The sequence below is a fragment of the Helianthus annuus genome, chromosome 12, assembly GCF_002127325.2.
Source record: "Helianthus annuus cultivar XRQ/B chromosome 12, HanXRQr2.0-SUNRISE, whole genome shotgun sequence".
Lineage (NCBI taxonomy): Eukaryota > Viridiplantae > Streptophyta > Magnoliopsida > Asterales > Asteraceae > Helianthus > Helianthus annuus.
In genome coordinates, this window is record NC_035444.2 from 59,561,833 (window position 1) to 59,633,230 (window position 71,398).

A 71,398-nucleotide genomic window follows, 5' to 3' on the forward strand; every position below is an offset into this window, starting at 1 on the left:
CCCCCTGCTCGCTCTTGTTCTCCCCGACACGGACCACCGGAGCCGCAGAGCGGCGGCAACCGGTGACAGAAGGGCGGCGGAGCCGCCGGTGAACGACGACGGTGCTCGGTGGCGGCGCTCGACATCGATTTGCGGCCAGAAGCAGCGGCGACGGCGAAGTGGGTTCAGCTCTGTTTCGTTTCAGGTCAGTCGGTTCAATTCCAGCTCTGGTTCCGATCGCTTTGATTCGGGATTCGATACGGTTTCGGACAACCCAGTTAAGCTTGGTATAAATCACTCGAGTTTCAGTCGACACCGGGGTAACATGGTCGTTTCGATTCCGGTTCAGATTTCAGTTCAGCCGTGACTCGGGTTTCGGGTCAGTGGATTCGAACTTTGGTTCAACTATGGTTCGGGATTGTTGTAGTTCGGGTCACGTCTCTCCGTCGTGGACATCAGTTTGGTTCGGTTACGTTTCATCTCAGACTCAGTCCGGTTCAGTCGACTTTCGTTTCAAATTCGGTTCGGGCCTCGGTTCAGGTTAGAATCTGATTCAAATTGCATTTTGTTTAAATTCCGATTCGTCGCCGGTTGTTTTTATTATTTCAGTTGGTTCGTGCTCACGACACGTGTTGGCAGTTCAGTTGCAGTTCGACGTTCGGGTCAAAACTGGTCAAAGCTGGTCAACTGTCAATCCTAGACTTGGTATAATTTTAACGACGCAAAATTTTTTTATTATTATTGTTTATGTGTTTAGTACTTGAAACTTGTATAAATTTGTATAAAACTCGTATATATTTTCGTTATAAAACTTGTATAAGTATATAATGCTTCGTTGATTGTTGAAATTTGACAAACATATCGACAACTTATGTTGTTGGGATCGTCCAAAAACAGAGGAAACTCTGCCCGTTTTTCGTAAAATACCGTAAAACAAAACGTGAAAATTTTATAAAAGGAAACCTGTCAACCTCGACTAATTTTTATAAAATAGATATAACTGTATAATTATTTTTATTTTTTTGGACGACATCACAACGACACTTTTGAAAGAATTAATTTAGAATCATTACTCAAACCATATAAAATACCTATGTATATAAAAATATCTTATACCTTTCGCCAAAATATAATTACATATGTACCAAATATGCTTTTCGTCAAAATGTATATATTCATTATTTTGACACGCGCCTACAACCTTTTTATGAAATAAATTTGGGGTTTTCTTTCGCAAGCGGTGTTAGTTATATACGTTACATTCTAAATTCCAATTCATATCCTTCGTCGTATTTCCGTTTATTCATGCACCCTCGCTTGCCTATATAGGGCGACATTGGTGTTCCATCCTTCTAATCTCACGCTCGTCAATACTTGGATAATCGGAAGACTTAGCAATTATGTGAGTATACTCGTATTTCCCCCTTTTTACTTTTACCACTTTTGGGGTGTAACATGTTTACCTATTAACTTACACATGAACACTTTATTAAACACATGAACGTTCCTATAACATGCTTGTATACGTGATGACTTGATACTTTAAACTTGGGTTATTCTTATGTGTTGAACTTATCATTAACTTCGTACGAGCCAAACCTTGACATATGTAGCGCTATAGGATTAACGACCCGCCCGTAAACTTGAGGTTATGTCTTGAGCATATTGCGTTTTCTTGGTTTGATATGTTGGACACATGCCATGTTTAATTGTTATCTTGAATCACATGCTTGTAATGAGGAATTGTTCAAAACTTATCATTTGCTATGTACGTATCAAACTTGTATACTCGCCTTTGCTTTTGCATTGAATTGTATTTTTAAACATGTTACAGGTTGATGATGATGATGCTATAAAAGAAGTAGCGTTGATGCCTAAATACACATATAGACGTTAGGGTCGAATATGTTGTATCAAATTTTGTTATGTTATCATGTTGTATTGGTTAAACTTGTTGTATTTGGAATTTCTTGTAATGTTGACTAGTTGAAGTTATGAAATGAAATTTGGATTATTAAATTATCGTCACAAATAGTGTTATGATGTCTCGAGCAATCTTCACACTTCGTCTCATCTCGATGTTTCCGCCATTGGTTGGGGTGTGACAGATTGGTATCAGAGCCATAACTATAGGGAATTAGGAAAAGTAGGAATGCTTTAACCTAGTCTATAGTTCTAGAGCTTTATTCGTATGTTTTACTTGAAATTACTGGCATGCTATCTTATTTGCTTTTATTTATTCTCTTTTGATCTTGTAAGCATATGTGTCACTTATGTGTTAACACTTAACATGCTTTACTTGTTTTTATTATGTGTTAATACTTGTTTCATCATTTTATCCTTTATGCGTGTTCTTAACATACTTTTTATGCGTTAATATTCGTTTCATCATTTCACTTTTATCATGATATTATTGACATGTTATACTTGTTTGTTTAATCTTTAATATACACTTTTCCTCGCACGTTTTACTCGATTATTCTAAATCCGACAACACTCATATTACACAAACGAGACGAGTTCACCAAAATAGGCGTGAAACCCATAATTTGGTGAACAACTCTCAATCCATCCACTTTCCTTTTCTTTTTACACGAAATTCACCATCAAGTTAGGAGTGAAATCCTCACTTTGATGGAGAAGTTCAAATTTCAAATTCTAGTGGACCCTCGTCAAAGTGTTGAAATTGAATTTTGACCCGACGAGTACCAACCACACTTAGGATACGAAATCGTCAAGTTAGGGGTGAAACCCGCACCTTGTCGACTAGTTCCACTCCTTGATTTTTTTTTAATCCCACCAAATCTCGAAATTTCGATTGATTTGGGACATGTAGTAACCGGAAGGGTAAATACCGTTAACCGACTTGTCGGGGAGAGTATTCCACCTATTAGGCCAAAGCATGCTCCTCAAATTCGAAAGACTTTTCGACCGCTTTGGTTAGTCAACGTTCCGTTTTGGAACCATCCCAACTTTGATCAAACATATGTTATATTATTTATTTATACGATGCAACCTTTCAAATACGAATTTACTCTCGGTATTTTCTCCACACACATACAACCTATTTAATCCTTTTCACACATTTACACATATGCATAATTTCCTATAATTTAAATTTGCGTTCCTTGTAACAACGAGTGGGTACATATCATCGAGATAGGAGTGATTTCCTTACCTCGACGATTAACTCCACTCCTCTTTTTCTTAAAAACGACCTCACCAACGAGTTAGGGGTGGTTTCCCTTGCCTAGGTGATCGTTACCAAAACGTCTCTTCAAGATATCTTATTATGCAAACTCGATCATATTTTATAACTAGATCATTTATCATTTATCAACATACCTACTTATATAATTTCAAAATACATTGTTTTATCAAGTGTACTCCTTATCCTACAACCTATTTTCACTTAACTCATATGCACGAGACTCTTAATCATGTCTTAAACGTTTTACTACACGAATTTACAAAGCTTACGAAATGCTACCTATCAATTTAACCGGTCCAATGAATCTCTTGCCCATGAACTTCATATTCGACTTAATCACTAAAACGCACTCATGTTATATCATCATACTAGAGACTTCCATTCTTAATCGAAATCGAACCAACCTTTCTCAATCACTTATAAGATCTTTTAGATGTTATATGATCGTTTTACCAAATACTCTTTTCAAACATCGACACATCATTTGTTAGAACTATTAACAATCACTAAGTTCTCTGCTAAAAATTCTTTTCGAAGGATCCTCGTTTTCACAAGAACCTCTTAAATTCATAATTTCTTGTTTGATGAAATGAACTTACTTTTGATTGAAAACCTTTTTCCTACACCAATTTACAAAACTCGTGGGCAAGAAGACTTCTTGGAGACCGACCATCCTTGGATTACGTAAACTCTTTTAAAACAAAAGTAGCATTTCAATCATTACAAAAATACATTATGCTTAACCAATGAGTACTTTATATCCTCTTACACATGCAAACTATATTCTACCCTTCAAACCAAACTCAATCTAATTTTGATTCGCGAAACTCAACATTTCGTTTAAACAACTATACACGCATACAATCACACATGTTTTAGCCGTTTCATCGCGACAATTTCATTTATATCATTCGTATTCACGTACTCAGCCATTTTGAGCACCTTTACATGCTTAAATTTGTTATGATTCCGACTAAAACTATATACGCAATATTTATTTTTATATACCTACACCTATGTTCATACGTCTTATGCTTGTACTCATACGCATACTACTCATACGTTTTACATTTCTACACGTACTACTTACACGTTTTGTATCTTTGCTCATACATACATACGTATTCATACTTGAACTTATGCTTATCTTGTCATCCTTACTCATGATTCATACATTCGTACCTATACGCGAGCGTAACCCGAGGGATTCGCTTGCATGGGTCCCACACATACTTAAACATGGACTTGCTTACATACCACATTCTTACACGAATACATTCTAAATTTTTAAATTATGTATACCCTGATTCATACACAACTAGTACAAACTATGCGGATCATGCGATGATCAATATAATCGCGGGTGCACACGGGATTATAGAGATAGGCGTATGAGAACCATAGAGTGTACTACTGTGTATGGCGAAACTCGGAACGTAACATGACACCAAATACGAAACGGACGTAACATGGTCAAAACATGGTGGATACGCCGCTGGTACTTCCTATATATAAGTGTTTTCACCACGTACCAAAATTTCGTAAAACGTGCCATGAGAAATTTCGTGTTTTGCGGACCTTTGGACCTAATACAAACTATAAACAACTCACAAACGCATTCTATCTGCTTATCCACGACGAGACTTCAATCTTCACACTTCATTCTTCGCACACTACATTTGTCTATCCGATATTTACGCCACTCTCATAATCGCATTCGTTTATTAAATCAATCATTTACTATTATACCCCCATTATTCTCCGTTGTCTCAAACTCCAAGACCTCAATTTTAAACAATCCTCTTCAGTTGCCAAACACCCTTTGAGTCTTCCTCTTGAATAAATTTCGGGACGAAATTTCCTAAAGGAGGGGAGACTGTAACGCTCCGCGTTTCCATAACCTTCCTAATTTAGAAATCGAGACTTAAGAATCTATTTTTAGAAGCTTACCCCTTCCAAAAAAATTCTAATCTGTTGTAACGTCGAAGAATCTTTAATCCTTATTTTAATTTGTTATAACTATGGTTATCTATTCCTTATTTTAATTAATTAAATTAATTAATTTTACTATTTAAAAGTTATTTTGATAATAAACTAAGTTAGTCTCGTTAAATCCTAAAGTTAGTAAACTAACTTAGTGTGTTTTATAAAATCTGCTCCCTCGTTTAAACTATGTAACTTGATTAATTAAAGTTCAGGGGTAAATTATGTAATAAATGAAAATATAAGGGTTTTAAGTCTGAAAAATAAATAATTAAAAAGAATGCTGACCGCAGGGATCGAACCCGGGTCAACTCCTCCACAAGCACACGTACAAACCAGCTGGGCTGGCCTTCACATCTGTCATAAGCCGAATCATTATTTATTTAGACCCTAGTTCAAGTCAAGTTTAAACCCTACTAATTAAACTATAAAAAATACCAATAAAACCCTAAATCCTATTATTTTCTTTTCAGCCGACACTCGTTCCCCTCTTCTTTTCTTCGCGAATTCCGGTCACCGGAATGGATATCCGGCCGACCCTCCTCGTCGGTTACTCAACCCAGCCACACCCTCACGTTCTCACTACAAATCCGACTCAACACCCACCTAAACCCCCCATCATCCTCGACCCCCTGCTCGCTCTTGTTCTCCCCGACACGGACCACCGGAGCCGCAGAGCGGCGGCAACCGGTGACAGAAGGGCGGCGGAGCCGCCGGTGAACGACGACGGTGCTCGGTGGCGGCGCTCGACATAGATTTGCGGCCAGAAGCAGCGGCGACGGCGAAGTGGGTTCAGCTCTGTTTCGTTTCAGGTCAGTCGGTTCAATTCCAGCTCTGGTTCCGATCGCTTTGATTCGGGATTCGATACGGTTTCGGACAACCCAGTTAAGCTTGGTATAAATCACTCGAGTTTCAGTCGACACCGGGGTAACATGGTCGTTTCGATTCCGGTTCAGATTTCAGTTCAGCCGTGACTCGGGTTTCGGGTCAGTGGATTCGAACTTTGGTTCAACTATGGTTCGGGATTGTTGTAGTTCGGGTCACGTCTCTCCGTCGTGGACATCAGTTTGGTTCGGTTACGTTTCATCTCAGACTCAGTCCGGTTCAGTCGACTTTCGTTTCAAATTCGGTTCGGGCCTCGGTTCAGGTTAGAATCTGATTCAAATTGCATTTTGTTTAAATTCCGATTCGTCGCCGGTTGTTTTTATTATTTCAGTTGGTTCGTGCTCACGACACGTGTTGGCAGTTCAGTTTCAGTTCGACGTTCGGGTCAAAACTGGTCAAACTTGGTCAAAGCTGGTCAACTGTCAATCCTAGACTTGGTATAATTTTAACGACGCAAAATTTTTTTATTATTATTGTTTATGTGTTTAGTACTTGAAACTTGTATAAATTTGTATAAAACTCGTATATATTTTCGTTATAAAACTTGTATAAGTATATAATGCTTCGTTGATTGTTGAAATTTGACAAACATATCGACAACTTATGTTGTTGGGATCGTCCAAAAACAGAGGAAACTCTGCCCGTTTTTCGTAAAATACCGTAAAACAAAACGTGAAAATTTTATAAAAGGAAACCTATCAACCTCGACTAATTTTTATAAAATAGATATAACTGTATAATTATTTTTATTTTTTTGGACGACATCACAACGACACTTTTGAAAGAATTAATTTAGAATCATTACTCAAACCATATAAAATACCTATGTATATAAAAATATCTTATACCTTTCGCCAAAATATAATTACATATGTACCAAATATGCTTTTCGTCAAAATGTATATATTCATTATTTTGACACGCGCCTACAACCTTTTTATGAAATAAATTTGGGGTTTTCTTTCGCAAGCGGTGTTAGTTATATACGTTACATTCTAAATTCCAATTCATATCCTTCGTCGTATTTCCGTTTATTCATGCACCCTCGCTTGCCTATATAGGGCGACATTGGTGTTCCATCCTTCTAATCTCACGCTCGTCAATACTTGGATAATCGGAAGACTTAGCAATTATGTGAGTATACTCGTATTTCCCCCTTTTTACTTTTACCACTTTTGGGGTGTAACATGTTTACCTATTAACTTACACATGAACACTTTATTAAACACATGAACGTTCCTATAACATGCTTGTATACGTGATGACTTGATACTTTAAACTTGGGTTATTCTTATGTGTTGAACTTATCATTAACTTCGTACGAGCCAAACCTTGACATATGTAGCGCTATAGGATTAACGACCCGCCCGTAAACTTGAGGTTATGTCTTGAGCATATTGCGTTTTCTTGGTTTGATATGTTGGACACATGCCATGTTTAATTGTTATCTTGAATCACATGCTTGTAATGAGGAATTGTTCAAAACTTATCATTTGCTATGTACGTATCAAACTTGTATACTCGCCTTTGCTTTTGCATTGAATTGTATTTTTAAACATGTTACAGGTTGATGATGATGATGCTATAAAAGAAGTAGCGTTGATGCCTAAATACACATATAGATGTTAGGGTCGAATATGTTGTATCAAATTTTGTTATGTTATCATGTTGTATTGGTTAAACTTGTTGTATTTGGAATTTCTTGTAATGTTGACTAGTTGAAGTTATGAAATGAAATTTGGATTATTAAATTATCGTCACAAATAGTGTTATGATGTCTCGAGCAATCTTCACACTTCGTCTCATCTCGATGTTTCCGCCATTGGTTGGGGTGTGACACCTACGGCACTTGGCTGTAGGTTACGGCCCCAACCTTTGCATCAAAAGTTCCACCGTAAAACAGGAGAGATGTGCCGTAAGAAACCATTCAGAGCCGTAACCTATGGCTGAGGGCCGTAGGTTACGGCACCGATTTATCCCAAATTGTAACTTACTCAATTAATGGCCATTTCATGAAGATTTATGGGGATTTATGATTGTGGATCGGTTACACAACAGTTAGAACGAGTTGGGGAGTATATTTTTAGGCACTTGGGAGTGAAGAACATTATCTTTTCATCTAGTTTTTGTTGCTTTTGATCTTGATGAACATTGAAACTCTTGTGATCATGTTTGTTCAAGCCATGAGTGGCTAAACATTTTGTGACTATCTTTGGTTGAAGGTTTGCAAGACATTTATGTTTATTTCCGTATTTCTAGAATAACAATCTTCTCTTTATTGAATTGCTTGTTATGGTGTGTGATTACTTGTTAGTAAATTATTAATCCTTGTGCTCAATCAATTAGAAACCATACGTTCTTGGTGCCGTTGGCAATCGAGATATCATGGGTATAGTTAGGCTTGGGTAAGGGTTGATTGATCATCGGGTAACAACCTCACGTTCTAGGAATCTGAGTACTTAGTTCCCTTTTATCACTGCAACTAATCACACATGAACTATGTCTATGTAGTTCTTTCTAGGGGAATGTAAGTATAAGTGTCAAAGCAAACCAGAAACCAAAGGTGGTCATTATTCTCCAATTTGTTTACAACCAAACTTTTCTCTTGCAATTTATTTAGTTAAAGTTAGTCCTAAAACCATTTCACTCAAATCAATTATTGAACTTTATTTTCTTGCAATTAGTCTAATTTAGTTAATCTAGATAAATTCTCAAATAGCACATATTCCACAAACTCCCTGTGTTCGATACCCACTTACCGCTATCTACTTAGTAGCAATTGGATTAAATTTGATTGTGACCACGACATCACGTCAAATTTTGGCGCCGTTGCCGGGGAGTAGTGCGCAACGTGTGTTATTTTTTGCTTTTCTTAAGTTTGTTATTTTTCTGGTTTACGCGGGGTGTGTTAGTGTGCAGGTATTTACAGGTGCATGCGTACTAGAAGCTCTCACAAGCTTTCACCATTAGCATTTGATCCGGAAATCGAACGAACTTTACGAGCAAACAGGATTTTGTTAAGGGAAAATACAATTAGCGGTTCACCAACAACACCAATTACAGCGATTACACCACTGAGATACATGGATCGGGATCCACCACCACCACCACCCACTACGGGTGAAACTGCTCCACCATTTATACCAACAACCACTCAACCTTCACCAAATACCACCCTTCCAACCACAACCAATGAACCCACCATACTTCAAAATGTCACACCAACTAATACCACACAACCTATTACCACTCAAGAAGAACCCACCATTACTTTTAACCCTGCTACTACTATTCCACCATTATCCCATTTCTTCCCGGGTGCGGGTCCATCATATTCAAACTATACCATAGCACCAAACTCGACCATTGTCCATGCTTCATCATTTCGACCATCAAACCAGTCGGGTTTTCAGTACTCGACTCTTCCATTTGGGCAATCTTCGGGAATTCAAGGAGATGGTTATGATGAGGGATATGAGGAATTTGAGGGTTTTGATGAAGATGGGTATGCTTATGGAGGTGATGGGGATCAAGGAGAGTTCGGTTACGTGCAAAGCCAATTTCAAGGAATGCCAAGTGTTGGTGGAGTGCAACAACAACAACAACTCATACCACAACACATTAGGTCGAGGCCACAAGGGCCACAAATGCAACGTCCTATACCATTGCAACAAGTTCGTCCACAGAATGTATAACCTCAACTTCAAAGGCCAATTCAACAACCACCGATGCCACAACAACAATTTCAACAACCAATGGCACCACAAGGGCATGTACCAAGACCAATGGGTCCTGTTCGTCCAAGGGGGCGGTTTGGTGTACCAAGAAGGCATCTTAGAGAACATGCGAGGGGTATTGAAGCGCATTTTAGGCCGGTGATTACTCATAATCCTTCACCGGTGGTTATTCCTCACAACAATCAAGGAAGAACTTTTGAAGTGAGAACGAATTCCTTGCAAAGTTTTCCGAAATATAAGGGTCTAGCAACGGAGGAACCCTATTTCCATTTGGAAGCCTACGACTCAATTTGCAATACTCTTGGGAGTCAAGGTTTTTCGGCCGATGATGTCAAGTTGGTTTTATTTCAATTTTCTTTGGAGGATAAGGCAAAGAAGTGGTTTTACACTTTGCCTTCAGCATCTATTTACACTTGGGCGGAAATGCAACAAATTTTCTTAGACGAATTTTATACCGCCCAAAAGATCAATGATGCTAGGAAGGGGTTGAGGAGTTTCCAACAACAACAAGGCGAAATGTTTCATGAAGCCTTTAAGCGCTTTAATATGATGATCAAAAATTGCCCGCATCAGGGAATTGAACTTTGGGAGTTGATGAATGCTTTCCATGAGGGGTTGTGTGCCGAAGATGCGTGTGATCTAATGTCCATCACAAATGGGACTTTTGGCACAAACTATGAGCATGACGATTGGGAGTTCTTGGAGCAAATGGCCATTACATCAAAAAGAAAAGCTCAAGCATCAAGGAGAGCACGACCGGCCATTACCCGAACTCAAGTGCACGCAGTTGATGATGGTAATGTACAAACTTCTAACCAAATTTATGATGTTTGTGCTATTTGCAATGAAATAGGTCATGCGGCTGAAAATTGCCAAGGAATGGTGGAAGGGCAATATGAGGAAGTGAATGCTTTGCAAGGTCAAGGAGGGGGTGGTAGAAACTTCAACATGAATTCTAACACTTACCACCCCGGGTTGAGGAACCACCCAAATTTTCGATATGGGAACCCTTCAAATCAAGCAAACCCGAATTTTCAAGGTAGCCAAGGAAACTATGGTTCGCGCCAAACTTACAATAACCAAAGTGGATATCGAGGTGGGAACAACCAAGGATACCAAAGGCAATATCAAGCGGGCCAAGAACAAGGGGGGTCTTCGGGTGGAAATGAAATGATGGATATGTTGAAGAGCATGCAAGCGGAGATGCAAAAGAGAAATCAGATGGATGACGCTCGCATACAAAAAGACGAGGCTCGAGAAAAAGCGATTCAAACTTTGACCACCCAAATGGGTCAACTCGCAACTGAAGTGTCAGAATTGAAGAAAAGTAAAGGTCAATTACCAAGCGACACTAAGGTAAACCCGTCTCATAGTACTTCAAGAGGTAATAATGTTAACATTCACCATGTAAGTGTTTTGAGAAGTGGGAAAGAATACAAAACCAATCCTTCACCGAATTTGGTTGATGGGGTGGTTGAAGATATCACGGGCCAAGATAGTGAGGAAGAAAACGAACCACCTCTTGTTTCTTCTAAAAAACCCAATTTTGAAAAACCCAAAGTTAATAAAGAAAAAGAAAAGATAAATGAGGGTGAGGGATCTAGTGAAGTACCATTTCCCTCGGCTTTATTAGATCCGGGTAGAAAAAATTTATTTCAAAACGGGGTCCTCAAAAAGAGGAAATGTGGGAGGTTTTTAAACAGGTAAAAATTAATCTTCCTTTACTTGAAGCAATCAAACAGGTACCCGCTTACGCCAAGTTCTTAAAAGAATTGTGTACCCAAAAGAGGCAACAAAAAGTGCCTAAATTGGTTGACTTGACGGAGCGGGTAAGTGCGGTCATGAAAGGAGATCTTCCTCCTTAGCTACAAGATCCGGGAACGCCTCTAATAAACATCCAAGTTGGAAATTTTCAAACTGCAGGGGCGTTATTGGATCTTGGAGCCGGAGTAAGTATCCTACCGGGGGGGTTATATGACCAATACGATTTTGGTCCATTGAAGCGGGTTGAGAAAACGGTTGTACTAGCCGATTTGTCTCACAAACTTCCCCGGGGTATTGTACGGGATGTGATAGTTAAGGTTGATGAGTTTTATTATCCTGTGGATTTTCTTGTGCTAGATTACTCATCCGCGGACCCAATTCAACAACAAAATGTCATTTTGGGTCGGCCGTTTTTGAATACCGCACATGCCGTTATTGATTGTCGATATGGTACGGTTGACATGACATTCGGTAATAGAAAAATGAGATTAAATGTTTTTACTAATGGTACTAACGTTTATGGTGATGAGTGTTTTCTAGCAGATTTCATAGATGGATATGACCCGAATGAGTTCGAGGAAGAAATTTTGGGTTCTTGTGTTTGTGATATGTCTTTGCAGGTTCATGCATGTGAGTTGGAGATGGAAGAGAAGGAGCAAGAGGCTCTTGCGGTGAAAGAAGGAAGACCGCCATGGACCCACCAAACAGATACTCTACCGGTGGGAATTGATTCGGGGACGAAGCCTTCTTTGGAATGTCCACCAAGTGTGGAATTGAAAGAGTTGCCAAAGCACCTAAAATATGCATTTTTTGGGGAGAATGACACTTTACCGGTGATCATTGCTTCCAATTTGGCGGTAACTCAAGAAGAGGAGTTGATACGGGTGTTGAAGGCTCACAGGGCGGCAATTGGGTGGACGATAGCCGATTTAAAAGGTATTAGTCCATCCATTGTAATGCACAAAATTATTACAAGTGAGGATGCAAAGCCTACCCGTGAAACACAAAGAAGGTTGAATCCAAACTTGAGAGAGGTGGTCAAGAAAGAAGTTATCAAGTAGTTGGATGTGGGGATCATTTATCCCATTTCATATAGTGCATGGGTAAGTCCGACTCAGGTAGTGCCTAAAAAATCCGGCATCCAGGTAGTAAAAGATGAGCAAGGTGAGCAAATCGCCACCCGCCCGGTAACCGGGTGGCGAGTTTGCATTGATTATCGAAAATTAAACGCCGCTACCTCCAAAGACCATTTCCCGTTACCTTTCATTGACCAAATAATTGAAAAACTTTCCGGTTAAAAATAATATTGTTTTTTGGATGGGTACTCGGGATATAACCAAATTGCTATTCACCCGGACGACCAACACAAAACCACGTTTACATGTCCATATGGTACATTTTCTTTTCGGCGAATGCCATTTGGACTATGTAATGCCCCCGCCACATTCCAAAGATGTATGATGAGTATATTTTCGGACATGGTCGGGGAATCTCTTGAAGTGTTTATGGATGATTTTTCCATTTTTGGCCCAAGTTTCGAGTCTTGTCTTGACGAATTAGAAAAAGTTTTAAAAAGGTGTGTTGAGACAAACTTGGTGCTAAGTTGGGAAAAGAGTCATTTTATGATTCAAGAGGGTATTGTGTTGGGGCATGTGATATCGGACCGGGGAATGGAGGTAGACAAAGCAAAGATTCGGGTAATTTCATCTCTACCCTCACCAAAGAATGTTAAGGGGGTGAGATCATTTTTGGGACATGCGGGGTTTTATAGAAGGTTTATTAAAGGTTTTAGTGTAATTACAAAAGTGACTCTGACACTTGCCAAGCACGACCGTGCCAAAAGGTGGCATGGTAGTGCCAAACGCCCAGCAGTTTAAATACGAGTTTCTAGCTCATTTGCAAGGGAGTTGGAGCATTTTGGTGACTTTTTCTCTCAAGAATCTTGTAACGCCCTGCGTTTTCAAACTTCCTACATTTAGAAACCTTACGTGAAATTCTAACTTTGGAAATCTTGTGTTCTTATAACCATTCTTTCATTGTAATCGTTGTAAAATACGGAACTTGCTTCGTAAATAAAACTTGTACATTACACTTTTTACCTAGTTAAATCATGTTTTATTTCATATTTCACCTTGTTACAAGTTAGGGGAAACATTGTTGCACATTATTACACAACTTAACTAACAAAATTACTCATTATAATGTTTTAAAAAAATAAAGAAATATGGCAGCCCCCAATTCAGCAAAATTCAGCCCATATAGTTGGGTTTAGTGGGCTAGTTTCAAGGTGTAACCCCTTCTAAACACTTCCAAAGCCCAACCCATTGAAACCCTAATCCTTCCCCCTATAAATACCACTTATAACCAGCCTCCCTACCACTTTTGCAACCCTAAAAACTCACAAAACATCCACCAAACCGTAGCTGAAAGCAAGGGTTCGAGTAGATTGACACCCCTTCACGAAAATGAGCATAACTCACTCAATTCTTATCCGATTCACTCGATTCTTTTTCCTACTTGCTTGTATAATCATGGGGTTCGATTCCTAGACTTCTCCTTGGAGAAATCAGACCTGGAAATGCCCCGAAATAGTCCATAAACTTTCTGTTTATTTTTATGTTCATCAAAAACTTGTTTAAACCTATGCAACTTGTGTCTAACACATCTCATACCTATGTCCTAATGCTTACAACTTATCCCATGCTTGGTTAAGCTTAAAAACAAGGTTGAGACATTTAAAATCAGAGGATTAAACCTCATAAACTTGGTGTTTTGTTTAGGGTTTTTAACCCACAAGTCATGTCAAACTTTGTCTTTGATACATGAGTGATTATGGAACAACTTGGGTTGTCCAAACATACAATCCTCACATGATTTGATGATTTCTCTTAGTTAGTGTGTATATTTCTTATTCTTTATTGTATGTTCATGACCCTCCTTGGTTGTTTTTTTACATCAAGTGTAGTGGTGAACACATAGAGGTGCCTAAATGGAAGACTTGATCTTCCTACCTCCTACATGACTTCTATGACATTTAGAGGTACCAAAATGAAGATTTTAATCTTCTACCTCATGCTTGAACTATTGGACATATATTATATAACCTAAATATATTATTCGAATAATCGAATCTTTGATGATGAACTAGTGTTCATATGTCGGGGTACTAGATTACATCATCCTAGACTATGATAACTTGTCACGATTCTAATGGAACCTTGTTCCATGAAAACATCTAAACTCCTTCGAGTTTCCTAGTGTCAACAACAAGCATCATATGTACTAAATGATTATTTTCCATGTTATTCTCATATCTTATTTTTATGTTGTTTTAAACACCGAATCTCGACTCTAAACATACTTGAACCTTAACCCTTATACATTCGGACTCTAAATCTCTACTCGTCAACAATTGGATAATCGGAAAACATATGCAAACTTTGTGAGTATACTCGTATTCCCCCTTTTTACTTTTACTACTTTTGGGGTGTAACATGTTTACCTATTGAAACTTACACATGAACTTTTGTCTAAACACATGAACATTCCTATAACATGCTTGTATATGTGATGGCTTGATACTTTAAATTTGGGTGATTCTTATGTGTTGAACTTATCATTAACTTCGTACGAGCCAAACCTTGACATATGTAGCGCTATAGGATTAACGACCCGCCTCTACTGAAACTTTGGTTATGTCATGAGCAAGTTGCGTTTTCTTGGTTTGATATGTTAGACACATGCCATGTTTAAATGTTTATCTTGAATCACATGCTTGCTATGAGGAATTGTTCAAACTTATCTTTTGCTATGTACGTATCAAACTTGTATACTCGCCTTTGCTTTTGCATTGAACTTTATTTTAAACATGTTACAGGTTGATGAGGACGATGCTAAGAAAAGAAGTAGCATTGATGCCTAGATACACATATAGACGTTAGGGTTTAATATGTTGTATCAAATTTTGTTATGTTATCATGTTGTTATGTTAAACTTGTTGTATTTGAATTTCTTGTAATGTTGACTATTTGAAGTTATGAAATGAAATGAAATTTGGATTTTCTAAATATTGTCACATATAGCGTTATGATGTCTCTAGCAATCTTCACACTTCGTCTCATCCCGATGTTTCCGCCATTGGTTGGGGTGTGACAGATTGGTATCAGAGCCATAACTATAGGGAATTAGGAAAAGTAGGAATGCTTTCACCTAGACTATAGTTTTAGAGCCTTATTCGTATGCTTTGTTTGAACCACTACATGATACCTTATTTGTTCTTATTTATTCCTTTTTTTATCTTTTAAGCATATATGTCGCTTATGTGTTAACACTTGGCATGCTATATTTACTTTAATATGTGCTAATACATGTTTTATTGTCTCATTCATTATGTTCTATTCTTAATATGCTTCATTGTGCATTTAAATTTGTTTGTTTATTCCTTTAACATACTCTTTACCTCATGCATTTTACTCGACTATTCTAAATCCGTAAACACTCGCATTATACAAATGAGACGAATTCACCAAAATAGGCGTGAAACCCACAATTTGGTGAACGACTCTCAATCTATCTATTCTTCTTTTTTACACGAGATATCGCCATTAAGCTAGGAGTGAAATCCACATCTTAATGGTAAATCTCAAATTTCAAATTCTAGTGGACCCTCGTCAACATGTCGAAATTTAAATTTTGACCCGACGAGTACCAACCACACTTAGGATACGAAATCGTCAAGATAGGGGTGAAACCCGCACCTTGTCGACTAGTTCCACTCCTTGATTTTTCATAAATCCCGCCAAGTCTTGAAATTTCGATTGATTTGGGACATGTAGTAACCGGAAGGGTAAATACCGTTAACCGACTTGTCGGCGAGAGTATTTTACCTATTAGGCCAAAGCATGCTCCTCAAATTCAAAAGACTTTTCGACCACTTTGGTTAGTCAAAGTTCCGTTTGGAACACTCCAAACTTTGGTCAAACATGTGTTTCTATTGTTCATTTTATACGATGCAATCTTTCAACCTCGAGTTTACCTTTGATTTCTCTTTTCACACGCACAACATATCGAACCTTTTCGATGCACTTATATACGCATGATTTTCATATAATTTAAATTCATATTCCTTGTAACAACTAGTGGAGATGTATCATCGAGATTGGAGTGACTTCCTTACCTTGACGATTGACTCCACCCCTCTTCCCTTAAAACGACTTCACCAACGAGTTAGGGGTGATTCCCTTACTTAGGTGACCGTTACCCAAAACTTATCTTTCAAAATATTTTATTATGCAAACCCGATCATGTTTTATACCTAAATCATTTATCATTATTCAAAATACCTACTTATACCGATTTCAAAATACATTGTTTATCAAACGTACTTCTTATTCTACCATCCATTTTCACTCAAATCATATACACGAGATTCTTAATCATGTCTTTACCGTTTTACTACACGAATTTCCAAACCTTACGAAATGCTACCTATCAATTTAATCGGTCTAATGAATCTCTTGCCCATGAACTTCACATCTGATTTATTAACTGAAACACGTTCACATTATATCATCATACTAGAGACTTCGACTCTTAATCGAAATCAAACTAACCTTTCTCAATTACTTATAAGACCTCATAGATGTTATATGACCGTTTACCAAATATTCTTTCCAACATCAATAAATCCTTTGTTAAAATTATTTTTAAACAATCACTAAGTTCTTTTACTAAATTTCTTTTCTAAGGGTCGACGTTTTCACAAGAACTTTCAAAGTCCAAAATTTTCATGTTTTGATGCAAATGAAACAAACCCGTTATAAAAAAAAAAAAAAAAAAAAAAAAAAAAAAAAAAAACCTTCTCTACAACGCTTAACTCGTCATCCAAATTTCAAAACACGTGGGCTAGAAGACTTCATGGGGACCGACAATTTTCAACATACGTGAACTCCTTTTTTTTAAACAAAAGTAGCATTTCAATCATTACAAAATACGTTAAGCATGACCAATGAGTACTTTATGTTCCTTTACATATATAAACTATATTCTACCTTTCAAACCAAGCTCAATCTAATTTTGATTCGACAAACTCAACGTTTTGTTTAAACAACTATACATGCACATCATCATACACATTTTAGTCAATATCTCGCGATAACATCATTTATATCGTTCGTATCTACATACTTAACCTTTTTTTTCTCTACAATGTCTCAACGTACACCATATACGCAATATTTATTTTTCATACCTACATCTATGTTCATACGTTTTATGCTTGTACTCATACACATACTACTTATACGTTTTACGCTTCTGCTTGTACACATACTACTTACACGTTTTATGTTTATGCTCATACATACATGCGTATTCATACTTAAACTTATGCTCATACTTTCATCCTTACTCATGATTCGTACATTCGTACCTATACGCGAGCGTAATCCGAGGGATTCGCTTACGTGGGTCCCATACATGCTTAAACATAAACATGCTTACATACGACATTCTTCTACGTACACATTCTTATTTTCAAATTCATGTATACCTTGATTCATACATAACTAGTACAAGCTATGTGGATCATGCGACGATCAGTATAATCGCGGGTGCACACGGGATTAAAGTGATAGGCGTATGAGAACCATAGAGTGTACTACTGTGTATGGTAAGACACGGAACGTAACATGACCCCGAGTAACGAAACGGACGTAATGTGGTTAAAACATGGTGGATACGCCGCTGGTACTTCCTATATATAAGTGTTTTCACCATGTTACCAAACTTTCGTAAAACGTGCCATGAGAAATTCAGTGTGTTGCAGACCTTTTGGACCTAATACAACTTCACGCAACTCACAAACGCATTATATCCGATTATTCATGACGAGACTTCATCCTTAACACACTACGTTCATCTATCCAACACTTATGCTATTCACATACTTGTACTCTTTAAGAGCCATTCGTTCATTCTATACTCGTATTATTTTATACAAAACTCGTTCGCAATCCAGCTTGTTTAAACATTTGAGTCCTAACTTACCTCATTACCTATAAAATAGCCTCCCTATTCTTGATTCTTGTGTAACTATACTTAGTATCTCTCTATTGCTTTATTTAAAGTAACAAACCTTTTCGTTCCTCTCAATAAACAGGTTTTACGAAAGTATGATTTTTTTATACTATCCTTAAAAACTTCCCCTTGCAAATCTACCTTGATGTTCTCCAAAATTTAGTACTTTTCAAACTTCCCAAGTTTCAATTCTTAATGATCACCTTTATGCCAAAAACTCTTTCAAGCCTTCCTCTTGAATAAATTTCGGGACGAAATTTCCTAAAGGAGGGGAGACTGTAACGCCCTGCGTTTTCAAACTTCCTACATTTAGAAACCTTACGTGAAATTCTAACTTTGGAAATCTTGTGTTCTTATAACCATTCTTTCATTGTAATCGTTGTAAAATACGGAACTTGCTTCGTAAATAAAACTTGTACATTACACTTTTTACCTAGTTAAATCATGTTTTATTTCATATTTCACCTTGTTACAAGTTAGGGGAAACATTGTTGCACATTATTACACAACTTAACTAACAAAATTACTCATTATAATGTTTTAAAAAAATAAAAAAATAAAGAAATATGGCAGCCCCCAATTCAGCAAAATTCAGCCCATATAGTTGGGTTTAGTGGGCTAGTTTCAAGGTGTAACCCCTTCTAAACACTTCCAAAGCCCAACCCATTGAAACCCTAATCCTTCCCCCTATAAATACCACTTATAACCAGCCTCCCTACCACTTTTGCAACCCTAAAAACTCACAAAACATCCACCAAACCGTAGCTGAAAGCAAGGGTCCGAGTAGATTGACACCCCTTCACGAAAATGAGCATAACTCACTCAATTCTTATCCGATTCACTCGATTCTTTTTCCTACTTGCTTGTATAATCATGGGGTTCGATTCCTAGACTTCTCCTTGGAGAAATCAGACCTGGAAATGCCCCGAAATAGTCCATAAACTTTCTGTTTGTTTTTATGTTCATCAAAAACTTGTTTAAACCTATGCAACTTGTGTCTAACACATCTCATACCTATGTCCTAATGCTTACAACTTATCCCATGCTTGGTTAAGCTTAAAAACAAGGTTGAGACATTTAAAATCAGAGGATTAAACCTCATAAACTTGGTGTTTTGTTTAGGGTTTTTAACCCACAAGTCATGTCAAACTTTGTCTTTGATACATGAGTGATTATGGAACAACTTGGGTTGTCCAAACATACAATCCTCACATGATTTGATGATTTCTCTTAGTTAGTGTGTATATTTCTTATTCTTTATTGTATGTTCATGACCCTCCTTGGTTGTTTTTTTACATCAAGTGTAGTGGTGAACACATAGAGGTGCCTAAATGGAAGACTTGATCTTCCTACCTCCTACATGACTTCTATGACATTTAGAGGTACCAAAATGAAGATTTTAATCTTCTACCTCATGCTTGAACTATTGGACATATATTATATAACCTAAATATATTATTCGAATAATCGAATCTTTGATGATGAACTAGTGTTCATATGTCGGGGTACTAGATTACATCATCCTAGACTATGATAACTTGTCACGATTCTAATGGAACCTTGTTCCATGAAAACATCTAAACTCCTTCGAGTTTCCTAGTGTCAAGAACAAGCATCATATGTACTAAATGATTATTTTCCATGTTATTCTCATATCTTATTTTTATGTTGTTTTAAACACCGAATCTCGACTCTAAACATACTTGAACCTTAACCCTTATACATTCGGACTCTAAATCTCTACTCGTCAACAATTGGATAATCAGAAAACATATGCAAACTTTGTGAGTATACTCGTATTCCCCCTTTTTACTTTTACCACTTTTGGGGTGTAACATGTTTACCTATTGAAACTTACACATGAACTTTTGTCTAAACACATGAACATTCCTATAACATGCTTGTATATGTGATGGCTTGATACTTTAAATTTGGGTGATTCTTATGTGTTGAACTTATCATTAACTTCGTACGAGCCAAACCTTGACATATGTAGCGCTATAGGATTAACGACCCGCCTCTACTGAAACTTTGGTTATGTCATGAGCAAGTTGCGTTTTCTTGGTTTGATATGTTAGACACATGCCATGTTTAAATGTTTATCTTGAATCACATGCTTGCTATGAGGAATTGTTCAAACTTATCTTTTGCTATGTACGTATCAAACTTGTATACTCGCCTTTGCTTTTGCATTGAACTTTATTTTAAACATGTTACAGGTTGATGAGGACGATGCTAAGAAAAGAAGTAGCATTGATGCCTAGATACACATATAGACGTTAGGGTTTAATATGTTGTATCAAATTTTGTTATGTTATCATGTTGTTATGTTAAACTTGTTGTATTTGAATTTCTTGTAATGTTGACTATTTGAAGTTATGAAATGAAATGAAATTTGGATTTTCTAAATATTGTCACAAATAGCGTTATGATGTCTCTAGCAATCTTCACACTTCGTCTCATCCCGATGTTTCCGCCATTGGTTGGGGTGTGACAAATCTGGTCTTGGAAGCTTGTTGGAGTCAAGAGGAAGCCTTGAAGAGGATTAAATCACTTGAAGATCTACTCAAACACCATTTTAATCTTGTCTTTAACTTGGTTAGCTTACTACATTATGAACAATTTATGTTTATTTGTGCTTGATTTGGTAGTCATGAGCCTTATGGGCTAAACACTTGTGTTGTCTAAACTATGTTGAAGCTTATGAACATATGATAATATGGAAGTAGATGTGATGATTGTTCTTGTTAATCTTCATGTTGTCACTTAGTCTTGTTCTTGGAATTCATATGCATGCTTAAAGTTCTTGTTCTTGAATGTTTGCTCATAAGTATCTACATGTTGTGTTGGAAAGCCCATGTAGAGATTATGATTATTGAATCTTGTTAACTTGTTAGTATGATTCATAGCATGAAACTAGGAATGGTGAGTGCTAATGTGATATGAACAATGATTTGAGCTTATGTGTGAATTCTTGCATCTAGATTTGGAAAGATCAAAAGTATGTTTATATGAATTCTATAGTTTGTGTTCATGTTTTGTTGATGATTTAGGCCAAAGTTGTTAGCTAGCATGACCATGCTTGTGGTTCATATCAAGAACATGATGATAGTGCCAACTACTTGAAACCAAGTTAGGGTGATTAGTGTGTTTCTCATATTAGTTTTCCCTAATTTGTAGATTTAGGAGTTTTGACAAACAAATAACTCATGATTAAAGATTAACATCAACTTAGCAAGTGAGCTTAAAAGAATAATTTTTAGGTGATTAGAATGTTAATTCATTTTTAGTTTTCCTAAGAATTATAGATTAGGAAGCCTTGATTGGGGACTTAGTTAAATCTAGAACTTGCATCATCACAAATCTTCCACCTTGTTGTCATATGTTTGTTAGTGGAAACTTAGTTTAGGCAACCCTTTCTTAGATATTGTTCTTGTTAGAATTTGTAGTAGTTTATTTATTTGCATGCTAAGTTAGAAAAATCAACCCAAACATTTGAAAAGGCTTTAAAGTAGCAAAAGTTTAGTATCGAGACACCGCATCCACGGATTGATATCCGGTTCTTACCGATTAGCTATATTACCACCCGACGGGTACACTTGCCATTTTGTGTGTGTAGTTAGTTTTTAGGTGAAAACCCATTTTTAAAACTAAATCTGTGTGAAGAAAAACTTAATTAAAAATATATATAATTCACGCACACCAAGTTTTTGGCGCCGTTGCCGGGGATGCGGTCTTCTTGAAAACGATTCGAGTTACTTATTTAGCCATTGTGAAAAGTGTACAAAGTTTGTGTCTACTTGTTTTATTTGCCTTTGCTTGATTATTTGAAAAAAAAAAAGAATATGATTATTTGCTAGTTGTTTTTGTTTTTTTGTATATATTTTGTGCATTGTGCTCCTTATTCCCTACAGGTCGTGCATGTCCTCAACCCCTGCTGCTGATATCGTTGAGCCTTCATCGGAGCCGGAGCGCGATCTTCACCGGAGACTGCGGGAGCGGTTTCGCGTGGTAGCCGAGACGATTGAGACAGACGCAGCGGACGACGACACTTTCTACGAGGTTCGGGTAGACATGGCAGACGCGGAAGAAAATAGGATCTTGAATGAAATTGGAAAACCGCCACTCGATGGTTTGCCTGCGAGCATCAATGCACCAACAATCGACAATAATAATTTCGAGATCAAGGCTGGCACCATATCGATGTTGCAGAATGCGGTGCAGTTTTATGGCAAGGATCACGAGGATCCTAGTGTTCACATCGCGGGGTTTCTAGAGGTTTGTGCCACATTTAGGATTCGTGATGCATCACCGGATGCTATCCGCCTTCGGCTCTTTCCGTTTTCCTTACGGGATGGAGCCAAGGAGTGGCTTCTTTCACTTCCAGCTGGATCTATCACGACATGGAATCAATTAGCTGAGAAGTTCCTTCAGAAATATTTCCCTCCAGAGAAAACTGTTCGGTTGAGAACCAAGATTCTGAACTTTCGTCAGGACGAGGACGAGTCCCTTTACGAGGCATGGGAGCGGTTCAAAGAGCTTATGAGAAAGGTCCCACATCACGGGTTGCCCAAGTGGCAACAATGTCAGATCTTCTACCATGGTTTGGACAGTCAGGGACAGACGATGGTTGATACCTACTCGGGCGGTGATATCGGCACGAAAAATGCCACCGAGGCATTTGAGATTCTTGAGAAGTGTGCCGCGAAAAACCGGACGCAACAGCCCCCGAGGGGAAAGAGTTCTCGGCAGGGAGTTCATCATGTGGACGACTACACAGCCATGACAGCACGTATGGATGCCTTATTATCGAAATTTGATCGAGTGATGGAAATGCACTCGAGAGGTTCTTCGAGTGGGGGAGCATATCAGGTAGGTGATTTTCCGACGGGAGAGATGTCACACGAGCATGTTGATTTCTTGGGAAACCAATACCGTCCTCAAAACAATCCCTACAGCAATACTTATAATCTGGGGTGGAAGAATCATCCAAACTTTAGTTGGAAGCCTGATGCTTCTAACCAACATCCACCAGGATTTGCTCCACATCCCACAGCTCCGACCCATGGAGCATATGGTCCACCTCGTCCTCAGCAGACGCCTCCTTCTAGTGATCCTAGTGTGCATGATATGCTTAGTCAAATCTTAGCTGGTCAAAACACTCAAAAAGCGGAGAATGAGAAGCGTTTTAGGGAGTATGACGGTCGTTTCACGAGGCACGAGGGTGAGTTGAGAAGCCAAAAGGCTTCCATGCAGGCCATTGAGAACCAAGTTGGCCAGATTGCCAAGATGTTGTCTGAGAGACAACAGGGGGGCCTTCCGAGCAACACAGAGCCAAATCCAAATGCTACAGTAAAGGCCATCACGTTGAGAAGCGGCAAGACCGCTCAAACCATCCCTCCGGCTGTTTCAAAAAAGCCAGTCGATGACGAGGAGGTTGATGAGGAGATTGAGGCTGAGTCTCCGGGTGAGGTGCAACAGAGGCAAGTCCCAGCAAGTACCGCACGACCCAAGGAGACAGTGAGAGAGTATGTCCCTCCCATTCCATATCCGGGGAGGTTGAAGAAGCAGAAAATGGAAGAACACTATGGTAAATTCCTCGAGCTTTTTAAGCAACTTCATATAAATTTACCATTTGTCGAGGCACTTGCTCAAATGCCTAAGTATGCCAAGTTTCTGAAGGATATCCTATCCAACAAAAAGAAACTTGAGGAGCTTTCGCAGGTGACCTTGAATGAAGAGTGTTCAGTGGTTCTTCAGAACAAACTACCGAAGAAGATGAATGATCCTGGGAGTTTCACTATCCTGTGTTTGATCGGTAGTTTGTCGGTCAGCAATGCATTAGCTGATCTTGGAGCTAGCATAAACCTCATGCCTTATGCGGTTTTTGCTAAGCTAGACTTGGGAGAGCCCAAGCCGACTCGTATGAGCATTCAGCTAGCCGACCGTTCAGTGAAGTACCCTCGAGGCATAGTTGAGAATATGCTGGTGAAAATCGACAAGTTTGTCTTTCCTGTCGATTTCGTGATTCTGGACATGGATGAGGATAAAAACATTCCACTTATCTTAGGTCGCCATTCCTAGCCACTGCGAGGGCCTTGATTGATGTCTGCACCGGTAGACTTACTCTCAAGGTTGATGATGAGGAGGTTACCTTTGATATAGGGAAATCCATGCAACACTCACAGAGTCAGGATGATACACTCTACTTCATTGAGACTATCGATACGTATGTGAGTGATCATCTTCATGCTACATTCGAGGAGGATGTTATGGACACACAGCTGCTTGGAGGGGAGACATTTGGTTCACCTAGTGTGGACCGAATGGTTGAGGAGGTGACCTGTCTGATAGGTCACGCATCTCCCCCGTGTCCCGAGGTTTTTGAGGTTGTGGATCGCGTGACTGAGCCTAAAGCACGCCCTTCTATTGAGGATCCACCTTCGGTTGAGCTTAAGGAGCTCCCAGATCATTTGGAGTATGCTTTCTTGGAGGGTGAGACTCATCTGCCCGTTATCATTTCTGCTGGGTTGTCGAAGGAAGAAAAGGATCGATTGCTTGAAGTCCTGAAGCAGCACAAGAAGGCGATTGCTTGGAAGATTATGGCTATAAAAGGGATCAATCCATCCTTTTGTACCCATAAGATCTTGATGGAGGAGGACTTTAGACCTGTAGTACAGCATCAGAGGCGTTTGAACCCCAACATGCAGGAGGTTGTGAAGAAAGAGGTCATCAAACTACTTGATGCAGGTTTGATATACCCGATCTCTGATTCACCGTGGGTTAGCCCTGTACAGGTAGTCCCGAAGAAAGGAGGCATGACAGTGGTGACCAATGAGAAAAACGAGTTGATTCCTACTCGTACTGTCACCGGATGGAGAGTTTGCATTGACTACCGCAAACTCAATGATGCCACAAGGAAGGATCATTTCCCACTCCCTTTCATTGATCAGATGTTGGAGAGGTTGTCGGGAAGGATGTACTACTGCTTCCTTTATGGTTTTTCAGGATATTTTCAGATTCCCATCTCTCCTGAGGATCAGGAGAAGACGACATTCACATGTCCCTATGGCACATTCGCCTACCAGCGGATGCCCTTTGGACTGTGCAATGCCCCAGCCACATTTCAGAGATGTATGGTGGCCATTTTTCACAACATGATCGAGGACTCCATGGAGGTTTTCATGGATTATTTTTCTGTGTTTGGAAGTTCTTTTGATCAGTGTCTTGGGAATCTGAAAAGGATGTTGGCTAGATGTGAAGAAGCCAATCTTGTGTTAAACTGGGAGAAATGCCACTTCATGGTGAAGGAGGGCATTGTGCTTGGGCACAAGATTTCACAGGCGGGGCTCGAGGTTGACCGAGCCAAAGTCGAGACTATTTCAAAGCTCCCGCCTCCCACATCTGTGAAATCTATTAGGAGCTTTCTGGGTCATGCAGGTTTTTACCGGCGATTCATAAAGTACTTTCCCAAAATTGCCCGTCCCATGACTCAGCTCCTCGAGAAGGATGCCCAGTTTGTTTTCTCCGATGAATGCCTTCGGGCATTTAAGTTGTTGAAGGAGAAGTTGGTGAATGCCCCGATCATGGTTGCTCCCGACTAGGAGCTGCCATTTGAGTTGATGTGTGATGCGAGTGATTTCGCAGTCGGGGCTGTCTTGGGTCAAAGGAAAGATAAACACTTTCACCCGATTTACTATGCGAGCAAGACCTTGAATGACGCTCAGGAGCACTACACCACGACAGAGAAAGAGCTCCTAGCTGTGGTCTTTGCCTTCGATAAGTTTCGGTCATATCTTGTCCTTTCCAAGACCATTGTGTACACGGATCATGCAGCACTTCGGTATCTTTTTAGCAAGCAAGATGCTAAACCGAGACTGATACGTTGGATTTTGTTGCTGCAAGAGTTTGACATCGAAATCCGTGATAAAAAAGGGGCTGAGAATTTGGCAGCCGATCATCTGTCTCGACTTGAGCATTCCGAGGAAAAGGAAACTTGTGGGCCTAGCATCAATGACAATTTCCCCCACGAGTTCCTCATGAGGATCGAGACTAGTTATGATTCCCCATGGTTTGCTGACTTTGCAAACTACTTAGCTAGTGGCATCCTGATCAAGGGGATGACCCACCAGCAGAAGCGAAAGTTCTTTGCGGATGTCAAGTATTACTTCTGGGATGACCCTTACTTATTTAGGGTAGGAGCGGATCGGATGATCCGGCGATGCGTGTATGGTGACGAGGCGAGGGATATTTTACGCCACTGTCACGAGGGACCCACGGGAGGCCACCACGGAGCGAACAACACGGCGAGGAAAGTGTTTGACGCCGGATTCTTTTGGCTGACTATTTTCCGTGATGCCCACGAGTGGGTGAGGTCCTGTGATGCTTGCCAGAGGGCGAGCAACATTTCTGCACGCCATGAGATGCCACAAAACGGCATCCAAATTTGTGAGGGTTTTGACGTGTGGGGGCTAGACTTCATGGGCCCCTTTCCGACCTCTTTTGGCAACCGCTACATCCTAGTCGCTGTTGATTACGTTTCAAAGTGGGCTGAAGCACAGGCTTTGCCCACTAACGATGCGAGGGTAGTGGTGCGATTTTTGAAAAAGCTGTTTGCTCGCTTTGGTGCCCCGAAGGCATTGATTAGTGACCGTGGGACGCATTTCTGTAATGCTCAGCTGAGAAAGCATTGTCCCGATATGGTGTGCAACATCGATTCTCTACACCGTATCATCCGCAGACGAGCGGACAGGTCGAGGTTACTAATCGGGTATCAAGCGGGTTTTGGAGAAAACGGTTAATTCTAGCCGTAAGGATTGGTCCGAGAAATTGGACGATGCACTGTGGGCTTTTCGGACAGCCTACAAGACTCCTATAGGCACCACACCGTTTAAACTGGTCTATGGGAAGTCTTGTCATTTGCCTGTTGAACTCGAGCAGAAAGCATACTGGGCTTTAAAGACAGTTAATCTTGACATGGCTGCTGCGGGTGAAAACAGGTTTGTGCAGATTCACGAGATTGAGGAGCTTAGGCACGATGCGTATGAAAGCTCCAAGCTGTACAAGGAACGTACTAAGACGCTCCATGATGCCCGTTTGAAGGACAAGAAAGAATTCCGAGTGGGTGATCGTGTGTTGTTGTACAATTCACGTCTCAAGTTGTTTCCTGGCAAGCTTAAATCTCGGTGGTCAGGTCCCTACACTGTACGATCAGTGTTTCCTTACGGGACCGTGGAGATAGGCCATGAGGATGGCCGGTTGTTCAAAGTCAACGGGCATAGGCTAAAGGCTTATGTTGGAGGGCCCGTTGACCCGAGTGAGGAGGTTGTTACCCTCCACCCCAGGAACAAATGAATTCGGGGTGGTGAGTCTAGCTGAAGACTCGTAAATAAACTTAGCATGTTTTGTGTATATTATCCTGTTATTATTTTTGTGTGTGGTTGTCTTTTTATTTTTTTCAGGTTGCGGTTCGTTCTGGTCGCGAGGGATGTTAGAGCTTGTTGCCGGCTCCCAGGTATGTTAGTTCGGTTCTTTTTCTTGGTAGGAGATGCTTCGTGAGTGCCTCGGGTTCAAGGAGTTTATCTATAAAGATGTTCACTTTCTACACCCTCAAAAAAAAATTTAAAAATCCGAAAATTAGCACCACCATTAAAATGCTGGCACTATCAGAAAGTGTCAGCCCCTTTTGCAGGCCAATAATAGAACACTTTGAATAAAATCAACCAACCACCACCAATTCTTCATAACTTCATCTTCCTCACTTGAGCCCACTTCAAAGCACTCACGAATCCTCTGCATCTCCTAGCTTCCTCCAAGAAATTCTTTCATCCCAACATCATTCCAGGTACGGATTCACCTTTTTTCTAGTTAGATTCATGTGTTTTGTTGTTGTGTTCTTCATGTTCTTCATAGTTAGTTCTTTAGGTTTTTAGGGCTTGGTCTAAATCACCCGATTCAAGCCCGTTTTTAGGTTTGAAAATTTTTGAATTATAAGGGACATCATGCCGAAATTTTGTTTGTAAGAACGAAATTTTGGTTTTTGTACATTAATATCCATAACATGAAGCAAGTGTGGGGAAGATTGGGAAGAAGTACTAACTTGATTTGTTTTGTATGGTTGGTTTTTGAATGTGTGTAGGTATGGTGACGAAAAAAGGGAAAGGAGTTGCAAGTTCGTCTAATGAGCCTCAAGGGGATGATGCACAACAAAAGAGGAGGAGATTGACCCGGGTTGGTGACCCGGACTCGGAGGAGGATGCACCTCCAAGGGGTCCGAAGCCGGATTGGACATCCGGTTCATTGCTAGAACAACCCGCGGAATGGCGAGAGGATCTATTTCACGAACAAATGAACAAGTTAAAACAAAGGGGTGAAGCATTTATTTGTGAAAAGGAGATCAAAGAGGTTGATTTCGGGCCATTTGGGGATAACGGCAAAGTTCAAGGAATTGGGTTGGGGTGCAGCTTTGAAGTGCTATGACGGGGAGGTGAAGAAGATGTATGACACTCAGATTCAAGAGTGGGTGGCTTCACTCGAATGTCCCCCGTTTAAGGCCCCAAGCAAGATGAGGCTTGTTGGACGGTGTAACGGGGTAAAAGTAGAAATGTCTTATGACTCTTTGCGCAGAATAGCGAAGTTTGATGACGGACCCGCAAATGAATACATTTACCCGAGTCTCAAAGATCTCTACCACGAGCCCAACAAGCATCCGCAATGGCAAAATATGCTTGACTACCTCTTCCTTCCGGGCACGACACATGGGAAGTTATACTGGAGCAACTTAAGAATGGAAGCTAAGTTGTTGTTGACATTGTGCATGTATAACGTTGTTCCGAGGCGGGGTGACAAGATGGAAGTGCGGCACTAGGAGGTACCGATCCTATATATGATGATGCATGGATCTCCCAAGGTCCCTTTCCGATTTCTTGTGTTGAATAATATCTGGTTGAGCAAAAATAGTGGAGAAAGAAAGATTATACCTCATTGTCGGTTGATTACGACGTTGTTAAAAAAATATGGGGCGATTAAAGGTGATGAAAAAGGTTCTTACAAGAGGTTTAGACCATTCGACCTTAAGAATCTGGGGCCAGGTTGGATTTACACGGAATCGGAGAGGTATCATAAGCTAAAAACAGATGGGAGAGGTGGAGAGCGTTGAAGGTGGATGCGAGACCGTTACGACCGGGTGAGCAAGATGAGCCCGAAACATCGGATGAAGAGGTGAGTGGAGATGATGACTACCGTGAAGACACTGATGTGTGTAAAATGCAACATATAAATCACATCAATTAAGGCATAAAACTAACCCTTTTTTAGTACTAATGTTGGAAAAAGAGTGTTTTTGTCTTCCTTTTGTAATTTCAGGATGAAATGAGCTCAAAATCACAAAAGAAGCAAAAAGACAGCTAATTCTACCATAAATACAAGAAAAAGGAACAAAAGTGGATTGCCCGGACCCTCAACGGCACCTCCCAAGGCAAAGGAGAAGAAACAGAGTCTGAACACGCCCCGTGTCCAGCGAACACGGGGGCGTGCCCAGGAAGCAGCAGAAAAGACAAACCAGTAGAAGCTTCCATTGCCCACCACGGGGCCGTGTCCAGCGAGCACGGGGGCGTGGTGAAAGTACAGCAGGCGCATTAATTGTAATTCGCAATTACAATTAATGAGGAGAGAGAGTGTCAGGCGGGCACGGGGCCGTGTCCAGCGGACACGAGGCCGTGTCCAGCCTTCTGTTCAGCCTATAAATAGAGGAGCTTGGCTTCATTCTCTCTCATCCCTTGGCACACCACCTCTCTCACACCTCATCCACCACCCACCACCACCATAACACCATCATCCACCACCATCATCCATTGTCCATCGTAGAGTGTGTGAGTCGTCTCGGGATCCAAGATTGATCGTAAGAGTTCTTGACAATCAAGGCCATGTTTGCCTAAGTCTCTTACATCACTTGGTGAAGACAAGTGTTTAGTATAATACTTTTTATTTTTAATCTTTTGCACTTTTTATTTGGTTTTGTATTAATGACTTTAATAACTAGTTACTTATGTTGAAGGTGATCTTTCCTTATCGTTTGTCCGTGGTGTCTTGGCATTATTTTACTGTCTATATAAAATAAAAGATTTTCACCATTCATATCTCCACGGTCTATATGGAGGTATGTTGGCTACCTGGTCGGAGGTTAAGGGAACGGTTTGGTAAGGGTCTTGCCCTTGTTCAGCGTTTAGAGGTCCTGCTTGGGACCTGGGTCAAATTTAGTAGGATCTCCTTCAATGCCCGTAGGTATTGGATGGCGGGGATCCAAACTCTTTGACCCCCTCATAAGTTAACTACTATTAATACTATAACCCGGCTATTTAGGACTGTATCCCTGCTGACTCAGACTACTTAGCCGAGGGTAACGTCACCGCCAAAAGCGGGGCCTACCATAATTTGCATTAATAACTTAATTCATTATCTTTCAATAATCCGACCCTTTAGGATTGTATCCTTGCTGACTCAAACTACTGGGTTGAGGGTAACGTCGCCTTCAAAAGAGGGGCCTACTACAATAACTAAGATAATCTCTTAAACAAGTGCAAAAGTGCGAAAATAATCAAAGGTTATACTAATACACGTGTCAGATCCAAGTGATTCATCTTGTCTATCTGTTTTTATTTTATTTTTATTTTCAGCATTTAGTTAGTTTTTATTTTTATTAGTTTAAAACATTTTTCTAACCTTTTTGATTTGATTAGACGTTGAGGATAAACCGGTATTAAAAGCTCTTGTGTCCTTGGACGACCTCGGTATCTTACCAACACTATACTACGTCCACGATGGGTGCACTTGCCCATATGTGTGTTTAGTGTTAGTAAATATCGTGTTTTATAAATTTAAAACTTGGTTAAAAGTGTAAAAAGGGCTTAAATATATATATCAAAAATATAACACACTTCACGCACATCAACACCTTCATGGTTGATGCTCAAGTTCAGGGAGCCGGTGTACAAGCTGGGTATGTGGGAGGTGCATTTGATTATGCACAGTAGGCTTATGATCCTTACTGGGCCCACTCGGGAAATATGGGTCAAATTATTGAACAAAGGCGGCCATCCACTTTCGGTGAATGGAGTGCACCAAACCAAATGCTCTTTGATCAACAAACTTTTATGGGCGCTAGCATGGAAAGAGCTATCAAACGAAGCTATGATAGAAATGAACAATGGAACCGTGCTCATATGTATGCTCATGAAGAAGAAGTGAACAACCGCTACTTAGACGATCGCCAGAGACGCATGCATGATCAGTGGCATGCGGGCTAACCAATTGAAGCGGATCCGCCTGTTGTGGACTACACCACATTGCCACCAAATGATGGTAGTGTGTCATACCCCACCCCACCATTGCATCACTCTCAGTGTGTGGATCAACATGCTATGAGTTACCAGCAGGCGAATCCAAGTGGTGATCAAGGAAGCAGCAGTAACAGTGGAGCATTTGGCTTTGGTGAGTGGACTGATTTGATGACATCCATCTTCAGACCTCCACAGCCGAAGTACTACTAGCCAGGTTGTATCTTGCTCCTTTGTACATTTTTGTATATGTTTATTTAGTATGTTTTGTGTTATGGTTGGGAGGTCGGGTGGTGTTTGATGTTGATATGTTTGTTGGGTCGTGAAAGTTGGTGGTGTCTTTAATAATAAAAAAAATACAAAAAGAAACTTGGGGTTTGAGAGTATAAGCAATTGTTGATGTTTTTGGTTAAAGCAATCTTTCCCTCAAAATCATACATTGGGACAATGTATTCCAAGTGTGGGGATGGGGGGGGGGGATTTTTAAGAATTTTAAAATTTTTGTAAATCCAAGCGAAAAGTGTCGAAATTTGAAAACTTGATAATGTGCCACTTGACACACCGACACCCATTCCTAGTCTTTTCTTGGTGAGAATTGAGCCACATATGAGTGTTATTGATATTTCTTTGTTTGAGTGGCGGTGTGTGTAGTGTGTTAATAGAACTTGTGTGTGAATACTTGTTAAATCCTAGAGTTAGCATGCTTTTGGAAATGATAGGGGACTTTTAGGAAGCTTCGTCTAGATGTGTGAGAGTGCGGGATTGTTGGGTTGGACCTCATACTTTACATATATGAGCTTGGTATTGTGAGGGGTGGGGGTTTGGTCCTTAGAAAGCCACGTTTGAGCCTTAGACCATTTGGTTGTGACCCGAGCCTACTTCCTATTAAATTTTACTATTTGAGACGACCCGGTTAGGAGATTTAGTTTTTAATGTTGATGTTCTTGCATATATTGTTGAAGTTTGAAACATTGAAAAAAAAAAGAGAAAAATATGAGAAAAATACAAAAAGAAGGATGTAGTTGCGTTAGTAGATGGGAAAGTTGAAGAAGTTGTGTATATAGTTGATGTTTGCTTTGTTTAGTAGTGGAAATAAAAACTGGGTCAAATCAATTAGCTCTTGTATATATATACTACCATTTTCCTACCTTTACACCTAGCCCTATTACAACCCATAAGTTCCTTTGATTCATAAGCATGCTAGATATGTGTTAGGAGGAAACTTGATTCTTATACAAGCTTATTGTCGCACACACACACACGCATTGAGTGGTTTTGCATTACATGCTAGTAATTCTTGTCACCGAGAGATTTTTTTTGTGAGGGCTGTGTCTTGTGGTACGATTGAAAGTTAGTAAAAGGATAATGTGTCTTTGCTTGGTTTATGACTGATCGCATATGTGTTGAAAATGGTTTTGAATGAGTTGCCTGGGACAAGCAACGGGTAAGTGTGGGGATGTGACGGGTGGTCCGTAGGACAACCCTTAAAAGGTCTAAATATACGCACATTCCATGCTTTATTCAGTTATTGCTTTAACTTGGTAAACACTCTATGTTTGATTATGCAGGTGCTAAAGTGCTCAAGATGTGGGATTTATGATGCTTGAATGGATGTGGGAAGATGGCATCGTTAAGAGGTGAAGAAATCAAGTTGTGGTGAAGAAATAAGAAGACAAGTACACTCAGCGCCGTAGTTACGGCCCCAACCTTTGCATCAAAAGTTCCACCGTAAAACAGGAGAGATGTGCCGTAAGAAACCACTCAGAGCCGTAACCTACGGCTGGGGCCGTAGGTTACGGCACCGATTTATCCCAAATTGTAACTTACTCAATTAATGGCCATTTCATGAAGATTTATGGGGACTTATGATTGTGGATCGGTTACACAACAGTTAGAACGAGTTGGGGAGTATATTTTTAGGCACTTGGGAGTGAAGAACATTATCTTTTCATCTAGTTTTTGTTGCTTTTGATCTTGATGAACATTGAAACTCTTGTGATCATGTTTGTTCAAGCCATGAGTGGCTAAACATTTTGTGACTATCTTTGGTGGAAGGTTTGCAAGACATTTATGTTTATTTCCGTATTTCTAGAATAACAATCTTCTCTTTATTGAATTGCTTGTTATGGTGTGTGATTACTTGTTAGTAAATTATTAATCCTTGTGCTAAATCAATTAGAAACCATACGTTCTTGGTGCCGTTGGCAATCGAGATATCATGGGTATAGTTAGGCTTGGGTAAGGGTTGATTGATCATCGGGTAACAACCTCACGTTCTAGGAATCTGAGTACTTAGTTCCCTTTTATCACTGCAACTAATCACACATGAACTATGTCTATTTAGTTCTTTCTAGGGGAATGTAAGCATAAGTGTCAAAGCAAACCAGAAACCAAAGGTGGTCATTATTCTCCAATTTGTTTACAACCAAACTTTTCTCTTGCAATTTATTTAGTTAAAGTTTGTCCTAAAACCGTTTCACTCAAATCAATTATTGAACTTTATTTTCTTGCAATTAGTCTAATTTAGTTAATCTAGATAAATTCTCAAATAGCACATATTCCACAAACTCCCTGTGTTCGATACCCACTTACCGCTATCTACTTAGTAGTAATTGGATTTAATTTGATTGTGACCATGACATCACGTCAAATTTTGGCACCCAAATCCTCTTCTTGTGGAATCTCCAGATTCCATCAGTTCCTTTCTCCAATTCCTTTATTCTTCCTTTCATTCCTTTAGCATTATCCATGATTGCTGTTGTTTGAACATTCTTCAGTTGTTCCATTAAATCTAACTGTAGATTTAGCCTAAGAGCACGAACTCGCTTTTGCTTTTCATGATACTTATGACTTAAGGCATTTGCGACTACATTTTCTTTTCCTTCGTGATATTGAATATCACAATCGTAGTCACTTAGAATTTCCATCCATCTTCTTTGCCTCATGTTTAATTCTTTTTGCCCAAATATGTACCTTAAGCTTTTATGATCCGTATAGACAGTAAACTTACTTCCATACAGATAATGCCTCCAAATCTTAAGGGCAAAAATTATCGCTCCTAATTCTAAGTCGTGAGTTGTATAATTTTCTTCGTGCTTTTTCAATTGCCTTGAGGCATACGCAATTACCTTTTTGTGTTGCATTAACACACATCCTAATCCTAGCTTAGAAGCATCGCAGTAAACTTCAAAATCTTCTGTTCCTTCTGGCAAGGCTAGAATCGGGGCGTTTGTTAACTTTTGCTTCAAGGTCCTAAAGGCCTCCTCTTGCCTGGGTCCCCATTCAAACTTTATGGCTTTACAGGTTAGCTTAGTTAATGGTACAGCTATCTTCGAGAAATCTTTAATAAAGCGCCTATAGTATCCGGCTAACCCTAGAAAACTTCTAACTTCCATAGCTGATTGTGGGACCTTCCATTTGGTGATTGCTTCTATTTTGGAGGGATCTACATGAATACCTTCGTGATTCACCATGTGTCCTAAAAATTGCACCTCCTGGAGCCAAAATTCACACTTCGAAAATTTGGCGTAAAGCTTCTCCTTTCTTAACAAAGTTAAGAGTGCATGCAAATGCTCACAATGCTCGTCCTGACTTTTGGAATAAATAAGTATATCATCGATGAAAACAATTACAAATTTATCCAAATACGGTTTACAGATCCTATTCATCATGTCCATAAATGCTGCAGGAGCGTTTGTCAGTCCGAAGGGCATGACTGTAAACTCGTAATGTCCATACCTAGTTCTGAAAGCAGTTTTAGGTATGTCTTCTTCTTGTACCTTCAATTGATGATATCCGGAGCGCAAACCTATCTTAGAAAAATATCTAGCTCCTTGAAGTTGATCGAAAAGATCATCAATCCTAGGCAATGGGTATCGATTCTTAATTGTAACTTTATTCAACTCCCTATAATCAATACACATTCTCATCGAACCATCCTTCTTCTTTACAAACAACACCGGAGCTCCCCATGGAGAGGAACTAGGTTGTATGAACCCTTTACTGAGCAATTCATCTAATTGCTTCTTTAATTCTAACATTTCAGTGGGTGCTAATCGGTAGGGTGCCTTAGCTACAGGTGTAGGTCCCGGAATCAAATGAATTCTAAATTCTACCTCCCTATCTGGTGGTAGCCCTGGTAGTTCTTCTGGGAATACATCCGAGTATTCTGATACTACAGGGATTTCCTTAAGTTCCTTACCCTTAGTGCTAATGATTACCGAAATCATATACACTATTCCTTGTTTTCGTTCATAACTAGCAATTTTCATTTCCGAAATGAACTTCATGGGTTTTCGCGGCTTATCTCCTGTAACCATGATTACTTCTCCAGTGGGCGCACGAATTTCTATAAAGTTCTTATCACAAAGGATTCGAGCATGGTTGGCTGCTAACCAATCCATTCCTAACACAACATCGAATCCGGCTAAATTCATAGGTAGCAGGTTTGCAGAAAATTTATGACCTGAAAGCTCTATATTTGCTTTCTGCAACACCATACCTATGTTAACGGAATTTCCCTCTGCCGTTTCTACTGTAAAAACTTGCCTACTTTTGTTTAAAGGTAGCTTAAGAGCTTGGCAGAACGAAGTATTTATAAAACTTTGGTTCTCACCAGAGTCAAATAATACTTTGGCATACATGTTGTGAACTAAGAACGTACCCGCTTTGACGTCAAGAATCAGTTCGGCTTCCTGCGTGGTCAATTGAAAGGCTCTTGCGTTCTTCTTGGTAGTTCCTTCTGCAGGTTTAGCCTTGTTGTCTGCTGGTTTGACCAATTTAGGGCATTCTGGTCGGAAATGCCTAGCTTCTCCACAGTTGAAGCAGACTTTTGTTTTCTTCCTACAATTTTCTTCACGATGTCCTACAGCTTTGCAAAAGTTGCAGGTTTCATTACACCTTCCAAAATACTTCTTCTTACAGTTCCTGCAAAGCGACGGAATGGAAGATTGCCCAGTTCCTCTTTTCTTCAAATTACTATTATTACCCACACGAAATCCTTGGGTAATTTTCTGAGCCAATTCCTTCTTCCTATTTTCCTCCCGCGTACGCACTAGCCCGTCAGTCAGAGTGTTAGCTAACTCCACTGCATCATCGATCGTGCGGGGTCTCACAGCTTTGACCATATCACAAATCTCGCTAATTAAACCCCAAATGTAGCGAGAGATAAGTACCGGTTCTGGCGAAGCCAGAGTAGGTACAATTCGAGCATACTCGAAGAATTTAACAATATACCCTCGACAGTCAACATCCACCATCCGGTGGCTCATAAATTTATTTGCCATCTACTCTTTTTCGTATTCAGGGCAGAATTTTCTTTCCACTAGACGCTTAAATTCCTCCCAACTCACGGCGTAGGCCATGTCACTTCCCTTGGCTTGCAATACCGTATTCCACCATTCTAATGCTTCTTCCTTGAAAAGGTGAGAAGCATACATCACTTTATCCTCCTCGGCACATTTACTTATTTTGATTACTGACTCGGTCTTCTCCAACCAACGCAGTGCCGCAGTCGCCCCTTCATTGCCTGTGAACTCAACAGGTTTACAGGCAAGAAATTCTTTATAAGTGCAACTAGGTGTTGCAGCTTTCATTTTCTTAAGTACCGGAGCTTGAATCCCATTATCATTATTACCGCCTCCATTAATACTATTACTGGAATTATCGTCGTGCGTGCGTTTACTGGGGTGAGCTTGCTAAGGCTTAACAGGACTTTTTACCGCAGCGACGATTGCTTGAATATCATTAGCTATTCCCTGGGCGATGATATTTTCTATATCTTGTCGATTTAAGAAGTGATCCTCATTATGGTTTTCTGATTGATTAACTTCATTAACCGGTTCATTCACAGCGTGTTCCATCTGATAACTAACAATATATATATAAATAAGTTAATGGTACGAATAAATACGATCAAATGCAATTACAGTAATCGCATGAAATTACACTAAACACGTATAACTAAAATAGTTGACTTTTATTTATATAAATGTCTATTACAACTTACAACTAACATGTAAGATATACTAGGGTTGCGCATCTTAGTCTAGCTAGGGATATTCTGCTCGGCAGACTTTTATTCTATTTCTTTTTACTAGAGTTTCTAGTTTGTAGATGATACGGGTGCTATTATTGGTAAAGGTGTTAAGATCTAATTTTACTGCTATAGTGGCTAACATATAGAGATCTGCCCATTTTTCATCCAATTCGTCTTCCCATGGGGGTTTATTACTTATTTCCTGGGTTTCCTTATTAATGATCATTTCTTTTTCTTGACTTTTTCTAATAATCCGACGTCTTTTCTTAGCGGTAAGTGGTTCCTTAAACTGAGCCTTACGAACAAATATTCCTTCCTTAGTATCTGGTGAATATCTTGAGGAATTAGCTTGAGATGAGGTTCCCTTATCTTTTGGTGAATTATCTAGTTGACGATAGATGTCCGAAATTCTTTGCTTACCCATACTGTAAATTAACAAATAGTCAATTAATACGAAAAAGATCAACAAAGAAACACATAATCACACTAACATGTACAGCCAAAATTGTCGACCTTGCGACTATCCGATTTTTATATATTTTTAGTAGTATGCATCCGTACACACTGATTATCTTACAAAAGTTTTATTCTAAGTTATTTTACAAGATTATATTATTTATTATTTTATTATTAAACAAACACACCACACCCCCACATACTATCCCCGTTAGCTGGCATTTCAGAAACGACGTTCCCTCTCGTCGTATTTCTAGGAGATCTGTTCTCCCACTTCCCGGATCCTATTTCCGGCATCCACCAGCTCCTCGCCGTAGTGGCGGAGTTCAGCCAAATTTTCATTGCTCATTGGTGGGTTCGGTGCAGGCTCCGGGTCGAACTGAGGGAAAAAGGTATTAGGGCTATTCATAAGGTTCTGAAATTGCCAGTCGGTAGTCCACCATTCTTCTAGTGCTCCTGGTAGAGGTCTAGGGTGAACAATGGGGTCTGGAATAGCAGGTTCTAGGTTAACGGGAAGTAAGGCTTCAGCTGGGTAGTTAAAGAGGTTTTCATCGGTAGGTCCGATGATGTCGCCAAGTGCCAATTTATGGTCCAACTCTTCCTCCCAGGATAGCATTCCCTGGGTTTGTCTGGAACTCTCCCCAGTCTCTATGCCTTTTCCCTTATCTTTTGGGTCTTCTTTTTTCATAGTTTTCTGTGTTGCTGGCTTTTTCCTGCGTACACGCCTCCAACCTACCCACCTATGCCTCTTTTTCACTACTTTTGGTTTCTCATGTGGTTGGGCTTTGAACACCATAGGCTCCTCCATATCTGCCTGGTATCCAGTAGTAGTACCAGTGGTATTCATATCTGTGCTATGGATAGAGAAATTTTGAAGGGCTTCTGATAGTTCGTTCATGCTGTTAGCACACACGAAGACGCATACAATCCTAAGTTAAAATTTTGTAAAATAATATTTCACAAAATCACAGAATGGCAATCAGATAAATTAAGTATTTCTAAATACTTAATTGGCTTAAACCAGTGGCTCTGATACCACCTTTTTCTGTCACGACCCCCGACCCGGTTTGACCCGGTCCAGGAGCCGCGGGACAGAAACCCGTGGTATTGTTTATTGTGGCAGCGGAAATTTTAACAGGATCTTTTAAAACTTGAAATGCCCGATTATTTTATTTCACAATTCGGGATAAAACCCGTAATTTACAATAAGGGAATTTCACCGAGAAACCCCTGTTTTACAAAACATGTTTATTTATTTTTATTAAGCCACTACTTCAAGCTTGCTAGTGCTCCGCAACACTTTTCCTTAATTCACAGCAGATCACCTGAAACATGTTTTAAAAAGGTTTTATCAGCAAGAAATACTGGCGAGTCATTCAAGTTGCACAAAACGACACATTGTTATAATCCACAGTATTAAGAGTGATTACAGTGTTTCTATCAGCCAATTACCCTAAATCGGTATTTGCCACTTGACTGTATCTTTGACTATGGTCAGATCACCCATTGGCTATCTCGTTGTCCAATGGTGACGGGTATCAAGTAATGTATACAAAACCCCACATACCGGCAGTAATTGAAGATTACAAAAACTTAATCCCTGTAATTATAACTGGAGAACATTTAGGTTTTTAGAAAACATTTTGATAAAAGAGAATGACTCACATTGCAAGTTTATACGGGCAAAGTTTTGCCTACTGATAAGCCTGATAACCTAGTTTAAACAACAATGCACATGAACTAGGTTAGTAACTAATACAACATTTACGATAACTCACGAGATACAACCCTCACAACGAATAACAAAGTGCCATACTAAACATCCATCGAATTCACGACGAATGACAAAGTATAACCCTAATGTGGGAAGCACTTAAACATCCATTGGATAGTTTCAATCGATCGGATATTGAATCGTAGCAGCGATCGAGTTATTACCCTGTTTGTCGTGGCAGCATTTCGTGTTCGTGTGTGTTTTGCAGTAATTGAACGATATCTCAACGTACAGAATGAATTTTAATGTCGAACCAACGCCAAAACTCAAGTGCCAACCTCCCCTATTTATACTGGAAAATAGTCTCCCTCGCATGGCGCGAGGGGACCCCTTCCAGCATAGGTTGCCACGTTTATTTCTAGCCTGCATGAGTCGACAGATCGATAAAACTCGCTTCGTACAACAAACTGTGATGATAATCGTCAATTAGGGTTTACCCCCCCCCCCTGAGTTTTAGGGCCCTGATCCTGATTCTGATTGTTCTGAAAATTTTAGGGTTTATGCAGGATTACTTGGGGGTCTCAATTAGGGTTTCCTATTGGACAAATAATATAATAAATAATAGTTTTGGTGAGAGTTGTTACACTATCTAATTAATTAATACTATATCATAGTGTTATATACTTTCCTTGCTAATTGGGTGGTACCATTATGGTTTGATTTCGGCCTCGAGTGACGTTTCCCTGTTGATTCAAAGCGACAGGTTCGAGTGTGTTAGGATTCCGACCTGGATACTGAAGAGCATTACGCATAAACACACACAGTTCCTCGTCTGACAATCGAGCCTGTGTTACCCCATGGTAAGAACTAGTTAACGAAGTATCAAGAGGTATGGTGATCCTAAACACCCCATTTTCTTATCATTGATTACTACCTTTTTTATTTTCCTCTTTATTTTTCTTTTGAGCCATTTTTTAGAACTTTTACTTTTGGGTTTGACTAGACGCTAACGAAGACTCGGTACTAAAACTCGATGTATCCTTAGACGACCTCGGTATCTTACCATCACTATGTTACGCTAACGGTCGGTGCACTTGTCCAACGTGAAGTGCAGTGTGATAATATTTTATCATGTTTTTATAAATATTAAAACTTGAACCGGTGCATAAAACAACAAAAAAATAATCATCTTTCTGTAAGCACGACACAACACATCAGCACCCAGAACGTGTGAGTTTGTGGATGTCCAAACACACATGGTATGGAGAGGACGAGGATGGAATAAACATAAACAATGTGGGCTTTGTCCGCTTGCCAAGTTTGTTGGCTTGGTCTGGATTCCCAGATTTCACTCAGGCGACGTGAGTGAGACCCCAAACAACTAGTCTATATTTAAATAAAAAAACCAATACACCCCCCCCCCCTAGTAAAAATGAAAACAAAATTTCAAACTTTTCCACAATATATCTATCAATTTACATACTCCAAACTTACTCAAACTCATCTTTAAAATATCTCACAATTGGTTTTTAGAATCGCAATGAGTTCTAGTACCCAAATAACCCCGCATTCTGCACCAGCGCATCCTTTTATGCCTTCTAATTATGTGGATCTGGCTTTCATGCATATAGCCACGAAGTAGTATGAGGAGTAGATTTTCGATGACGTTGACAAAATTTATTTGACACTTACACAACATCAAACCGAAGAAGGATCAAGTTTTTCACCTGTGATAAGGAAGGACAAAGAAATAAATATCGATCGTGAAGATGGAGATAGTCTTTGTGGAGCGACTATTTAGCTCTAGAGCCGGTGTTTATGACAAATTACTTCAAACGTCGGTTCCCTATGAGTCGCAAACTTTTCCTTTGAATTTTGAAGGATTTGTCCGACAATATGAATACTTTACACAAAGAAAAGATGCGCTTCACCGAAATGATCTGTCACTCATCCAGAAATGCACATCCGCCATACGCTAGTTGGCATACAGCTTTGCAAGTGATGCAACCAATGAAACGTGCACATTGTTGAAATAAAGAATAGTTTATGTACTTTTTTATATTTTATATGACAGTGAAACTCATTATACGACGAATAAAGAATTGCTTATGTAGTTTTTGATTTTTATTTATGTGATGCTTTATTTTTATTTATGACTATGCTTTTTTATTTTTATTTATGTGATGCTTTATTTTTATTTATGACTATGCTTCATTTTTTATGTATATTTATTTTTATTTTATGATTGTATTTATTTCTATTTTTACGAATTATAAAAAATTATTATAAAAATAGTTTGATTCATAATAAAATAATTGTAAAAGTAGGTAATGATGTGGAATGCGATGTGAAAGTTTGCCATTATATATATGTATGGAAAATCACAAAATTTACAAAGATCAACCAGAAGTCCATTAAAAAAAAAAAAAAAAAAAAAAAAAAAAAAAAAAAAAACACCCAAAAATTCAAATCAATTTTCCAAACTGTTACCTGCAAATTTGAGATATAGAATTAAGAGAAAGAAACTAAGAAAAAAAGTTCATTCAACTTATTGATATGTGCCTTTTTCAACAAACCCACGGATTCCATGCAATAGTTAACCACGCGCACGATTTCCTTCTTTATTGCCATCACTATATTTTATTGTTTATGTTATTTGCCATTTAGTTAGATTAGTGGGGTAGTGGTGATTCCATCATGCACGTATTGTTAGTTTATTTATGTTTATTCCACACTTTGTTTTGTAAGCCTATAAAAGGCTGTCTTATTTCAACATTAAGGGATTAAGGGTCTGAATGAAAAATTAGAGATTATCTTAAGTCTGCATCTTGCCAATTTCTTTTGAGCTTGATCCACTCAACGGATTATCTATCAACCTACTTCTTATCAATTGGTATCAGAGCGGTCTTGATCCACTCTTATAGACGCTCGAGAATGCAACGAGTCGTTGGCTCGCCGCCACCGTCCCGCGTGTCCCGTCACCCCCTTCAGCCGCAACACCGTCACCTGCCTCACTACCACCACAACCAACCCTAAATATCACACCATCACCACCACCACCACCACCGCCAATGACTTCAGCCTTTGTTGTTGAACCATCATCAACCCCAAAACAAGTACCGCCTACATCAAAACCATCCCCGAAAAGGCCGCCATCACCCACACCATCTGCACCGAAACAATCCTCACAAAAAGCACCACCACCCGCATGGCCTATACCAACAACTCAACCTCTAATAGATGTACTGTCGAATCAAATAAGCACACCTTCAAAGATAGATGAAGAACTTTACAAGTGGCGACCACCATGGCACGTTACCAAAACTCGTTTGTATGGCGTTCGAAGAACCGAGTGGCGACCACCGTGGTTCTTATTTCGACCTTGAGGACAAGGACATTTTCAACCGGGCGGGATTGATGTGTGACTTTTTCAGCAAACCCACGGAATCCATGCAAGACTCAACCACCTACACGATTTCCTTCTTTATTGCAATCACTATATTTAATTGTTTATGTTATTTGCCATTTAGTTAGATTAGTGGGTTAGTGGTGATTCCATCATGCACATACTATTAGTTTATTTATGTTTATTCCACTTTGTTTTGTAAGCCTATAAAAGGCTGTGTTATTTCAACATTAAGGGAATGAATGAAAAATTAGAGATTATCTGAAAGTCTGCATCTTGCTAATTTCTTTTAAGCTTGATCAACTCAACGGATTATCTATCAACCGATTGGTTCTTATCACTTATCCATACCCATTCTCATCATCCTTTTTGTACAACTAAACTATTACAAAAGACCCCTCATACTATTCAAGATTTACACTATAGTCCTTATACTATTTACTACCGTAACACGAACTCACTTTCAAAAGCCCAAAACTTAACCCAATAACAGGAAAAACCGATTCGTTGAACACATAAATTTTTGGTTATTACACACCAAAACATAACATTATATATAATGCTTGTTAATGAAAAACATACATAAACATTATGATGGCATCTAATCAGGATCGTATTATGATGACCTCTAATCAGGATCGATAAACACAAGAATGATGAAATCAGTACACAATCAATTGACAAAGAACCGATTCGTATTATTATTTTTATAAGAACGAATTTTTTTACAAAGCCAGTGTTTGTTTGTTTGATTATATAGTCGCGGGAGGAAACGTCACGACGGTTTGTAGTGAACGTGTTGCTTCCTTTAATTCTACTACAATGTCACAACTGACCCTAAACTTATTATAATTACATATAGCACGCTAACTATACTAACTGAGTTTTCCAATAAAACTAACGAACTAACAAGATCAATGATTAATTCCAACACATTAGTGTGTTACCTTGGGGAGAATTGATAATGGGAAACCGTAGCAACCGAAACTAAATTATCACGGTCATGATAATGTATTTGTTCTTCTAACTCGTTTGATTCATTGTCACCGATAAACGGGGGAGTAGAAGGTGCTGGTAAGGATTCATCATCTTTTACTAGCATTTTTAATGCCAGTGATATTGATGGTCTTAAAGATGGAGCCTCTTGGGTGCACAGGAGACCCACATGTGCAACCTTTATGGCTTCTTTTTTAAAACTGAGATTAGGGTATGCGTGAAACATTAGATTTGGGTCAAGGATTTCTTCCACCGTGCCTTGTTGGAAATGCCTCCATGCCTGTTTTAACAACAAATAGTTTAAAAGGAAGATTAAAATTAAAAAAAAAGTAAAATTGTTTATCAGATTGCTTGTTTTAGAGAAAGTATAGACTAAGAGGTTTCGACCCGCTAATGGATAGACATATCATTTGTGTTATGTTTTAGCTTTCACATGTCAAATTTGTAAAGTTGGTTAAATTGGTAATGGGTTGAGTGGGTACCAAGTCGCCCAAAATGTATTCGAACTACATAAATTCTCTTTAATCATTTTTAAAACGCTAATTATTTGTGATCTTTGAGAAAGACAAGACAAAAAGTGTTTGCGGGTTGGCCCAACCAACCTGGTCTGCTCTGAAATATACTTTTTTGACCTATTACACGACCAACCCGACCCACCCATTGTGCCACCTCTAGTTAGACGAGTAAAGTCAAAACATCAAAACTGTTGTCATTAATGTATTCTAGAGGTGTGATTTAATATGTATTCGTTAGGAACATATTTGTACGTGGTGTTGACTATTTCAGTGTTCGTGTAATAATTTATAAGTAAATATGATAATCTAACATTATGGTTTACCATCAAACTGCCCCTAACTTTGATATTGTTGAGGTCTGTATTTGCAGAAAATAATAATAAAAAAAATATGAAGTTTGAACACTTACAATTGATACTAAGCTGTCTGAGTATTCTGAGTTTTTACTCCTGTTGTTCTGTAATCCGGTAACTACCTCCAGCAACAATACACCATAGCTGTAGACATCTGCCTTTTCAGTTAACTGACCAAGGGCTAAATATTCTGGAGCCATATATCCGCTGAAATTAAATATGTAAACTGTATCAGATTCTTTATTCTGCCATTTAATGGTGTTATCTTTTTGTTGCTTAAACACTAGAGGTGACAAAACAGGTGGATCGTGTAGGTTGTGTAACAAGTTGAAACTTGTAACTTTTAGCACGTGTGGAAAAGGGTCGGGTCAGCTTAGCTGCAAACACTTTTTTGTCATTCCCTTTTTGAAGTATATAAATAGGGCAATTTTTTTATAGAATGGCAATATACTTTTGCCTTTGGTCCTTTCTGCTAATTAGGGGTTAGCAAACCTTAACCGTTAAGGCCAGGGGGTGTGGTATACCGCCCCCGGCCACATCACCACTTTTAGCGCCCCTTAGCGCCCCCTACCCATCCCCTGCGAGCCGGGGGGGGGGGGGGGGGGGGATCGATCCTTCGCCAGCCCAGTAACGAGCGCTATTAAGTATGCATCTGGGACCCATTTCTTTTCCACAAATCACATTTCCCTCTTTTTTGATTTCCTTTTTCTTTTTTTATATTGTATAAAAGGGGCTTTAAACCATTGCAAGGATTTTAAAGGTATGGGCTTTAAAGCCCCCATATGAGGTGGCGCCTAGGTGGAGCTGATGTGGCGTGATAAAGCCCGTAGGGGCTTTAAACCACACCGTTTAGCCTAACTGAAATTAACCGATAACCGATATTAACCAACGGTTATGGATGATGCTATTTGATTAACCGATAAGTTAGTTATGGACATGGTTAAAGGTATCCTATAACCGAACGTTAACCGAACCGAAATGAATTAAGACATGCTTTTAAAATATATCTATATTTAAAATATACATGTTAAGGGAATCAAACTCTATATACATAAAAAAAACATATACGAAAGCTTTTTATGGTACTTAGTTTTGATATGCTTAAAAAATAATTATGGTATAAAATTTGACTCGTTTTACGCATGTGTATGTTTTTTTTTTTTTTTGTCTTTTTTTAATTTATAAAAATGATTGTAACTAAGACAATAATCGTCTAATATGTTAATCTAGGTAAAGTTTTAGTGCAAACTTAGATTGGTTAATTAACCGAAACCAAACCATAACCAAGTCTCATAACAAATTAACCGAACCGAAGTTCGGTTGTGATTATGGTTAAGGAACTTCCATAACCGAAGCTAGCGGTTACAGATATGGTTAAAGGTAAAAACGAAACCGGACCGCCATTTGCACAACCCTACTGCTAATCATAAATAGAATTTTATTTACAGTATGACACCTTTAGTTTGGTAAGAACTACAATATGAATATGAATAATATACTCCTATGCACAAGATTAAAGCAATCAAAATTCTAAAAAAAAAGGCACTTACAGTGTTCCTGCAATGGCAGTGCTGATGTGGCTCATATCTCCTTGAAAAGATCTGGCCAAACCAAAATCAGCTATTTTGGGACGAAACCTCAAGTCTAATAAGATATTAGACGCTTTAATATCCCTGTGAATGATCCGGTTTTTGGTATTTTCATGAAGGTAGACAAGACCTTCAGTTGTGCCTATAATGATCTCAAATCTCTTTTCCCAATTTAGTTCCTTACCTTTCATTGCATCTGCAATCAAATAAAATCTCAATTTTATTAACTTCAATAATACCGAATTATTGACGCAAAGATATGGTTTGAACTATACATCAGGCAGTAAAATACAGGTGGCAAAATAAGTGTGACGAGTAGATTGGGTAACATGTCAAAACAGGCAGGGGCTAAAACGGATAATTTTGGATACCTGTCAGAAAGGGGTTGTGTTAGAGATTGCAAAAAAACCAGTTGTAAAAAAAAAACCCGAAAAAAAAAAGGACGGTTTAAAAAAACCGGAGCGGTTAAAAAACGGTTTTCTAAAAACCGGTTCCAACTTGATTCGACCCGGCGGTTTGTGGAGCCATTCGTATTCCCATACTTTGAAACGGTTAAAACCGGTTTTTTGTCCCAAACCTGTTTATAAACCGAACCGCATCGGTTTAACCGGTTTGGGGTTTGAACCTTAGAAACCTGTTTCAAAAAAAAAAAAAAAAAAAAAAAAAACCAGTTTTCTTACAACATAAAAACCGGATCGGTTTGACCCAAAAGCCTTTTTGTCCAAATAATTTAATTGTGTTACAAATACTAGTGACAAACATGATTAGATTAATTATATGTTCTCTATCATGTAATATTTTGAATATAACGATTTAAGAGGTATTATGCATTAGATATACACTATGCATTTAACAGGTATTATGTATTTTACACTTTTACCCCAGTTTAACGTGTTAGAGAATAGAGATAAAACATAACCCAAAATGATCCATTTATAAGTAAACGGACTGTATATTACCACCTCTAAGTAACCATGATGTATACTTAAATCTTATGATTGTTGTATTTAACTTTGTGTCTTTACCAAAAATGAAGCGATCGAGGCTCATATTGGGTAAATACTCATATACAAGAAAACTTTCTGGGCCCGAACAGCTGCATCCTAAAAGCCTGACCAAGTTTTTATGTTCAAGACTGCTAATCATATTAACTTCATTATAGAAATCAGCTTCTCTGAACTTATTGTTGAAAAAAAGCCTCTTGACGGCAATCTCTCTTCCATCTGGAAGAACTCCCTGAAATTTTTCAATATATTGTTTGAAATTAGTACTTGACAGCAGAAAATGATATAAGAACAGTTGAGTTTTATTAGATATAAAAAAAGGATCATGTTCGGAAAGGCCACCCAAGTATTCAACCTTTTTTCACTATGGCTACCTGTATATTGAAACTACTTAATAGCCACCAAGTATGTATTTGGTTTCCTTTGTACCAATTTTGGCCAAAACAAGTCGGATGACGAAAATCCACTTAAGAGTCTTGGAGAGGAAAAGATATCATTAACGATGTGTCAACATGTTATAGGGTAAAGTACACAGTGGTCCCTAGCTTTCCTAAAGCCAGGGACTAAATGCATTACAAAGTGCAAACCCCATGGACCATCCGTGTACTTTTGGAAAGGTAGGGACCAAATCCAAAATTTTGGTAAACCACACGGAACATCCGTGCACTTTACTCAAAGTTTTAATAGAAAAAACTGATATGTGTAATGTCACATAGAGTACTACCTTGTATACAGTCCCAAATCCTCCTTCCCCAAGCTTATTGGAATCATCCCAAGAGCTTGTGGCTTTCTCAATAGTGGAGTACTTGAAGTTCAAGCTACTGTCAGTAAGAATCTTTGCCAATTTCTTAGTGTCATATGAACCTGAATATAATCATTAATGCAAAAAAAGGATTTTAGAAGATTAATTATGCAACACTTCATTTCAAAATTCTAGACTTCTAGTATGATGTGATCCCTACCATTATGTGGTAGAGGTGACAATTTTGAGCCATTTGCAAATAAATTGTCATTCAGGTTATGTTTTACCAGGTTAAACGCGAGGAAAAAGTAACTGAAAAGGAAATGGGTTGAATGTGACAAATGGGTCAAAAGTCACCCAAAGTGTATTTTTAATGCACAAAAGAACCGAAATTTTTCGGGATATTGGATTTAGTTAACCCCAACTTTCAATATTTGGCCGATAACACTCCCAACTTGCGACTTGTACTACGCCACTCCCAGCTTTTAACTTATTTCCCTCTGGCACTCCCAAACTAACTGAATGCTAACCCAATTAGTTTTTTTGCTAACTTGGCACTTGTTTAGTGACGTGGCATCTATTGTGGTGCTTGTTTAGTGATGTGGCATTTTTTTATGACGTGGCATCTGATGTGACACTTGTTTAGTGACGTGGCATCTGACGTCAGCTAACTGGCTTAGGGTTCAATTAGTTTGGGAGTGCAAGAGGAAAATAAGGTGAAAGTTGGGAGTGGCGTGGTACAATTCGTAAGTTGGGAGTGTTATCGGCCAAATGGTGGATTATTATGTAATAATATCATTTTGGTAAGCATATTTAACATACCAATTATATTTTAAAAAAGTAAAAAGTTTGGACAAAAAGTCTTTTGGGTCAACACACCCAACCCAGTTTGACTCTTACCAAAAACTTACTAGTTCTGACCCAAAACCACAACCTGTCTGACCAGCCCATTTTGCCACCTAAGACTAAGGCATGGTTTGTTTTAGTCTCAAAAATTAATCAAAGCGAAGTATGTATGGTGTACCTGTTCTCTTCTTTTGTAGCCATCTCCATCTTCGCATATACAAAGCGGTCAACAATGCAACTGCAAGAATCACAATGGAGCTAACAACAACTGTTATAACCGCTATCATCCTTCCTGAAGAACCTATCAATAAAAAACTATAAGCAATCGAAAGGTGGGGCCCCAAGTCCCAACAATCTCTAATGTTCATTTATATGAAATATGTAACTAATGAGGTTAGGATCATTTCAATATTCATGGATTGTGATAATCTTTTAGGAAAATCACCTAGTATCTGTAATTAACAAGTTGAACAATGGTACCGAGTTCCTCTAGTTATTAAAGGGCAGATGCCATAGAATGGCAACTATATACTTTGTTCATTTCAATAGGGTCATTAGAGTTAAATAAAAAAAGAGACCACATTGCGACATAATGTATTTCGGTTTTTTAATAAAATACCAAAGTGATTTCACTTTTGTCCCATTATAATCGCGATACATTTTATGTACATTTGAGTCATTGAAAGATGAATTTTTGTGTTGTTTGGGTCATTAAATGGTATTCTAATGATGACTCAAACAGGGCAAGACTTACAAAAAGCCCGCATAACGACCCCAACGAGAAAAAAAAAAAATCATTTTTATGACCCCAAATGTATTAAAAAAAGTACCAGGACTAATACATGACAAAAGTGGAAATACGTTGGTATTTTATGCAAAAAAAAACTAATTGATTTTAACCGAACCGGTCTCCAATTGACATATGACCAAAATAGCATGTTGTTTGAAACTTTATAATAACATATATTAAAATGAAAATAAGCAGGTACCATGTTGGGACAGCAGTAAACATACATTGTGAAAAAAAACTCATTGTTACCTCTGTTTTTACTTCTGCTTGGCTCAGGATTGAGAAAATCGGTATCAGAATACCTCATAAAACATCCAGTCATCAACGCACGCCCTTCAGACCAAGGCAGACATCGCATAATAGATACCGATGCAGCCTCCAAACAACTCCTACAAGAATTTGCAGTCAACGTCTTCCAGCAATTCGCCAACACATATGCTGACTCATTCACTGTCCCAGAAATAACCACTTCTTCTCTTGCAAAATATTCACCGTTAGTCATCGCATCCTTACCCGCAGCTAACACAGCCCGCCTTGCTGAATCTTGAAACACACCACTCTTCCTTGTGGTATTCCCACAAATAAAAGTGTCACCGGGCCCCACATATTCCTCATAGAAGCTGTAGTTTTGAAATCTCATAAAACAACCATCTTGATAAACAGTAGCACCCGTATATGGAAAACATCGGGAAGTAGCGTAATGTGCTGAGTCATAGCATAAGATGCAGTCGGTTGTTGAAAGATCACCATAGCATTGAGCGAGTCCGTAATTAGCATTGGGTCCCATGCCTGCACTTGCTGTTGCGAAAAATGTAGACTGTATTTGTTTTTCGAGTTTTTCGGTTGTTTTGATAAAGTTTGAGCTGAACTGTGTTGAATTGTCTTCTGTCTGGTTATAACATGATATTTTGATGATTTGGTTTCTGGGAGCCCCCTCTAATCTATCTATTGTAAGTAGAACTATGATAATACTCATAAGAACAGATGATGTCTCTATTGATCTCTTCATTTGCAGACTGAATTTGGAAACTTGTTTCTGGTAGAGAGGCTGTTCGATACACAATTATGAATCAGATTCTTTGAATAGAAACAATAAATACAATTGTGGTGGAAACAAAACTTGTTTATACTAGCCAAACATCTTGGAAAATAAAATACCTGAATCACTCAAATAGGAAACTAAATTAAGACTCAAATCCTGAACCAAAACCCAAAATGTATGACTTGATAATTAGAAACTCCTTAAATAAATACACCCAACTTAAAAGATACTTATACCCCTGACCCATTCGATTATGTGAACAACACGATTCAGTACCAAATTAGGATTTCAAGAATATAACATCTTCATGGGTATCAGAGCATGATTCACACTCTTAGTAACATAATTCTTCAAGACAATGATCAAACTCAAACTACAGCTACTTAACTACAATTAACACAGTCAATAATCGATTATATGATTTTCCTCATCAATAATTCCACCTGATATTTGTCATTAAGTAGCAATATAAACAATTAGGTATAAGTTAAAAGAGTGAAATGGAGTATTATTACATACATATATCCGAAATCATATATCATCATCCCAATCTATCTCCACCAGTATGAAACGGAACGAAATATATAATCAGATGATACATAATCATAGCAAAACAAAAGTTGAAAAGGAGCACATTAGTGGAACATTTGCAAGCTCAATCTAAATTAAGAGATAAAAACGTCTAGACAATCTCAATATTCAAACTAACTAATGATATATGTTCATCATGCTTTAAATTTCAGTCTAACATTCAAATCCGGCGTAATAGCATAAACAAAATTGACAAAATAAGAACAAATGCAACAGACAGATCAATTCTAGTAAACAATCATCTGAGAGTAAATTGCCATTTTAGTCCCTGAGTTTTTGTCCAAATTGCCATTTTAGTCCAAATAGTCTTTTTTTTCTCCTTTGGGTCCCTGACTTTTCCTTTTTCTTGCCATTTTGATCACATTGCCTAACTTAGTCTAAAAACAGGTTATAATCAGGGGTATTTTTGGCATTAAATTATTATGAGGTATAAATTATGTTGTAAACTACCCCCGGTTATCACTACACAACAGTTATGCCAAAAATATCCCAGGTTATAACAAGATTTTTAGACTGAGTTAGGCAATGTGATCAAAATGGTAAGAAAATGGAAAAGTCAGGGACCCAGAGGAGAAAAAAAACTATTTTGACTGAAATGACAATTTGGACCAAACCTCAGGAACTAAAATGGTAATTTACTCATCATCTAAATACATCGAAAGTGAGTGATAAAACATCTAATCCATCTCAACTTTCAAACTAGCTACAGGAATTTGTGTTCATCATGCTTTAATTTCGGTCTAATATTCAATTTCCACGTAATAGCATAAACAAAAGTGACAAAATCAGAACAAATGCAATGAACAGATCGATTCTAGTAAACAATTGTTAGGCTTAGAATTGAAGAAGAAGACTAAAGAGAGAATTAGGTTCAAATCCAAGCTAACCTTCTCATTAACAACCACCAGATATTAGTACAGTTGATAACAACCTTCTAACTAACTCTTACCAACTAAACCTCACACTATAGACATATTACACAAGTACCCCTCATACACTTTCAACTAATGACATAACAGTCCCTATACAAATTGTTATCTAACAACAATGAAAACTATATACATCATAAGTGAGTGAGAAAGTGTCTAATCGATCTCATCTTCCAAAACTAGCAACACGTATCATGTTCATCATGCTTTTAATTTAGATCTAACATTCAATTTCGACCTAAAAGCATAAACAAAATTGACAAAATAAGAACGCATGCAACGGCCAGATCGATTCTAGTAAACAATCAGCTATATACATAAAAATGAGTGATAAAACATCTAACCGATCTCAATTTTCAAACTAGCTACAGAAATTTGTGTTCATCATGCTTTAATTTAGGTTTAAATTCAATTTCGACGTAACTTCAAAAACAAAAATGACAAAACACGAACGAGTGAGTCAATGAGATCGATTCTACTAAACAACGAGCTTTACAAATCGTAAATAAGTGATAAAACATCTAATCGATCTCAATTTTGAAATTAGCAACACAAATTGTGTTCATCATGAAGTTTAACTAACATTCAATTCCGAAATTTCAGAAACAAAAATGAACGAATGAGATTGATTCAAGTAAACAATGAGCTATATGAATCGAATAATTGAACTTCTGGATTCGAATCCTTACCATTTGTTACACGATATTGAGCGAATTGTTGATTTGTTGGCTTCGAATGCATTGTTTTGATTGATATAAATTGGAGGGACTGAAGCATGTGCGAGAGTTGAACAGTCCACTCAACAACGGTTGTTGACGGTGACGGTGACGGTGACGGTGATAACTTTGTGCGGGACCCACCAACACGTTTTTTTATTCAAAACCGGAACGTTTTTGTATTCAGAGTTTCAGACGACTCTCCTGTTTATCATGTGTGGTCACATAATACCTTTTTTTCGGTTTTGTTATTTTCTATGAATTTCTTTTTCTTATTAGAGTTAATTATACAAATGGGTCCTGTGGTTTATACATAATTTCGTCTTTGGGTACTAACTTTTTATTTTAACAGATTTAGGTTCTATGGTTTCAATTTTGTAACACCTTTGGGTACTAACACCAAATTAGTTAATTAATGACTAAAATACCCTTGCATTTTTTTAAGTTTATCAATGTAACACATTTGGGTACTAACACCTAATTTTATTTAAGTTTAAATCAATTTTACAAAATCTATTTATTTTTTTTATTTTCATCTTTTTATTATATCTCTTAATTAACATAAAGTCTATTTATTTTTTTATATTTTTATTAAATTTCTTATTTAACATAAAATCTACTTGTTACACCAGTGTTTTTTTAATAGATTTTTTAAATAAAATCTACTAGCTATATAGTTTTATGTAAATTAAATTTTTTACTAGTTTTAAATAATGTAAACCTTACTCGTTTTGAATTTTGGATATATATGATTGATCAGGGAGGAAAATGCCTATTTTTAAACTATTGGGGCAAAATCGTGGTAGTCGTGGTCGGCAGGTGGTAGTTGCAGGTGGTGGTGGATGGTGGTGGCCGGTAGAACGAGTGGTTAGAAAAATCAGGGAGGAAAATGCCTATTTTTAAACTATTGGGGCAAAATCGTTAAAATGACTAAATCATAAGGAGCAAAATGGAAGTTAACTCTAAGAAATTTAATAAAAATATGAAAATAAAAAAAAATAAATAGAGTTTATGTTAATTAAGAGATATAATAAAATAATGAAAATAAAAAAATAAATAGATTTTGTAAAATTGATTTAAACTTAAATAAAATTAGGTGTTAGTACCCAAATGTGTTACATTGATAAACTTAAAAAAATGCAAGGGTATTTTAGTCATTAATTAACTAATTTTGGTGTTAGTACCCAAATGTGTTACAAAATTGAAACCATATAACCTAAACCTGTTAAAAAAAGAAGTTAGTACTCAAAGGCGAAATTATGTATAAACCGCAGGACCCATTTGTGTAATTAACTCTTCTTATTATTTGGTATGTTTATTTTTCATGTTTTTATTCGTACCTTCGGATCTGTTTTTAATCATATTATGGACGCTAATCGTGCACGTATGTTCATGACGTGTTTTCATGATCAAAATTCAAAACTTTTGTAAACCAAAAGTCTCAATCAAATAAACAAATTATCGATAATCACGGGCACAATTTTGATATAAGATATAAAATTACTCAAAACTATATCAAACTCTCATAATCCTAATCACAAGCTTCATTGGATCATATAGTCACTATAACTCTGTTAGAATTAAAGTAGGTATTATTGGAGAGGTTCAAATGAGAAATTTTTTTTTGATAAGAATACAAAGAATAAGTTTTAAACCAATAAAAAATGTTTCATTTAATATATTCTAGAAGTATGATACGTTTCGGACGATTAGGGACTACAGTTATTTTGTCGGTGATACATCCGTTAGTGGTACAAGTTTTAGCTGTGATGTTAGTGATTACGGTTCTTCGCTTGTACCAATTGTTTTTGTAAATCATGATTCACCACCTGGATTTCAGTCGTCTTACTGTTTGTCAAGTGGTAACAGTTGTGTTACCGGTTATTTTGCTGATTCACCTGTCAGTTTTCAAAGTGTATCTGATATACACTTTCAAAAAGGTATTGTAGAATCAAGTAGTTTTCCTTTCAGCAGTGATAAAACTTTAGATCAACTTGTGACTAAAAGTATAGTTCCAAAGGCTGAGAAGAAACACGAAGTCAGTTCATCCATCACAAAAGAATCAAGAGGAAATAAAAACTTTAGATCAACTCGTGACTAAAAGTATGTGCCCTTTTAATTATAATTCTTTTTATCTTAAAGGGAGAGAATGTAGGGTGAGAGTGAGGGTGGGGTGCAGGTGGGTTTTTATTAATAAAAAAAGTATTATTTTAATTTAAAAGTAAAGACTTAAATGCCCTTATGTGCAAGGCATGTGAGTCCGTTTAACTGAATTTTTTGACGTGGTTAGTGCTAAAGGGTTATAGGGTGTAATAAAACATTAACATAAAGGTTGGTTTTTGCCAATTTCATAGTGAAAGGTATAAAGTGCAATTTGAGGCAAACATAAAGCTAGTTTTCTGCAATTTTGTCTTTTATTAATCTAAAAATTTACTCAAAACTAGATGAAACCCTAATAACAAGCTTGATTGGGTTATTTAGTCACCAAAACTCGGTTATAAATAGGGTATGATACTATTCCCTAATACGGCACTTATGGATTTTTTTTACTTGATATTTTATTTCTTTCGAACTTGGTCTTGTCGGTTTTCTTAATTGACTCGAAAGTATGCAACTTGATGATTCAATTATGTCAAGATGACTCATGGTTGAGCGTAACTCTTATGTTTTTTTTTAATCATATGTAATCCGTGTAGCTCAAGTTTGTAGTCGATTGACAATCAAACCCTTCACCGATTATGCATACATTTTTAGTTTTTCATTTTTTCTTGTTAATTTATACTTAGTACATCAGAAGGATAGGTTGTGAACTTATGATCATTGTATTTAACATTTACATTACATGTTACTATTTTTATCATCAGCTTAAAATTGTATAGATGTAGTTCTTATCCTTGTATCCACTAATAATAATGATAATAGTGCATGATAATCATAATATTATTAACGATTAAATATAATTACCAAGAAAAGATGAGAATATAAAAATTTCTGATTTTAAGGTATAGTGCTCGATATGTTCATTTTTTACATTTTTTTCGTGGCTTTAATTCTAGCATTGTTGCAAAAAATGGCAAACCATGATCATGCCGTCATCATGACATGATAATTGTAATATATGGTTCAAATAGGCAGATTGCATGAATCAAATCAAAGGATGATTGACGGGTGAAAGAAATTACAGATCGTTAAGTAACCAAATTAATACAATGAAAGTAATTTTTCTTTAGATTATTCGCTAAGCAGGTGACAAGTAAATCAAAAGTCAAATTGAGTCGACGGTATGATACTTTTAAGTTGTTTCAAATCAATACATGTTATTTTTTCGATTAATATAACTGAAAAAGAATTTTGTTTATTTAACATTGAGTAAAGTGTAATTTACGCCTTTGTGGTTTGGTGACGAGATCATTATTCATCTCTCAAACTTAATTTTAAACGTCTAAGTCTCTATCTTGTTTACAAACTTGTTTATTTGCTCCCTTTTGTTATCTCCCTATTAATTTGACCGTAAAAAGACAAGTAAAAAGACTTGAGAGTTAAATGTCATTTTAGTCCGTGTGGTTTGGGTTATTTTGTCAGTTTAGTCCAAATGTTTCATTTTTAATCTGTGGTCCAAAAAGGTTTCACAGTTGCCATTTTAGTCCACTTGGTTAACTTCATCCATTTTTTCTATTAACGAGAAGGCCAATTCGGTCATTTTGTATGTAATTCTGTTAACTAAAAGGACAATTCAGCCATATAAAATGACCGAATTGGTCTTCTCGTTAACAGAAAAAATGGATGAAGTTAACCCAGTGGACTAAAATGGCAAATGTGAAACATTTTTGGACCCACAGGTTAAAAATAAAACTTTTGAACTAAACTGACAAAATGGTCCAAACCACAGGGACTAAAATGGCATTTAACTCAAGACTTAATTACTTTATGGATTCAATTTTCAGTGTACTCTTTAGTTTTTCCCTTTCTCTTTCTACACCACATTCACCCACTTGCAACGACCCTCAACCAACAGTCACCACCCAACTTCACAATTGCCACCACTGTGACAACTCGTACTTTACCGTCTCTTACATTACGTGTAACTGTTGAACTATTTGTGATTACGTGATTACGCTGATTGATTAAATGTTACGTGCTATACGATTTCATGAGAATGTGTATGCTACTACTTGAACCAAATAAATAATTCAACCTCACAACCTTTTCGGCCCACCTGTCCGACTTGAGACCGTAGCCCAAGTGGGGGTTTCGGCCCACTTCCATTCCATACGTATACATGTTCACCCACACCTTTAGGGATTTAGTTTCACAACTTTGCAACCAAGAACACACACACACCAAACACCCTCTCGACTCGGAATCAAGGGCTGCCGAACCGAACACTCATCGAGCTTGTGAATCTGAATCCTTCCCTCATCTCGGTTAGTGTGTTTTAGATTGTCTTCCTTGATTGATTTATGTTATGATTCGTATATGTGATTACTCATATTCATGCAAGTCGGATTGTTTTGATGTATGAAAACCGAATGATGTTTGTTAACCGGATATAGGTTCACATGAATTGGATGGTATGTTATTATGAAACCGATTAGATGTTAACCCGGTTATCATGTCCTGTTGATTAGATTGTCATTTGATAATTGAACCTTAGATGCATATGATCGAGTATGACGGGTTATTGTTCATATGATTGGATTAGGGTTCATACGAATTAGTGATATAATTGCTTGTTGGATCGAATATTAGCATGTTGTGAAACTGTTTAGTTGTTGATTGATGATGATCATGAACACGTTTGAATATGGAATGATTATTGATTTGATCTGATTTTCGAAACGCTAAGTTGTTAGCTGAAATCACGGAATAATTGTTGACTGAATTATGGAAAGTTGTTACAATCGGATTGTCCCGACCAGGATTGCGAGTCGAGATCTCCTAGTCTCGACTCGAGACCACAACACTCGCACACAGCAGCACCAACCGAGAACGAGGTTGCGGGTCCAGTTGCGACTCGAGACCGAACAGTCTCGACCGGACCATGACAACCCGAGACCAGCTCTTGCGACTCGAGAACACCCCTGTTGCGACTCGAGATCTCATTCGTTGCGACTCGAGATCTCGACACCAGCATAACTCGAGACCGATAGTCTCGACTCGAGACTGACTATGTTGCTATTGGACTTTTACTGTTACAAGCCCAACTGTTTGGGCCGAATACTTGGAAATTGTTATCTGATTTCTATTGGACTGCTGATACGTATGTGAATTGCCATGATTGCTTTTGTGTACAATACGTGTAGAACATACGTGCTATATACAAACCTGACTTGTATAATAACCATGATAGGACGTGGTTGACCACTTACTAGCTTACCTGTACTTTCTGTGTATCTGCCGAGCAACCCAAGGTGAGTTCACACAGCCAAGGCATGGGGTTCCCAGGGTGGGAATGGGATTGGATGATTATTTCGTGCGTACTTAGTTAATGGAACCTAATGATATGGTCCTCAGGGTGAGGATGGTAAATGATAAGATACGGCTAGACTAGTATACCTACTTGAACTGATCTTCGCACACACGCCAGGGGTTGGCTGCGATATTATGACTAATCTTCGCACACATGCCTCAGGAAGGCTGCGAACTATACATACTAAACTTCGCACACATGCCAGGGTGGCCAGCGATACAAATATACATAGTCTAGAATACTTGAGAACTTTCCCTAATCTTCGCATACATGCCTAGAGGGCTGCGATACGAACTAATACGATACATGATCAAACGAACAAACATAATACGACTCATACAATTACTATTACTGAACTTACTTCCTGTGAACTCGCTCAACTAGTTGTTGATTTTCTGCTACATGCCTTGCAGAACCTTAGGTATATTATGGAGCTTGCACAGGGAGGAGCAGGTCGTTGTGGGATACGGGTCGTGAACGATATTTGAACTTATAACTTATTTTGGGTTTTCATTATTATGCTTCCGCTACTTAAATAATGTTTGGTTATGAACATCAGTCATGTCACGATGAAATACATTTTCTACTTTTACACTTAAATGCTATGTTTGATATGATTGATGGCTTGATCCTGGTCATGTCACGCCTCCAAGCGGTGGTACTCCGCGTGTGGATTTTGAGGGTGTGACAGATTGGTATCAGAGCCATTGGTTATAGAGAACTCGGATTTAATATGGAGAAAACGTTTTTATTAAAACCAGACTATAACCAGAACAGTGCTCTCAACGATCCACAACGACGCTTCGCTCCACGTGCAAGACTCGACATCCTAGGTAATTGTGACATCTCGCATTTTCGATCTTTCCCTTTTTGGCAAGTCTGCTTGTACTTTCTATTTTTGTAAGTTGTACCTTTGTGGTATTTGGTTTTATTTCCAAATTGTACTCGAGACTTGAAATCATAATGAAAATGCATGATTTTATTCCATATTTGTGTTTGAATGCCATGTATTGATGAAACAATTGATATCATGTTAAACACGTAAAAACAGTGAAATTACATCTTAATCTCAACTCTTAAATTCATCATTGCCAAGAGATTACCCCAAACCGTACGAAAATTGGGAATTTATACGTTAATTCGGTAAAAATATCAAAATTTGGGTTAAAATGATTTTTATATTATTTTATTAATATTTTAAATAAATAAATTAATAATTAAAACCAAATAAATAAATATTTAAAACTGATTTTTATGATTTTAAGCATTTTGGTTAGTTAAACTAACTCCGTTAGTGAAAACCCAGTTAAATCAGCTAACTGGGTTAATTTTATTAAAGGGCAGCACTAACTGAGTTAGAAAAACTCAGTTAGTGACTAACCCAGTTAGTTAATCTAATAGTTAACAAAAAAGGGGGTGGAACCGTGTGGGAACAGACTCGAACTCGGGACCTCTTGTTCCCAAACACGCGCATTAACCAACTGGGCTGTCCTAGTTATTGTTATTAATCCAGAACCGTATTACATTTATCACGACTTTAATGACGCTGAATTCAAATCAAAAGTAACCGCCTGTTCTGTTCATCTTCTCCGGTCTTTTGACGACCGGAAACCGTCATGACTTTTCATATCCATAACCGACCTGCAACGCCTTCTATATAAGCACAGCCAAACTTTCATCATTCCTTTCATTCGATCCAACCCAAAACCGAAACCGATCAAACCGACATTCGAACCCGATTCGCATCTATTGCCGGAATTCTTCACCGCCGCCGCCGGAAACTTCATCACCTGCGAACCGCCGAGCACCGCCACTTCGCCGCCGTCCGGTAATCGTTTCCCGTTTTCTTTTTATATATATATATAGGGTAAAGTTCTTGTACAAATAATCTTAACATACTAAACATACAAATTGAAGGAAAACTCAAAAAGACAAGGTGGCATTTTTGTAATTATCAATAACTATCAAAGTTACTCTACAAATATACCTAAAAAAACCTAACCACTCCCCCCACCCCCAAAAAAAACCTAAACCCCTCACCCCCCCCCCCCACCCCCCAAAAACCTAAAAAAAAACCTAACCCCCCCACCCCCAAAAACCTAAAAAAACCTAACCCCCCCCCACACCCCCAAAAACCTAAAAAAAACCTAACCCCCCCACCCCCAAAAACCTAAAAAAACCTAACCCCCCACCCCCAAAAACCTAAAAAAACCTAACCCCCCCACCCCCCAAAAACCTAAAAAAAAAACCTAACCCCCCCCCACCCCCAAAAACCTAAAAAACCTAACCCCCCCCCACCCCCAAAAACCTAACCCCCCCCCCACCCCCAAAAACCTAAAAAAAACCTAACCCCCCCCCCCAAGCTAAAATGCTAAAAACTAAACCCCCAAAAAACCTAAAAAAATAAAAAAAAACACACAAATTATTTTATTTTATTTTTTTAACATTTTTTATTAAAAAATCGCTACTTTTAGTAGCAGCCAAAAAAAAATTTTTTTTTTTTGCTAACGAAATGTAGCGATTTTTTAATAAAAAATGTTAAAAAAAGATTTGTGTTTTTTTAGGTATTTTTGGTTGTAACTTTGATAGTTGGTGGTAATTACAAAAATGCCACCTTGTCTTTTTGGGTTTTCCTTCAATTTGTATGTTTAGTATGTTAAGATTATTTGTATTTGATCTTTTGCCTATATATATATATACGGTTTTGATTCTTTCTTTTATATATATACATGTTACAGTTATATTATTATTATTATTATTATTATTATTATTATTATTAATATTATTATTCTTATCATTATTATTATTCTTAACACTATTATTATTATCAGATTAATATGACCTATATTTATTTAGAAAACAGGTTTATTAATATTATTATTATTATTGTTAATAAAACAGGTTTAATCATAATATTAATATTATTTATTAATATAACTATTATTTTACAGATTTACTAATATATTCTGAAATTTAATTTTATAACAGAATTATTATTCTGTTTTATTTATAAAATCAGAATTTATTATTTTCAGTATTTATATTATAAAATCAGAAGCATATTTTATTTAAATCAGAATCTATATGTTAAAAAAAATCAGAATTATTATTATCATTTTATATATAATAATCAAATTTATTATTCTAAATCAAAATTATTAATCTATAATATTTAAATATATATCAGAATTTTTATTTTTTACATAATAATTAGGAATCATTATTTAACATTTTAGTAATAATATTTATAATATGTTGGTAAAATCAGAAATATTATCTTCATATTATATACAAATCAGTATTATTATATTTACTTATTTATAAAATAAATTATCATATATTTCATTTATGAGACTTATGATATTATTTTAGAAATGTTAATTTTATTTTATAAAAGACTTGTTATTTCAATAATCCCTAAATTCCCAACATTTAACAAATCCTCAAAATTAATAGGGTAATTCTCTTGTGCACATCCTCTTTGGAAAATCCCTGATTCTTTATCTTTTCCAAGAAATACGCAACGCACTCTAAGGTGAGTATACATGACCCATTTTCTGTTTTATCACATTTTGGGTGCTGTATGCATTTCCTATATCAAAAACACTATGTTAATCATTTTTGCACTGTCAATCCACATTTCATGTGAATCTATTTGACTCATGTTAATCATGTTATGCTAATGTTAAACATTTATGATTATGTGTTCATTAACTTTGGAAGCCTCCCCTAACAATGGCAGCGCTGTAGGTTGTAACGCCCCTCCCATAATATTGTGGGTATTGTTAGGTTTATTCTATGTTACTCATGTTACCACCCTTCTAGGGTTAGGCTATGTTAATTGCGTTAAACTTTGGTTTGAACACATAGATTTCATCGTTACGAGTATAACTGTTAATATGATCTCATGTATTCACGTGGATTTGATCATGTTAAACTATTTTAAATCTATTATGCTATATTCAAACTTGTATACGCGCCAACATGTGTTGTTGACTTTATTTTAAATGCATACTGCAGGATGAGGAAGTCAAGATTGGAAGAAATAAATAGGATGGCTTAGAAACCCACCTAGAAATAAATCATGTTTTATGTTTGTATTTTCTCTTTATGACATTTGTATGAAACTTTGAAAATTTTAATAAATGAAATTTTAGTTATTGTCACATTTAGTGTTATGATGTCTTTGAACAGTTTGTACGTCTCATCCTGATGTTTCCGCCATCGGTTGGGGTGTGACAGATTGGTATCAGAGCCATAACTATAGGGAATTAGGTAGAATTCCTATACTTTTCCCTAGTCTATAGTAGGAGTACTCTGATACCAGATTGGTATCAGAGCCATAACTATAGGGAATTAGGAATGCCTTGCTTTGCCTAGTCTATAGTTTAGGAGCTTTCTCATTTATTTGCTGTTTAAGACAATATTCTCTTCTCTCTTCTTTGCTTCCCTCTATTCTTTTGGACTTCTAATATACAAGCCTTTCCTAAGGCTAACACAATACACACATGGAAGCTTTGAAGACACTCTTACAACACAATCGAAATGATTCATCAAGATAGGGGTGATTCCCACACTTGGTGATGACTTTCACTCAGCTATACTTTGATTTTTGCACGAAATCTACCCTCAAGTTAGGAGTGATATCCAAACCTTGTTGGGAGTTTTCCATTTCATATTCTAGTGGACCCTCATCCTTGGATGAGTACAAACCACATCAGGGTACGATGTTATCAAGTTAGAGGTGAAACTCGCATCTTGTTAACTAGTCCCATTCCTTGATTTTCGATCTAGCCAAAGTTTCGATTTTCCCAATCGATTAAGGACGTGTAGTAACTGGAAGGACAAATATCGTTAGTCGCTCCTCGATGAGAGTATTTGTCTATTAGGCCAAAGCACGTCTCCTTAATTCGAAAAGGATTTCGATTCACTTTGGAATAGTCTTATGTTACGTTCTGTGACAATCCATGTTTTTATGATAAATCTCTTTTTTATGTTATCTCAATTATTATGTTTTACGTTAAATCTCTTTTATGCTATCTCATTTTCTTCATGTGTTCTACATTTGTACGTTATATAATTTCAATTTAATACATGCATACTAATATGTTATACTGGATTCGTGATTACTGGGTTATTCTTATGTGATGAACTTGTCTTTTAACCCACACCTTAACATGTATAGCACTATGCGTAGTGCTATAGGAGTAGCGCCCGCCCGTATTCTAGTGGTCATGTTAAGTCTTTCAATTGCGGTACACGATGGGTTGACATGTTTATTCACATGTCAGTGATACGTTAATCTTGTTAACTAAGTGTGTCATGTGGATTGTTCTAAATCTTATGCTAATATCATCAAGATAGGAGTGATTTCCTTACCTTGACGATTAGCTTCTCTGAATTTTCAACTTCACCAATGAGCCAGGGGTGATTTCCTTACCTCAGAGGTAGTTGCCAACTCTTTTTCGTTTTCAACGAAACTTTATATTTGAGCGTTATCTTCATTTCAAGTTTGGGAACACGAATCAGTCTTCTTCTTAAGATTTCGAGGACGGAATCTCCTAAAGTAGGGGAGACTGTGACATCTCGCATTTTCGATCTTTCCCTTTTTGGCAAGTCTGCTTGTACTTTCTATTTTTGTAACTTGTACCTTTGTGGTATTTGGTTTTATTTCCAAATTGTACTCGAGACTTGAAATCATAATGAAAATGCATGATTTTATTCCATATTTGTGTTTGAATGCCATGTATTGATGAAACAATTGATATCATGTTAAACACGTAAAAACAGTGAAATTACATCTTAATCTCAACTCTTAAATTCATCATTGCCAAGAGATTACCCCAAACCGTACGAAAATTGGGAATTTATACGTTAATTCGGTAAAAATATGAAAATTTGGGTTAAAATGATTTTTATATTATTTTATTAATATTTTAAATAAATAAATTAATAATTAAAACCAAATAAATAAATATTTAAAACTGATTTTTATGATTTTAAGCATTTTGGTTAGTTAAACTAACTCCGTTAGTGAAAACCCAGTTAAATCAGCTAACTGGGTTAATTTTATTAAAGGGCAGCACTAACTGAGTTAGAAAAACTCAGTTAGTGACTAACCCAGTTAGTTAATCTAATAGTTAACAAAAAAAGGGGTGGAACCGCGTGGGAACAGACTCGAACTCGGGACCTCTTGTTCCCAAACACGCGCATTAACCAACTGGGCTGTCCTAGTTATTGTTATTAATCCAGAACCGTATTACATTTATCACGACTTTAATGACGCTGAATTCAAATCAAAAGTAACCGCCTGTTCTGTTCATCTTCTCCGGTCTTTTGACGACCGGAAACCGTCATGACTTTTCATATCCATAACCGACCTGCAACGCCTTCTATATAAGCATAGCCAAACTTTCATCATTCCTTTCATTCGATCCAACCCAAAACCGAAACCGATCAAACCGACATTCGAACCCGATTCGCATCTATTGCCGGAATTCTTCACCGCCGCCGCCGGAAACTTCATCACCTGCGAACCACCGAGCACCGCCACTTCGCCGCCGTCCGGTAATCGTTTCCCGTTTTCTTTATATATATATATATATATATATATATATATATATATATATACGGTTTTGATTCTTTCTTTTATATATATACACTAGGTTAGAACCCCGTGTATTACACGGGTTGATTAAAAATATTTTTTTATAATAAAAAAGTTACATCTTTAATTACCCGTGTATAACATAAGTTGAATAAGCACATGTACTACACAACTTGAATAAATATAATGTAATCAGTTAACACACACAGTCGTCAAAATACGTTTTTGGTAAAAAGAACTTTGATATACTATTTACATATTAGAATATTTTACTTTGTTTTTTATTTTTCTATTATTAGGTTATAAACTTGTGTAATACAAATATTATAACATTTTACTTTGTTGTTTTTTAATTTATTAACAGGTTAAAAACGTCTGTGTTACATGTGGTCGGATTAATAAATATTAAATAGTTATTATTATTAAGTGTAAAAAATAAAAAGACTCAGGCCCTCAGCCACCGCCATTAGAGACTTTTGAGTTTTGAGTATGAAATGAATCTATTCACCATTCAAATAAACGTAAATTTTGCACTAAAATATACATTCAGTCCATTAAATCCACTTATTTCTTCTTTACCCATTCATGACCCATTGCTTTGTACTTAAATATTAGTTTTTATTCTTCCCTATTTAATAAATGTAATCTCAATCAAGTAATCAAAATTAAAGGGAAAAACAATTACAAAAAATAATATGCACTCTTCAATTTGAAATCACATACAAAAGTAACGTGAGGCTATCAAGTTGCAAATATGCCTTGTTTGGCATTTAGTCAGCGAAACGCGGGCTGGATCTCTCCTCCGAGTGGATGTTGATAGCTTGGAATGAAAAGGGGCTTGCTCCATGTGAATGGCCCCATAAATTTAAGAGATCCAATTGTGTTTGGACTACATCTCCGGTGAAAACAGAGGCAATTTGGCTTGGGTTTCAGGCAGTTTTGCGTTTGCACCACATCTCCGTTCCATTTTGCGAGTTAGTTGATGTCGGTCATTAAACGATAGTGGGACCCTCACATGTTAGGCATGTGAGGGAAATAAACTGAGATAATTAATTTGGTTAGTTATAAAGGATTAAACCAGCAACAAAAATAAACTTAAAGGATGTTTTTTGCAAGTTTAAAACATTAGGGTTGGAACCTGCAAGTTTGAGGAAATATAAAAGACGTTTCGTGCAATTTACTCGCAAAATAATAAAATAAAGTTAAGTATAAAGATTATATTAGAAGATAAATATAAATATAGAGATATAGTTATAGATAAATGTCGACTTAAAATATGAGATAACTTGATAAATTATTTTAAATAAACATAGATATATGACGGGAAAACTAAAAAATAGATGCCTCTCATATCGACACGTGTCCATCAATTGGTTTCTTTTATTATATGTATAGATGTTACAGTTATATTATTATTATTATTATTATTATTATTATTATTATTATTATTATTATTAATATTATTATTCTTATCATTATTATTATTCTTAACACTATTATTATTATCAGATTAATATGACCTATATTTATTTAGAAAACAGGTTTATTAATATTATTATTATTATTGTTAATAAAACAGGTTTAATCATAATATTAATATTATTTATTAATATAACTATTATTTTACAAATTTACTAATATATTCTGAAATTTAATTTTATAACAGAATTATTATTCTGTTTTATTTATAAAATCAGAATTTATTATTTTCAGTATTTATATTATAAAATCAGAAGCATATTTTATTTAAATCAGAATCTATATGTAAAAAAAATCAGAATTATTATTATCATTTTATATATAATAATCGAATTTATTATTCTAAATCAAAATTATTAATCTATAATATTTAAATATATATCAGAATTTTTATTTTTACATAATAATTAGGAATCATTATTTAACATTTTAGTAATAATATTTATAATATGTTGGTAAAATCAGAAATATTATCTTCATATTATATACAAATCAGTATTATTATATTTACTTATTTATAAAATAAATTATCATATATTTCATTTATGAGACTTATGATATTATTTTAGAAATGTTAATTTTATTTTATAAAAGACTTGTTATTTCAATAATCCCTAAATTCCCAACATTTAACAAATCCTCAAAATTAATAGGGTAATTCTCTTGTGCACATCCTCTTTGGAAAATCCCTGATTCTTTATCTTTTCCAAGAAATACGCAACGCACTCTAAGGTGAGTATACATGACCCATTTTCTGTTTTATCACATTTTGGGTGCTGTATGCATTTCCTATATCAAAAACACTATGTTAATCATTTTTGCACTGTCAATCCACATTTCATGTGAATCTATTTGACTCATGTTAATCATGTTATGCTAATGTTAAACATTTATGATTATGTGTTCATTAACTTTGCAAGCCTCCCCTAACAATGGCAGCGCTGTAGGTTGTAACGCCCCTCCCATAATATTATGGGTATTGTTAGGTTTATTCTATGTTACTCATGTTACCACCCTTCTAGGGTTAGGCTATGTTAATTGCGTTAAACTTTGGTTTGAACACATAGATTTCATCGTTACGAGTATAACTGTTAATATGATCTCATGTATTCACGTGGATTTGATCATGTTAAACTATTTTAAATCTATTATGCTATATTCAAACTTGTATACGCGCCAACATGTGTTGTTGACTTTATTTTAAATGCATACTGCAGGATGAGGAAGTCAAGATTGGAAGAAATAAATAGGATGGCTTAGAAACCCACCTAGAAATAAATCATGTTTTATGTTTGTATTTTCTCTTTATGACATTTGTATGAAACTTTGAAAATTTTAATAAATGAAATTTTAATTATTGTCACATTTAGTGTTATGATGTCTTTGAACAGTTTGTACGTCTCATCCTGATGTTTCCGCCATCGGTTGGGGTGTGACAGTAATAAGGTTTATGTTTATTACCTGCTTGCTAGAAACATATAGAACTTTGCTCGTATTACGCTTAGATACACATGATACTATTACATGAGAATACCTACGTGCTTACGCTTTTCTGTCATCGCCCTACTCGCGAACCATTCTCACTTACGCTACTTTTACAATGAAGATCATGTCTGGACGAATTAACATGACTCAAGCCCAGCTAGAGGCTCTCGTTCAAGCTCAAGTTGCTGCGGCACTTGCAGCTGCTCTAGCAGGTAGTATACCCTGCAGTGTAAACTCACACTAGGATCCTTAGATCCTGCATTAACTCTCGTATTTAATCTCGTCCTATTCATACACAATAGGTCAACCAGCGCAGCAGCCTGTCTGCACTTTTAAGAACTTCATGGACTGTCGTCCCAGTACTTTCAGCGGCACAGAGGGGGCAGTGGGACTCCTCCACTGGTTTGAAAAGCTCGAGTTTGTGTTCGAGATGTGTGAATGCCCTGAGGCTCGCAGGGTGAAATACGCCACTGGCACGCTAGAAGGAATAGCACTAACTTGGTGGAACGCCCAAGTTCAGATCTTAGGGTTGGCAGCTGCTAACGCCACACCCTGGAACGACTTCAAGGAACTCATTAAGAGGGAATACTGCACGCGTTATGACATCCACAAGTTGGAGAACGAGCTTTATCACTTGAAAATGACGGGGTCAGAGATTGAAGCCTATACAAAGCGGTCAAACGAACTGTCCATTCTGTGTCCAACTATGGTGGACCCTCCAGTGAAGCGCATTGAGTTGTATCTCAAGGGACTTGCGCCAGAGATCCAGAGCCATGTTACATTGGCAAACCTCGACAACATCCAGGACATCCAGCGTCTTGCCCATCGACTCACAGATCAGGCAGTAGAACAGAACAAGCTGCCCAAACGCGTCAGTGCAACCACCACCCCAGCTGCTACTTCTGCTACACCCAACGACAACAAACGGAAATGGGATGGGGATTCCAGCAGGGGATCAGTTTCCGTTCAGTCTCAAGCACAGCAGCGCAGGACGAATGACTACCAGAATTCGAGTCAGCAATCATCTGGCAATCAGGGGCAGGGTGGATACCGGGGAGTTCACCCACTATGTAACAAGTGTAACAGACACCACAGTGGAAGGTGTCGCAAGGAACGTTGTCAGAGATGTCTCAAGCTAGGGCACGAAGCCAAAGATTGCAGGAGCTCATGACCTGCGAACCAAAATCAGCAACTTCCGCCACCGGTTCCTCAAAACCCACAGCAGCAGCAACCACAGCGTGGAAACCGGGGATGTTTCCAGTGTGGGGTAGAAGGTCATTACAAACGCGATTGTCCTCAGTTGAACCAGAACCAGAACCGCAACAACAACAATAACCAGGGCAACGGGCACAACAACGGTGGAAACAACAACAACAATGGGAATGAAGCTAGGGGTCGTGCATTCGTACTAGGTCGGGGCGACGCAGTGAATGATCCCAATGTGGTTATGGGTAAGTTTCTTCTCGACGGTATTTATGTTACTGTCTTATTTGATTCGGGTGCTGATACAAGTTATATGTCCCTGAAAATGAGTAAATTGTTAAAACGTACGTCAACACCCCTAAACACCAAACACGTCGTAGAACTAGCTAATGGTAAGAGTTTAGAAGCCACACAAATAGTCAGGGGTTGTAGTATTGTCTTAGCCGGTCAAACATTCTCGATCGACCTTATTCCCATAGCCTTGGGAAGTTTTGATATCGTTATTGGGATGGATTGGTTATCCCAGCATCAGGCAGAGATCTTATGCAGTGAGAAGATCATTCGCATTACCCGTACTGGTCAAGAACCTCTCGAAGTTCAAGGTGACAAGAGTGGTGCTGTAGTTGGCATCATCTCCTTCTTGAAGGCTCAGAAATGTTTACGAAAGGGGCACACTGCCATTCTGGCGCTCGTTACAGACGCATCAGCAAAGGAAAAGAAATTGGAGGATATTCCAATTGTTCGCGACTACCCTCAGGTGTTTCCTGAAGATTTACCTGGATTACCGCCTTATCGTCAGGTCGAATTTCAAATCGAGCTCGCTCCAGGAGCAGCACCCATAGCTCATGCACCATATCGTCTAGCTCCATCAGAATTGGAGGAACTGTCAAAGCAGCTACAAGAGCTCTTGGAAAAGGGCTTCATTCGTCCAAGCTCTTCGCCTTGGGGAGCTCCAGTGTTATTCGTGAAAAAGAAGGACGGAACCTTCAGGATGTGCATTGACTACCGAGAACTCAACAAGGTGACGGTGAAGAACCGTTATCCTCTTCCACGCATAGACGACTTATTCGACCAGTTGCAAGGGTCGTGTTACTACTCCAAGATAGACCTACGGTCAGGGTATCATCAGCTGAGAGTCCGGGATGAGGACGTCTCCAAAACCGCATTCAGAACTCGCTACGGTCACTACGAGTTTCTGGTCATGCCATTCGGGCTTACGAACGCGCCTGCCGTATTTATGGACCTTATGAACAGGGTGTGCAAACCCTATCTTGACAAGTTCGTCATTGTCTTCATCGACGACATCCTGATCTACTCCAAGAGTCAGGAGGAACACGAGCAGCATCTACGACTTATTTTGGAACTCCTACGGAAGGAACAGCTGTACGCTAAGTTTTCGAAATGTGACTTCTGGCTTCGTGAAGTCCACTTTCTAGGCCACGTAGTGAACAAGGATGG

At 37.6% G+C, this 71,398-nt stretch overlaps 3 protein-coding genes across 4 annotated transcripts; 2 read left to right on the top strand and 1 right to left on the bottom strand.

Annotated features, from left to right (window-relative positions):
• The first annotated feature begins 22,557 nt into the window (after nt 1-22,557).
• Nucleotides 22,558-24,720, top strand: LOC110892946. Its single transcript, XM_022140076.1, has one exon. The coding sequence runs from the start codon at nt 22,558-22,560 to the stop codon at nt 24,718-24,720; it is 2,163 nt and encodes a 720-aa protein (XP_021995768.1).
• Nucleotides 24,721-27,612: 2,892 nt separating this feature from the next.
• LOC110892945 lies at nt 27,613-27,990 on the top strand. The gene has a single exon (XM_022140075.1). The coding sequence runs from the start codon at nt 27,613-27,615 to the stop codon at nt 27,988-27,990; it is 378 nt and encodes a 125-aa protein (XP_021995767.1).
• A 16,270-nt stretch (nt 27,991-44,260) lies between these two features.
• On the bottom strand, nt 44,261-53,773 carry LOC110895056 (cysteine-rich receptor-like protein kinase 2). 2 transcript variants are annotated; one of them, XM_022142316.2, is made up of 8 exons: nt 53,670-53,773; nt 50,668-51,466; nt 49,807-49,929; nt 48,765-48,904; nt 48,062-48,272; nt 46,998-47,232; nt 45,504-45,654; nt 44,261-44,859 (listed from the first exon to the last, which is right to left on the bottom strand). In XM_022142316.2, exons 1-8 carry the CDS (start codon nt 53,670-53,672, stop codon nt 44,527-44,529), a joined length of 1,995 nt encoding a protein of 664 aa, XP_021998008.1. In that variant the 5' UTR covers nt 53,673-53,773; the 3' UTR covers nt 44,261-44,526. The 2 variants fall into 2 exon arrangements, with proteins under 2 accessions (XP_021998008.1, XP_021998009.1); XM_022142317.2 differs by having other exon boundaries at nt 50,668-51,454; nt 53,670-53,768.
• Nucleotides 53,774-71,398: the final 17,625 nt, after the last annotated feature.

Bases quoted from the DNA above. Each gene is read 5' to 3' on its own strand.
- LOC110892946 (XM_022140076.1), top strand. From the start codon at position 22,558: ATGTCCTCAACCCCTGCTGCTGATATCGTTGAGCCTTCATCGGAGCCG.
- LOC110892945 (XM_022140075.1), top strand. From the start codon at position 27,613: ATGGCTGCTGCGGGTGAAAACAGGTTTGTGCAGATTCACGAGATTGAG.
- LOC110895056 (XM_022142316.2), bottom strand. The intron at 48,273-48,764 runs GTAGTACTCTAT...GAAAAATTTCAG, and splicing joins GATTTGGGACTGTATACAAG to GGAGTTCTTCCAGATGGAAG. The intron at 45,655-46,997 runs GTAAGTGCCTTT...ATTTAATTTCAG, and splicing joins ACTGCCATTGCAGGAACACT to CGGATATATGGCTCCAGAAT.